This window comes from Alosa sapidissima, chromosome 7 (assembly GCF_018492685.1).
Source record: "Alosa sapidissima isolate fAloSap1 chromosome 7, fAloSap1.pri, whole genome shotgun sequence".
NCBI lineage: Eukaryota > Metazoa > Chordata > Actinopteri > Clupeiformes > Clupeidae > Alosa > Alosa sapidissima.
This window is the reverse complement of record NC_055963.1, coordinates 35,384,556-35,456,644: the sequence shown is the minus strand read 5'-3', so window position 1 is coordinate 35,456,644 and position 72,089 is coordinate 35,384,556. Positions and strand designations below refer to the sequence as shown.

General features: G+C 41.3%; 2 protein-coding genes and 2 long non-coding RNA genes across 4 annotated transcripts in view; 1 reads left to right on the top strand and 3 right to left on the bottom strand.

Moving 5' to 3' along the window:
- Nucleotides 1-33,606: 33,606 nt before the first annotated feature.
- LOC121712883 (alpha-(1,3)-fucosyltransferase 7-like) lies at nt 33,607-56,427 on the top strand. The gene is made up of 2 exons (XM_042096966.1): nt 33,607-33,763; nt 53,301-56,427. The coding sequence occupies exons 1-2, from the start codon at nt 33,747-33,749 to the stop codon at nt 54,433-54,435; spliced, it is 1,152 nt and encodes a 383-aa protein (XP_041952900.1). The 5' UTR covers nt 33,607-33,746; the 3' UTR covers nt 54,436-56,427.
- LOC121712901 lies at nt 56,278-57,332 on the bottom strand. Its single transcript, XR_006032678.1, has 3 exons — nt 57,053-57,332; nt 56,745-56,804; nt 56,278-56,399 (listed from the first exon to the last, which is right to left on the bottom strand). It is a non-coding gene; the product is annotated as an uncharacterized LOC121712901 (long non-coding RNA).
- Nucleotides 57,333-57,599: 267 nt separating this feature from the next.
- On the bottom strand, nt 57,600-58,092 carry LOC121712910. Its single transcript, XR_006032692.1, has 3 exons — nt 58,019-58,092; nt 57,731-57,791; nt 57,600-57,641 (listed from the first exon to the last, which is right to left on the bottom strand). It is a non-coding gene; the product is annotated as an uncharacterized LOC121712910 (long non-coding RNA).
- A 10,534-nt stretch (nt 58,093-68,626) lies between these two features.
- Nucleotides 68,627-72,089, bottom strand: part of LOC121714158 — a 13,114-nt gene continuing 9,651 nt past the window's right edge. The window contains exon 2 of the mRNA XM_042099362.1: nt 68,627-68,638. Coding sequence (XP_041955296.1) covers nt 68,627-68,638 — 12 coding nt within the window. The remainder of the gene's footprint in view (nt 68,639-72,089) is intronic.

Sequence of the window (72,089 nt, the reverse complement as noted above, 5' to 3'; positions counted from 1 at the left end):
CACAAACAAGACAACATTCGAGGCCTTCTGTTGAAGAATTTTATATAAAGCCTGCGCTGACAGTAATCCTCCTGCCCCTGATAGGCCTACCACAGCTGTGGATAGTGTGGAATGTTCAAGTAATAACACAATCCAATGTGTGTCTCAATTGTCCCCCGCTGACCACCTCACACATTTCTCTAGATTTTGCAACGAACTTACATGACACAATGCCATAAAATATGCCAGTTTTAGGACACAGAATAATGTTTGTAATGATACCAGGTAGGCCAGGTATTGTCGAAGGTGCATGGTGAAGTGAAATTCTTACTTTGGAAAACAAACATTTGCCGATATCATCGCCGATCATCAGAATATTGCAATAGATTCTGTGTTCTGGACGGCAGGTAACTTGTTAAGCCAGTGGTTATCAAACTTTTATTTCATTCCCCACTTTGATCAAGGGGCATGACTGATGGTAGTGGAGATAACGTGTTATCCCGAGGCTTTTGCAAGTCAGCATCTTCGACGGTAGTCTATTAAAAATTAAAAAAAGTTTTCGATGTCCCAAACGGAGAGCCATACTTTATTGTTTTTAACGATCTCTATGCTACTCACAAAAATGTAGCCATGGGGACATGATGAAGTAGGTTATCCAACTGTCGTGTGTTAAATTATTGTGATTACGAGCCAGTGGTTTTCAAACATTATGTGTGACTCGGACATCTAACTAAATGCAACAGGCTCATATCGTCCTCGCATTCGCAAAATGAGGACCAGTGTTTTGTCAAATTGCAAATAGCTATTCGTTTTAACTATTTTTTTTTATGATAGTAGCCTATACAAAAAGCACTTTATACTATCTTAATATTGGAATATGGGGAGGGAAGTGGCGCGTCTGCAGTCAGCCAAATATGAATGTAATTCTGCGGCATAAAGCAGATGTAATTGTTTACAGAAAAATAAAAATGACATGTCAAGCAGTCAATTGACTACATTGCAGTCAAGAAGTAGGGCAAATTAATTTACGAAACCAAAACGTGGGTCATAGTTGTCTAAGCCTCTATTGCGTAGCCTGTTAAAAACGTCGCCAGATAGTATTAAATCGGCAACAACATTGTTTTCTGCAGAAGCCTACCCAAGGCTACAGATTAATTCTGAACAGTTATTTCTCTAGGCTACTGGCTCAATTATCACACCACTGTTTTGATTTGCGTAGTTGCGTTAACCCCAACACTGACAATAATGTAGACGGCAAATTTCGATTTCGATTTTCGTGTAGTCAAGCCTTAAGCCATACCCAAGTAGCCTAAATCGAGGTAATGTTTAATTATGCATGATTTATTTTGTTATTGAATTCGTAGGCTGGGATTACTCTCGGCAACAATTATTTAAGGGACGGCAGGCAGAGCGATGTACAGTGGCAGAGCGACGCACAGTGGCTGAAAGTGGTACTAAAGCTTCTCGCAGCTTCACGCCGCGTAATGCGCGAATGAAGTGGTCATTTGAAAGCGATGCCCACTGTACATCCACAGTCAATTTAAGCAACTCCTGCAATAAAACACTGCTGGTAGCACTGACTATCGCCAAGAAAACAATCCTCATGAACTGGAAATCTAAGAAAAAAGCTCACATCACTCATTGGAAAAACTTGTTAACAGACTATATCATTAGAAAATCTATCAACTACAAACTTAATCAATACTCAGGATACAACCTCTCTTTGGTACCCCTTTATCACCTACTTACAGTCCTGACCCTCTTTGCCTGAGTTCCATCTCCACACGATCATAACACACTTCATCAACAGATACACATATCATCGAACACTAGGCAGGGGAGGGTAGCTGGAACTATTATTGTTATTATTATTATTATTATTATTATTATTATTATTATTATTATTATTAATATAAATAGCACCCCCTTCTTTCCCTCCCCCGTTTATTTACATTCTCTGATAACTTTACTAATTTCACTCTTTCTCTCTGCCTCTCCCATCGTTATTCTGACGGGGCCCCATTGGATGGCTTGGGAGACTCGGTCCTGGCGGGTCGCTGTGTGGTTTTGGCATTGGTTGGGTCCTGTGGGTTATCTATTGGCCCTGGGCCCCCGGTGTGCACCCTCCTCATACGCTCATGCACATGCCTTGTCCTGGAAGCACACAGCACGCTTTACTCTCTTTTAATCGCACTACATGTTAGGTGACATACATAAACAAAAACTACAAAACAGGCTAGGGTAAGAGTGGAGTGCAGGTAGATGCCTCATCAGGTGTCTATCTGCATGCCTCACTTATTTTAATGCAGACATTGAGGAGGCATACATCTTACACAGGGTAAGTGTGGTGTGCATGGGGAAATCCTGACAGATATTCACCATGCATGCCCACTTCTTTTAATGCTACACTCTAGATAGACCCCTCAACCTAGCCATTCACATACTGTACATATTTAGGTCAAGAGTGGCGTGTTGGGTGAAGGTCTGGGGGCGAGGTGTGGTTGGTCGTGGTAGTGGGGGATGTGTGCATATGCTGGGGGCCTGTGGCGATGGGTGGCACGCAGGTCCTCCCCTCTGTCAGCTCGTCGCAGTATAACTGCAGGGGCTGGGTGGAACTGTGGCCATTAATGGGTGCCCAGGTTGGCAATCAGTCAGGCAATCAACCAGGCAATCAGTTATTCCTATTATTATACTTATCATAAATAGAATAATTACAACTCCTCTCCTCTGAAACCCTCCCTCTCTATGTTCCAGCTTCTCTCCTCCTGGCCCAACAGCAAGCCAGCCTTATACATATGCGCACACACACACACACACACACACATACATCCTCACATACTCACTACCCCTCACCCCCCATCCCCACCCCCATCCCAACACCACCTCATTCACACTCTTAGAGCTACCATCCGCACCCCCCCCCCCCCCCATCCCCCCTTCTTTTCATTCCGGTCATCAATTTCATCCCTGATAATCATATCTGTAATCATCCTGGACGCAAATCATCCTTAGCCTTTCTGTTATTAATGTTATGTTGTGTTATGTTTGTGGAAGCCAAGTCAATGTGATGGGTGTTTATGTAATGTACGTCTGTTTGTCGTATGTAGTGTTCATGTGCATGTCGTAGTGTTGCATTTTCTGTAATGTCAATGATGTTTGCAAAAAAAAAACAAAAAAAAAAAATGGTTAAATGCCTTAAAAAAAAAAAAAAAAAAAAAAAAAAAAAAAAAAAAAAAACAGTCTATGGACGAATACAACTTACCTGATGTGTTTAATCCTCTGACTCATGGTATTTTCATCGGCAAGGAAAGCCCAATTAAGACCTGTTGCTGGTATGCTTGTACAATCTAGTGTGGCTGTGAATGAGCTAACGTCACTAGCGCGACTGATGGGTTTGTAGTCGTTGGAATTACGATCTTTCACAATGTTGTAATTCAATAGTTACGAAACAAACTGCAAATGTCTTTACATGAAAAATTGTCTTTAAAATTGACAAACATCATATGGGTAATTCAAGGCACAAGTCAACCGGGACCAGAAAATAATTTATTTTTCGCCAAATTTTTTTGGAAACGGAAGGGGCGGGACTTCACCACTCTATGCTGACCAGGGCCGGATTATCCATAAGGGCCAGTGGGCCTGTGCCCAGGGCCACCAACCATGGGGGGCACCACATGACCTACTTCATAAATTGTTATATTATTCACTTGAAATTGTTGAAAGACCATAGCCTACATTAGGCCTATTCGTTTTGTGAACACTGATGTTACAATAATAATAAATAATAAATAAATCAAGATTAGGCTACATGATCACTATCACTCCCCCTCCCCAATCTGTCATAGTTGAGCTGGTCCACAAGTATGTGCAAATGTATCGTCTTTTAACTGCTACAGAAAATTCATCCAAAATGAACCGACATCAATTGAGTGGTTGTGCTAAAAGAAAGTTAAAGAAAAACAAGGATTCTAGACGTTTAGCCACGATTCAAAATGTTGCAGGGATAGAAAGTTTTTTTGTGAGAACATCAGAAGGAATTGCGGTCACTAGCAGCGCTGCTGATGAAGCTGAAGCTGAAGCTAACCGTGGAGACGGTAACGCTAGTGGGGGAGATGGTACCACGAGCGCTAGCGGTGGGTGTTGCGCTCAGAATATTCCTAACCCTGCCTGTAACAAATGCTGAAGGTGAGAGGTCGTTCTCCCGACTGAAACAAGTGAAGAATGAGCTCAGGACGACAACGACACGAAAGCGTTTGCCTGCACTCTCCCTGCTTACCATTGAATCGGAGTTGGTCAAAGAAACGGACTTTGGGGATGTAGTCCACACCTTTGCTTGCGCAAAATCAAGGAAGAAGCAGTTCTGCTAAAGGCTCTGCTGCTGTTTTGATGTTCAGCGTCAGCTGTGCTGATGAAGTTCCCCTATTCTGCATAATGGGAGTGTCTTGTGTTTTTTTTTTTGTGGCTGCTGACCTGATGTGTAGGCCTACACTGATGTGTATTGATTTTGGCTTTTTGAATTGATAGACATTTTAAATTGTACTTTTAATATAGTGCTCACTGCTATGCCTAGCCTACATGTATGTAGTTGGATAAGTTTGCATAATGAAAATGCTTTTTTTTTCTTTCTTTTTTCATGTTTTTCTGCTGGGCTGATGTACTGATGTGTAGGCCTATTGATTTTGACATTTTGTATTGAGTGCTGTGCTTTTTGGTATAGTGCCCAGGGGCACCACATTGTCTTAATACGGGCCTGATGCTGACTGCATCAGTGCTCAGAGTATTCTTAAAGTTTATCAATTATTTGTTAATAACTAACTAACTTCTATTCAAGTCATATTTCTGGGACTTTCTGGGATAATTATTTATATTTTTTATTCACACGTTCAAATGTTCATACAGAGTTCAAAGTTCTCATCAGGTGAGTGAAAGTTAGAAGTGTGATGTGTTTGCCAGCACTTCATAAAACTCTCATAGTTTGATAACTAGGATATTGCTTGTTCGCAACTTGAGCTATGTATGCAAAGAAACAGAGTCTTTTTATTAGTATTATTTCATTTGAGCTACATTTTACACTGATATGGCATGGTGGCAACATAAACACAGCTAGCAATGGTATTAAATTGCAGTGATGATTAAATGTAATGGAATATTCGACTAAGGTAGACTGCTGTTGTTCACAGCACTAAGCTATTTATGGTTGATATACTCAGAGTCTCTGGCCCTCTCTTAGAGCCAGGCATAGTGAGCTGGCCCTCGGAAGAAAAAGTTTGGGGACCACTGGACTTGACAACGTTAAATGTAAATCAGGTTTATTGGCCAAGTATACTTGTATATACAAGGAATTTGTTCTCTGCATTTTACCCATCCAGGGGTAGTGTACAGCACACCCACACACACACACAGTGTACTACTGTACACCCATTCAAACACACACACACACACACCCTCAGAGCAGTGAGCATGCTAGGAGCACACATACACACCCAGAACAGTGAACAGCCTTAATCCTGGCACCCTTTGGTCACAAGTCGGATTCCCTAACCAGTAGGCCACTTTAAAGGTTCCCATGGAGAATAGAGAATTTGTGAAGAGTTTGAGCAAATATGTGAAGACTTCCAGTTGTGAAGACTTCTGTTACCATGCACTGGAATTCTACACTGAGGCAACTGAAAGTGGCGCTTAGCTTAGCGGTGCGACCACATAAAATTTTCTACACTTCTTGCAAATGTGGGACACAGGGAGACTGTATTTCACAGCTAGAGAGTGGAATCAGATACAGGAACTTGTATATGTCCTTCAGCCTTTTGCAGAAGCCACAGATCTCACACAAGGAGAAAGAAATGTGACCATAAGTGCTGTGGTGCCCTGTGCCCTTTCTCTAAACCACCACCTAGAGCAGTGGTCCCCAAACTACGGCCCGCGGGCCGAATACAGCCCGCCAACTCACTTTGGGTGGCCCCCCAAACCACTGGGACCACTGAATCAAAAACAGGAAGTGTGCTACTTGGGTGGCTTGATGTGTACAGTGGGTCCCAGTTAAAAATTGACACTTCATTCACGATCATGGTGAATGGTGAAATGTAAGTACAACTGCAGCCGCTTGGGGGCAGCATAGTCCGCTGTGGAGTTCCACGGTCGAACCAGACGGCGCATTCGACAGCAAGGGCTGTGATTGGCTGAGTTTTCAGTGCGTTTCTCTGTGTTTTTAGCAGCCCCTGCAACATGCTAGTCCACTGTAGCCTAAGCCTTGTACATAATGTTAAACATAGTTTTGGATTCAGTGGCAAGATTTCTTGATTGTACAGTGTCTGTCTCTCAGTAATGTTTTAAAATGAGAGCTTCGTCAGCTGGTAGTAGGCTACTTTGTCGGTAGTCATGAGAAGTTCGCTTGCTAACAGAACATAAATATGCTGCCCAGAAACCTTGTGAATAGTTCTGATTTTTTTTACTACACTAACGAGGTTGAAATATAGACTTTGCCTACAGCATCTCCTTAACAGTAATGTTAACAAAATGACAGCATTCATATGACAAAGAAAAACGAATTCGGTCACTCAAGACTGTGCCACAGCAACCAGTGTAGGCTACAGTCCTACCCAATAGGCCTACTCGAAGCAGATAGCGTTGTCTGATGGTCGAGTGGGTTAATGCACGTATTTCCAGAACAGGTCTGCAACTTTCAGGTAGTTCTGAGTTCGAATCTAGGCAGGAGCAGAGCCATATAAAGGCCTAGGCCTATTGTTATCATTTTTTGCAAGGTGTTGCTCCTGGCAATACTTGTTTATAAGACGTTTGGTGATTAATTGATAGCTGTTTTTGGGACACGTTAAACGTTCTTTATAATGAGCGCATCCAGGGAGTAAAACGACTGTTACGCGCTGTTACAACTGTAGGCTACAATGATTGCAATACAAAAATATGCGCGTGTTAGTTTAGTTAGTTTTGTGATGTTTTGCACTTTTGCCTCAGGTTTGAGGGCTTTTTTGGCAAGATTGACCTTGGTTAGACTCTGCATATGTTATTTCTCCGTATGAAAAATAAAGTCAATTTTCGACACACGTCTGTTATTAGTTCAATAACAAGTGTTGCTTGTTAAAACATGTGACTAGTGAAACTCAAATGATTTTAGAAATATTTAGCCAAAGCCAAAAAGTGTTAGAGAGAAGGAGAGACGCCGGTGCAGCTCAGATGTCTTCTTAATTTTCTTTATTCTTTAGTAAAAGGTGCAGAACATTATTAAACGTTTCGATGTTCGTTAGTCAAAAACATCGACACATCGAAATGTTAGTCAAAGTTTAATAATGTTCTGCACCTTTTACTGAAGAATAAAGAAAATTAAGAAGACATCTGAGCTGCACCGGCGTCTCTCCTCTCTAAAATATCTGTCCTGGCCTGGTTGCAACGGATTGTGGCCAAACGATAGAAGCGCGGAGAACCCTCCTTTGTCTACCAAAAAGTGTTACTTTGTGCCCCACGCTCCCCCACTGCTTGTGAAAGAAGGGGATGGGGGAGGGGGGCTTAACGTGAAAAAGCTTAATGTCACAAAACGGCAACGAGTCGTTTTAGGCTACAGGCCTTCATAATGGTAGGCTACAGGAAGTGGGGGGAGGGTATGGGATGACCAGAGCCGTCATCTATCGTCTTTCCAGGCACACAGCTCGTTATAAAGCCTATCGACTGCCTTAACAGATAGGCTTTGCTCTTGGGTTTGGCCTTACAGCGAACTCAATGCTCTTGTTGCTTGCAGTTTGTTAAATAAAGCGATGCAGATTACATTATTTATTTCTGATTAATTGCGTCTTTTGATGTATTTTGCAACATTTGCTTGTTAGGCTGGGCTACTGTCAGTGTCCTGTACAGGTCAATGTTCAACAATTGCTGGTGTAGGCCTAGGCTATTAATCAATTAGGGACTGTTCGTTATTTATTTAATTAAGGGGCTACCGGAGGAGTTTTGGGAGCGTTAGTCAAAAAAGACGTGACCCTCCCTCGCCAGCAAGAATTTTTTCTATGACCCTCCAAAGTGATTGAGAAAAAACGCATGACCCTCCCCAGTCCCAACAATTTATTGATGCCTTAGGCTACTGGGTCAATTTGGGAGCTTGCATGCTACGACTCCTTCCTTGAAAGGAGTTTGCACAATTTCACAAATAATCACCGGGACCGAAACAAACCTGTCAACTTTTCCCGGGTTTATCGCGTATTTTAACTTTTTCCTCGCTGTCTTAGGAGGAGCTGCAGGGCCGTCGCAAGGGGATGCGAGGCCCTGTGCGAACTTGACAGATGCAAGGCCCTTTTCACTTACGTGCATGAAATCATGCGATAGCTTACTTTACACATAGCCAAGACTACCGTCGGTGTATTTTAATAGTAGCCTAGTCTAATAAGCTACACCAGCTTGCCTTTAAGAGGGGAAATTCAATTGTATAGCCTATAACATTAGCTGAGTCACATATTTGGCCATATGGTGTTTATCATAGGCTACATCACGAAACCAAATAGTGGAACAAAGGCGAACACTTAAACAGGGGGAATTAATTGGGCATGAATCATTGTGCTGAACGGTATTTGTGAATGAGCAGAAACACACACGACATTCAAACTATTGATAAGATGTACTGGTCTGTATCTATAGGCTAACATTGGACAAATAAATGACACTGACTCGCCATATCCTGACTCTGGAAAAAAAACATTTTCTTGCTTTGCCGCAAACTCAGCAATGAAATCATAGGCCAGTTTGCAGGTAACCTAACGTCTTTTTCATAGAAGGGAGAGCCCAGTCTCTCCTGTGACATGGAGGTGCGCAAATAGTTTTTAATAGCCTGTTCAACTTCGAAAAGCTTCGTTCACCCGATGCCAGTCACTGATCGCAATTTCAAAGTTCGGAAAGCTTCATCTTTTTAAGTTTTAAGTGCAGTGGCCCCTATCTGCCCCCTTTGGAATTATATATCTCGAGCCTATTATAAGGTCCAGTGCGTTATGTCCTGGGATTCGGATGTGCTCAAAAAGAAAAGAAAAAACACTTTTTTATAGATGGTTATGAGGAGCAATGTGAGAGAGAAATTTGATGATCATTGATCGTTGTTTTGGGACGTTAAGCCTTTTCCATAGGCGTCAGTGAAGGAGATTGAAGAATGACCATTTTTTTATACGAAAATATTTCTGAACTACAAAAACTCAGTGTCATTCAGACTCAACCCTCTTGTTGTTTTATTAGCTTTTTCGTTGTCGTTTGAACCTTGGCAAGCAGGCATGTTGCGGTTGCAATTTAAGTGAAATTTCTACAGTAGGCCTACAACATGCTGTTAGGCTGGGCTACTGTCAATGTACTTGTACAGGTAAATGTTCAACAATTGCTGGTGTACAGGTTATATAATCAATTAGCTAAATCATTTGTCCAGCTGTTTAAACATTTTTTCGTGCTACATTCAAACGCAAAAGGTGCTTTGATATATTTTTCGTTTGAACGTCGGCAAGCAGGCATGCTTTGGTTGCAATGAATGAGGATAATTGCTTTTTTTTGCATTATTTTGAATATGACTCGCTCCAGTCTCAACAGCACGTACTTTTTCCACACGCTAAGTTCTAACACACATAGGCCTATCCCCTCTCGCTTTCTCTCTCTCCATCCCTGCACACGGTGCTTTCTTAAAGGAGCTGCACCATTTTACAACAATTGCATCTACATTTTCATATTAGAATGTTTTGTCAAGTGTAAGCTTAAACTACCGTGATCAATTTAAGTTCCCGTGCCCCGTCATGGAAGCAGTAAGTCAGTCGCATCAAAAATAGTAGTGGCACCCAAGTGACACCTTGTGGTTGTTTGTGTCAACTGCAGTTTGTGCCATTTCTGCTGAGAAAATGGGGTGCGTGATTCATGAAGGAACCCGTCCAAACTTAACAGGGACCCACTGTAGCTTGCAAAGGTCCCTTAAAAGAAGATTCAAAGGGATCTTCGTGAATGTGAGGATGGTAGATGGACAGGATGATGGGCCATCAGAGGCTTTCTCTGACCCTTTTTACCAGGGATGTAGTGGTAAAATAAAGAGGTGGGTAAACTATGAATTCTGGTAAGGTGGACTGCACTATGTGGTATCTGATTTTTAGAAAAGGCATTCAGAACATGTTTGATGATGGTGGAGGTTATTGTCCAATGTTTATAACAATACAAGTGGTATAACAGACAGCAGTATATGCGCATAGCTGCACAAGAAATAACAGTAATAAAAAGTCCAATAAAATAGGGTGGGGATCAAAGGTATGTTATAAAATTTCAGCACATGGTACAGATTGTCATCACATGGTTTTCCTAACCTAGCTGTGTGCTATTATGGTGGTTTTGTCTTGTACTCTATATTACAAACCTGCATGCATTTTGTGATCACTGTTGTTTGCTTGTGCATTTCAGACTTGATTCTCAAAGAGGTATACAAGGCCACCGCAACAACACAGGAGGACACAATGGCAGACCCAGAGCATCAGTCCGAACTGTTCTCAGCACACCGCAAGAAACAGAAGAGAGATGCGGGTTCCAGTCCCCATATTCAGCTGAACCACTATTTGGACGTTTGTGATGGACAGAGCTCCCTTCAGTTTTGCGCCATGAATAAGCACACCATTCCCTCTTTGTTCAAGGTGGCGGTAAGAGTTATGGCTATGCCTGCATCAAGTGCACCTGTTGAACGTGCACATCATTCCCTCTTTGTTCAAGGTGACGGTAAGAGTTATGGCTATCCCTGCATCAAGTGCACCTGTTGAACATGTATTCAGCCACGGCGGGGTGATAATGAGACCCCATCGCTCACAACTGAGTGTCAAAGTTCTATTAAATTTGGCGAATATGGTTAAAGGATGTGTTTCTGTCCCATAAAAGTGAGGCATGTTTGAAGAATATTATTAGAAACCATTTTGCTTGAATTGCTTGAATGATTTTCATGGTTTGATGTCATGTTTGAGGCATATTGAACAAATATGTATGTTGTTTTATTTTTATTTATATTTTATTATGTAATATCACTTTTAGGCTTAGTTTTTTTATCTGTATAAACTGAAACTGTTCAGATGCATGTGGCTTGGACTCAATGTCTTTTAAATATCGAATAGGAAAAAATGTAAATAAAACTCCAGCAGTATATAACCACAGTCTTTAGCTTGTTTAAAAATTGAACTTTTGTATGACTTGACTTGTGGCTTGCTTAACCCAAGCTATGACTTGACTTGCTTGACCAAAGCTATGACTTGACTTGACCTGCTTGACTGTCACAAAAAATGACTTGGACTTGCTTGAGACTTGAAGGTTAAGACCAGAGACTTGCTTGAGACTTGAAGGTTAAGACCTGAGACTTGCTTGAGACTTGCGGGTTAAGACCTGAGACTTGCTTGAGACTTGAGGGTTAAGACCTGAGACTTGATTGAGACTTGAAGGTTAAGACCTGAGACTTGCTTGTGGGTTGCCCATGTGTGACCCATCTCTGCTAGCCTAGAAATCTAGAGGCGCCCCTAGCGGCAGCGAATTACATTTGCTGCCAGGGCTAGTCTAGCAACTCTCCATTGGCTTGTGAGCTCCAGAAATCGAAACTTAATCAGGACATTGAAATCGTGTATAGAGTCGTTTGGTGGGCTTAACATAATGATTGATGGCAGAGTTGCAACGGTTTGGCTTGAATTCCCTGCTACTTGAAAACAAATATCCTATTGCGTCCTATTGCGTGCAGAGGGAATTTGAAAGACAACTGATTATCCCGCCCCTCGGACTGAGCACTGCGAACGGTGAGTGCCCAGACCCTACATTTTAATGTGGGTCTGGCTCGCCAGGCTACATCTCTGCTACTGTAATAATGCATTCTTGTTCTAACCACATGAGGTTAAATAGAATGCAGCAATGCACAAAGGAGTATCTTGTATTAAACATATCACAGTAAAGTTCCTCAACAGATTGATTGTGGAGATAATACTGCAGCAGTTCGTTATTGTGCCTCTCTCCAATTCCATGTAAATTTGTGGAGAGGAACAGTGGCGCCGGCAGGCGTAATCCTGTACGCACTGTGCGTACAATTTTTTCACAGCTTTATTTGTGAAAATCATTCAATATTATCCTACAACAATACAAAAAAAAACTTGTGTGACAACTAGCCTATATTTATTGACTCATGTGCAATCTGAATATTGGCATTATTCCGAATAAAACCGGAATATGGTGTGCGTGGAAACCATAGACTGTAAAATATGAAAATGTAGCATTGTCATGACATGATAACGATTGACCTGTGGCGGTTTTCGGGCGTGGCTTTGGATAGGTCAATTCCGGCGCTTAAAAACACAATGTTCCATTCATTCTTTGAATGATTTAGGCTATAGGGAGGGAAAGTGAAAACCAGCGCCCCAAGTGGTTGCGTTCCTATCGAAGAGCAGCTCCAATGTTAAGTCCCATAGACCTATTTTAAAAATATTGTGAAGCCAAATCAGCGATGTTATCCACCAAAAATATTTTTCAGTGTTTATACAGTAATAATATTCTAACTGTGAAAATGTCAGACCCTATTTTGCCTTATTTAAGAAAATCGAAATTGCTCCTATTTGTTTGTTAAACGAACTACAAAAGAAGTCACGTGACTTTACCCTTCAACGTTACTCACGGTAGCATGGTTTGTTTATTAGCCTGGTTAGCATTGACACTTAACACTTACAGCTAGCTCTTCATGTGAGTAGAAGCACAACACCAGTTATCCTGACATAAAGGTTGTCACCACGCGGTTTACATCACGTTCCGTTATAACAAAAATATGTTAAGCCAGTTAAGCAAATTGCGTATTGATCAGTTAGAGATTAAGCGCTCAAACATGTGACGTCACATGCAGCTGTAGTTCCTTATCACCGTGTTACGACAAAAACTCAAAACAATTCAACTGATCCTAAAAATAAGGTATGACCACTTGAAGCAATAGAGGTGACCCCAGTGCCTAACATATGGAAGGCATTAAATTAAGATCCCAATGTGCACGGAGATATATTTTTTCTATAAAAAAATCCCATCCATTCCGCTAAACTCTAGGAACGCAACCACTAGATGGCAATGAGATTACTTTCCCTCCCTATTATCCTGTCATGAAAAGAAAACAACAGCAGCAGCTTAATATTTTTCAGGCGTTTACAGTTTTTCTCACACCCTTTTGCAAAACAGTTAACACAGGTGTCATTCAAAAGCCCCAAACTCTATTGGTTTTCCCATGCTAAACAAAGTTGGGGGTGATGTATAGGTCTAATTGAGTGTCTGTCACTTTAAGACGTTTGAGGGAACCCTTGCAATTGTAACAGTTGAAAGGCTGCTGATGTGTGGATGCAATTCATAAAGTTTTCTACATAGTTAAAATAAAAGGTTCACGTACTTCTCCTTGGGACAAGAACTTTTGAATTTTGGAAAACCCTTTTTTATTTACATCGGGATTTTGCAAACATTCAGTGTCAGAGTCAATAAAATGAGACCTTCAACGAAATTGACAAGCAGCTGTAAGTAGGCTAAGCATGCTAAATTCGACATCCAAACAGTATTCTAACGTTATAGGGTGATATTAAGATCATCTTGGTAGTGTATAGGTCTAATTGAGTGTCTGTCACTTTAAGACGTTTGAGGGAACCCTTGCAATTGTAACACAGTTGAAAGGCTGCTGATGTGTGGATGCAATTCATAACATTTTCTACATAGGCTAACTGGAAGCCATGGCTGACAGGGGATGTCCTCAGGCTGCTGAGGGCCAGAGACAAAGCCTACAGAGCTGGGGATGAAGCTGGCATGAAAACAGCGAGAGCCAACCTGTCCCGTGGCATCAAGGAAGCAAAAAAGGAATACACTCACAAGATAACCACCCACTTCAAAGACAGCAGGAACGCACAAAGCCTATGGCAGGGCATTCAGGCCCTCACGGACTACAAGCCCGCGCCACAGAGCTGTGAGAGCAACATCCCTCTGCTCAACAACCTGAACCGCTTCTTTGCTCGCTTTGAAGCACAAAACAGCACCTGCCCACAGAAGACCCATCCCCCTCTACATGAGCAGCCCCTGTGCCTCTCTGCCGACAGCGTGAAGAGGACACTTGCTGCTATCAACACCCGTAAGGCAACAGGTCCAGACAACATCCCAGGTCGTGCGCTGAAGGACTGTGCAGGGGAGCTTAAGGATGTCTTCACAGACATCTTTAACACTTCCCTGAAGCAAGCCATCGTCCCATCATGTTTCAAAGCTGCCACCATCATACCTGTGCCGAAGAAAACTGCTCCATCCTGCTTCAATGACTACCGCCCTGTGGCACTGACACCCATCATCATGAAGTGCTTTGAGCGGCTTGTCATGTCACATATCAAAGCCATTCTCCCCCCCACCCTGGGCCCCTTCCAGTTTGCATACCGAGCCAAGCGGTCTACAGAGGATGCAATCTGCTCTGCCCTCCACCCAGCCCTCACCCACCTGGAAAAAAGAGACTCATATGTGAGATTGCTGTTTATAGACTTCAGTTCTGCATTCAACACCATAATACCACAACAACTCATCTGCAAACTTGACAAACTGGGACTCAGTACCTACCTCTGCAACTGGCTACTGGACTTCCTCTGTCAGAGGCCCCAAGTAGTACGTGTTGGCAACAATACCTCAAGCAGCATCACACTGAGCACAGGGGCCCCCCAAGGCTGCGTGCTCAGTCCGCTGCTCTTCACCCTGCTGACGCATGACTGCACTGCAACCTACAGCAACAATCACATAGTGAAATTTGCTGACGACACAACTCTGGTGGGTCTCATCACCAAGGGCGACGAGACTCAATACAGGTTGGAGGTCTACCATCTGACCACGTGGTGCAGGGACAACAACCTCCTGCTGAACGTCAGCAAGACCAAAGAGATTGTTGTTGACTTCCGGAGAGGTCACACCCAACACCTGCCACTGACCATCGACGGTGCTGTGGTGGAGAGAGCGAGCAGCACCAAATTCCTGGGGGTGCACATCAGTGAAGACCTCTCCTGGACCACCAACACTGCATTACTGGTGAAGAGAGCTCAGCGCCGCCTGTACTTCCTGCGGAAACTCAGGCGAGCAAGTGCTCCACCAGCCATCATGACCACATTCTACCGAGGCACCATCGAGAGCATCCTCTCCAGCTGTATCGCTGTGTGGGGCGGAAGCTGCACTGAATACAACAGGAAAGCCCTGCAGCGCATAGTGAACACAGCTGGAAGGATTATTGGTGCTTCACTCCCCTCCCTGAAGAACATTTACACCACCCACCTCACCCGCAAGGCGACCAAAATTGTGAGTGATGCAAGTCACCCCGCTCACAATCTGTTTGATCTACTGCCCTCTGGGAAGAGGTACAGAAGCCTGCGCTCCCGCACTACCAGACTCACCAACAGCTTCATACACCAAGCCGTAAGGATGCTGAACTCTCTCCCTCCTCTCCCCCCTCCACCCTCAGCTACATAACATCCTGGACATTGGACCCAAAATGGCCGCCTGCACTACTCCACTTGCACACTTGTACACTTTACAACTGGTGTTGTTGTCCTGAAAACACAACACTTCTGCTGCTCTTACATAACTTGCACCACTATGCCACTTTCTTCTTACTTAGGTCAAACAGAACTACCCAAGCCTTTTATTGGCCTGAATTTGCACTAGTATTTTTATTGACTGTCTATGCACAATTTCAACCACATTTTGCTGCTCTTATTTTTTCATTATTATATGTGCCCTCTTATTTACTTACTTTTTTGTTTACTTGAATGTTATGTTTGTCTGTGGACCTAAATTGGCAAAATATGTCTTGTCTTCACCGTGGGATAGTGAGAAACGTAATTTCGATCTCTTTGTATGTCTGGAACATGTGAAGAAATTGACAATAAAGCTGACTTTGACTTTGACTTTGATAGTTAAAATAAAAGGTTCACGTACTTCTCCTTGAGACAAGAACTTTTGAATTTTGGAAAACACTTTTCCATTTACATCGGGATTTTGCAAACATTCAGTGTCAGAGTCAATAAAATGAGACCTTCAACGAAATTGACAAGCAGCTGTAAGTAGGCTAAGCATGCTAAATTCGACATCCAAACAGTATTCTAACGTTATAGGGTGATATTAAGATCATCTTGGTAGCGTATAGGTCTAATTGAGTGTCACTTTAAGACGTTTGAGGGAACCCTTGCAATTGTAACACAGTTGAAAGGCTGCTGATGTGTGGATGCAATTCATAACGTTTTCTACATAGTTAAAATAAAGGTTCACATACTTCTCCTTGGGACAAGCACTTTTGAATTTTGGAAAACACTTTTCCATTTACATCAGGATTTTGCAAACATTCAGTGTCAGAGTCAATAAAATGAGACCTTCAACGAAATTGACAAGCAGCTGTAAGTAGGCTAAGCATGCTAAATTCGACATCCAAACAGTATTCTAACGTTAGCTTTGAGATACTGCTTGATTTCATAACTTAACTTAGTTTAGCCTCTTCAATGTAGCCTACTATGTTGTGATAAGACCTTAGCAGAGTTCACTTCAATGCAGCAGTTTTGAACAAATCTGCGCAGCATGGTCACGATGCTAAGCGGATTTAATAGCAATTTAGCCAGATGTCTTCTATGCAATGCTTCTATGTGGCAACAACAATCCTTCAACAATCATGAATATTTTGTTAAATGCACATGCAGAGTGGCAGCGGGCTACGAGAGAGAGCGGGGCGGGGCAAGGAAAGGCTGCGTGCGTAAAAAGTGCAGCTCAATGGCAATGCAAGGATTTTACCTTATATTTAATTTAAATGAAATTAAATTAAACATAGAATATTAATCTGTGGCGGCTGATTTTTATTTCGTGGCGCCCCGCCACAGATTAGTCAATGTATGGGAAACACTGTCATAGTCTGTAGTAGAGAGCATTAAGCTGAGTCCTGGAAGAGAAAGAACCAAATTGTACCCGTATCAGTTCTGATCAGTTTCTACCTTTTCGTCAGAAGAAGCAAAAGTAGACTCTACAATGCAGTTATTTACACTTCTGGTAAGAGCATGTTGACTTCTATGGTTCCCTAGTGATTTTAGACTTGAACTGAGAGAGATTGTTTCTAATGATCAATAGATAAATACAAGATTAGACAAGAAAAGCAACTTGGTTGTGGAATGTCTTGGCAAGTTCCGTTTATTTTTTGAATGGCTTGGCCAAATATCCATTGAATTGTAAATGTTTATGACTTACCCATTGCTGTGTTTGTCTTTTTGAACAGATATCAATTCTTTTTGTGGGCGGCTGTGTCCACTGCCAAAAAATGTGACATGGCCCTGTTCTAGCTGTGAAGAGAAGTGTCATCATATAGAAGAGAAGAAGTCATCATATAGGCATCTTTGAGGAAACGATAAACAACCATTTCCGTGTCCGTTTAATGACTAATAGACACTATATGAAAACGTCTATAGCCACCTGGGAGTACAAGCAGATACTTTCTAATGTGGAGACACAGCACTCAAAAAATACTCCATAGAAATGCATGGGGCTAGTTTGTCACGCCAATATGGCCGTTGTCTACACATATCCCACCCCTTCCTTGGCAAAATGTCGACATGTGAATACATTGAGCCAATCATGTGGTGTGACGTGAATACATTGAGTCAATCATATGGTGTGTTGTGAAGACATTGTGCGAATCATGTGTTGTGATCTCGCCGCTGGAGCAAGATTGGTGTCGTGAAGACTTGCGCACGCGCATTTCTGCCGAAGTGGATGCCCGACGAGTGCCCAAAAAGCTTTGTCAAATGGCGAGTGCAGGGACTTGCCTAAAAGGACTTTGGTACAAGTGAGTATAGTTTGGCCTTGACTTGTTTTGTCAATATACTGATTAATACTGTATATTAGTATAACCACAAAAGTTGATTTGCTAATGATTTTTTTTTTTGGTTGTTGATTGGCCGCTGTGTGAAATCCCCAACCTATAGCACTAAGAATTTAACATCTCTCCTGTGTATCTTTGAAATATAATTGATTACTGTACACAAAATTACAAAATGAAATGCATCCTTAGGCATAATAACAATCATCAATAAAGGATCAATCTATCTATATCACTGACCCTTACGTCATTGGTTTCAGGATAGAGGAAAGTGCAGACTGAAGGATTCCTAGAATAATCACACATGCTCACTGCCATCCCAAATGTAGAAACGTATGTTCTGGAATGAAAACTGAGCCAGTGCCAATTCAACACCAAGTCGATGTTTACTACAAAAAACGTTGTGGCGACAGAGAATCCTACCAAATTGTACAAAATAGAAAAATTATAAATCTACAGTAGGTTGCACTTGTGTTGTGAGATAAGTGTATAAACTGTTCTGTAAAGAGCACCATTATTTTAATGAAACATACTGATCAAATATGTTTCTGGACAGATCACATTGATCATGATTAAAATCATATTGGTCGAGGTGAATAATATACTGTTTCTGTAAAACACATCAGTTGTGCCCTGCTTTTCATTTGGGCTGAAGTACTCAGACACAGTAGAATTAACCTGTTGAGAGACTGTCTGATGGTCAAGGATTGTTCAGGCTTTGTTTGGGTTAGCTGGTCTGTAGCTACATTTAATACAACATAACTGGAGGTATGACTAAGCATAAGGTGAAGTTGATGGCTGTGTTCCAGTAATTTTGCACTCTGTCTTTCAATTATTCTATGTTGTCTTGTATGTCTTTTAACTATTCTATTTTGTCTTTTATGTCTTTTAACTATTCTATGTTGTCTTTTATGTCTTTTAACTATTCTATTTTATGTACTTGACTTTTTAAACATTTTTAAACTACTGCCCTTTTATGCTTTTATGTATTGTTGCTCTTTTATGTAAAGTCGTGTTTCTCAGAGTGTGGTCCGTGGACCACTGATGTTTCGCAAGCTGTCCCAAGTGGTCTGCGAGCAGACGTGGTAAAATATTGTATAGATGAGTTGTTTGCAATATTGAACCAACTTGTGTGTAAATCCAAACAGTTCTGCAAGACTGCCTATGTAAGATATGCCAATTTAAATTATATTAATTTTCTGACACAATAAGTAAGGTGCAAAGACAATAAGCAATGTGGTTCAGTGAGTAGGCCTATTGTGTAATATACTGTTGATGAAGGTCTGCCTTTTCTTTTTTTTTTCAGCTAGGTGGACCGTGAAAAAGTTTGAGAGACACTAATGTAAAGCACATTGAATTACCCCTGTGTATGAAATGTGCTATATTAATAGCCATGCCTTCCCCTGCACAACAACTAGACAAACCTACACAGATAAACACATTATGGTGGAATAAGGCAGTCAGCAGACGCCAGTGTAGCTCAAACCCAAGAGGGTGCTTTACTCTCAAAACATCTGAGTACATCCTACACTGCAATTGAGGTTTTCTGGGTCTTGTGCTAAAACAGACAGTGCTAGCACCCAGGAAACAAACAAAAAAGAACCAGGGCCCTATTTTCGTAGTCTAAAGCAGATGGTCACCAGCGAAAAGCTTATTTAAATTTTGTGGGATGTCCAGTTCACATTGGGAGTGTTTTCGTTATTAAACATCGGGCAGATGGCACAACAAGGCGCTCCTATGGTTCTTAATTAGTTATGGGTGTGTTTTGGGCGTAACATCATTTAAACCGATGAGAATGACATCATTCCCTATAACGGCAAGCAGCGCAACTTCAAAGAGAGCATTGGTATTTTGATAGTTATTTGAAGGAATCCGCTTGCACGCGAGACCGTATGGAACAGGTATTCCACTAAACAATGCTTTATACTAAAACCTAGCAGAGTATATAGCTTACACCAGTGTTTCCCAACCTGGGGAGCGCGACACCCTTGGGGGGGGGCTAGAGAGTCCGGGGGGTGCGCGAAGCTTCATCGTGAAACAGGTGCATTATAAGATGCCAAATTTTACAACAGTAATAACACAGTTATTCACCGTCGCAAAGCTCCAATCAGACTTCCATCTGTCTTCTGTTCGTAGTCTGAACTACCTTTGATGGACTAAACTAGGGGAAGCAGTGCACTTAATCAATTTGCAAACATATCTCAGTTATGGTGTTCATTACTATGAGCCATCACCCACCCATTTAACATAATATGTTAAATATATTATTAACAATAGTCAGTCTTTACAGCGAAATTCTTTGCCTCATGAACAATATTGATTGAAACCAATCGTTTTTTATTAAGTATTGCTATCGAAAAGTAGCAAGGATGTCTGGGAAATATTGTTGTCAAAGATTCCAAAGCCCACCCACGTTACATGGATCGACTGTCTGTTTCCCATCACCGTTGTTTTAAAGCAAAGCATAGCCCTAATAGCTATAAAAACCTGTCTGCAAAATCCCACAATCATAACCATAACCATCATTTTTATCTGTATCAGCCTCCGTAGATAGAACGTTCGAATACTGACTAAGCTCACAAGTTTACTTGTTCGTGCACAAAGTTAATGTTAGGAAAGAAATGAATCAAATTGTGAACACAAACCCATAGTGAGATCAGATTTCCAGATATCGGATTGCCACCTCTGGCCCACTTTTGACCATAAACTTGCCAGAATATTAAGATAATACCATTGATTGTTTTCAAAATATTTTTAAAAATGATAAAAATGATCAAAACTGAGATGAGCACAATGCCAGATCTGCCCTCAGACCAGCTTCTTGCTATGTGCAATTCTACTTATTTATTTATTTTAGATGTATTTCACACTATTTGGGCCAATGGTAGAATACTCTAAAACATGGGATGTTGATATTTTATGAATATTATGCAACGTTAGAACATGTTGGCTTAACATGTTACCAGTCCAGAACACACAGTAAATTGCAACAGAAAGTTGACTTTATAATCAACTTATAATAAAAATTGTACTTCCAAAGCTACACCAGCATGTTGATTTTCCAACAAGAGGAGATAACATCCTGGACCTGGTCTACACTACACACAAAGGAGCATACAAAGCCACCCCCCTCCCCCACATTGGACTTTCAGACCATATCACTGTTATGCTAATGCCCGCATACAGACAAAGGGTAAAAGCGAACAAACCGGTTCGTAAGCAGGTAAAAGTGTGGCCTGAGGGAGCCTCCGATGCTCTTCAAGACTGCTTTGAAACAACAGACTGGGAAATGTTTAAGCAGGCAGCCACTTACAACAACCAGACAGACATAGAGGAGTATACAGACACTGTAACCTCTTACATCACCAAGTGCATCGATGATGTGACCCACACAAAAGACATCATCACTCGGGCTAACTGGAAGCCATGGCTGACAGGGGATGTCCTCAGGCTGCTGAGGGCCAGAGACAAAGCCTACAGAGCTGGGGATGAAGCTGGCATGAGAACAGCCATGAGAACGAGAGCCAACCTGTCCCGTGGCATCAAGGAAGCAAAAAAGGAATACACTCACAAGATAACCACCCACTTCAAAGACAGCAGGAACGCACAAAGCCTATGGCAGGGCATTCAGGCCCTCACAGACTACAAGCCTGCGCCACAGAGCTGTGAGAGCAACATCCCTCTGCTCAACAACCTGAACCGCTTCTTTGCTCGCTTTGAAGCACAAAACAGCACCTGCCCACAGAAGACCCATCCCCCTCTACATGAGCAGCCCCTGTGCCTCTCTGCCGACAGCGTGAAGAGGACACTTGCTGCTATCAACACCCGTAAGGCAACAGGTCCAGACAACATCCCAGGTCGTGCGCTGAAGGACTGCGCAGGGGAGCTTAAGGATGTCTTCACAGACATCTTTAACACTTCCCTGAAGCAAGCCATCGTCCCATCATGTTTCAAAGCTGCCACCATCATACCTGTGCCGAAGAAAACTGCTCCATCCTGCTTCAATGACTACCGCCCTGTGGCACTGACACCCATCATCATGAAGTGCTTTGAGCGGCTTGTCATGTCACATATCAAATCCATTCTCCCCCCCACCCTGGACCCCTTCCAGTTTGCATACCGAGCCAAACGGTCTACAGAGGATGCAATCTGCTCTGCCCTCCACCCAGCCCTCACCCACCTGGAAAAAAGAGACTCATATGTGAGATTGCTGTTTATAGACTTCAGTTCTGCATTCAACACCATAATACCACAACAACTCATCTGCAAACTTGACAAACTGGGACTCAGTACCTACCTCTGCAACTGGCTACTGGACTTCCTCTGTCAGAGGCCTCAAGTAGTACGTGTTGGCAACAATACCTCAAGCAGCATCACACTGAGCACAGGGGCCCCCCAAGGCTGCGTGCTCAGTCCGCTGCTCTTCACCCTGCTGACGCATGACTGCACTGCAACCTACAGCAACAATCACATAGTGAAATTTGCTGACGACACAACTCTGGTGGGTCTCATCACCAAGGGCGACGAGACTCAATACAGGTTGGAGGTCTACCATCTGACCACGTGGTGCAGGGACAACAACCTCCTGCTGAACGTCAGCAAGACCAAAGAGATTGTTGTTGACTTCCGGAGAGGTCACACCCAACACCTGCCACTGACCATCGACGGTGCTGTGGTGGAGAGAGCGAGCAGCACCAAATTCCTGGGGGTGCACATCAGTGAAGACCTCTCCTGGACCACCAACACTGCATCACTGGCGAAGAGAGCTCAGCGCCGCCTGTACTTCCTGCGGAAACTCAGGCGAGCAAGTGCTCCACCAGCCATCATGACCACATTCTACCGAGGCACCATTGAGAGCATCCTCTCCAGCTGTATCGCTGTGTGGGGCGGAAGCTGCACTGAATACAACAGGAAAGCCCTGCAGCGCATAGTGAACACAGCTGGAAGGATTATTGGTGCTTCACTCCCCTCCCTGAAGGACATTTACACCACCCACCTCACCCGCAAGGCGACCAAAATTGTGAGTGATGCAAGTCACCCCGCTCACAATCTGTTTGATCTACTGCCCTCTGGGAAGAGGTACAGAAGCCTGCGCTCCTGCACTACCAGACTCACCAACAGCTTTATACACCAAGCTGTAAGGATGCTGAACTCTCTCCCTCCTCTCCCCCCTCCACCCTCAGCTACATAACATCCTGGACATTGGACCCACAATGGCCGCCTGCACTACTCCACTTGCACACTTTGCAACTTGTTGTTGTTGTCCTGAAAACAACACTTCTGCTGCTCTTACATAACTTGCACCACTATGCCACTTTCTTTCTTACTTAGGTCAAACAGAACTACCCTAGCCTTTTATTGGCCTTTTTATTTATATTTTATTTGCACTAGTATTTTATTGACTGTCTATGCACAATTTCAACCAAATTTTGCTGCTCTTATTTTTTCATTATATGTGCCCTCTTATTTACTTATTTACTTACTTTTTTGTTTACTTGAATGTTATGTTTGTCTGTGGACTTAAATTGGTAAAATATGTCTTGTCTTCACCGTGGGATAGTGAGAAACGTAATTTCGATCTCTTTGTATGTCTGGAACATGTGAAGAAATTGACAATAAAGCTGACTTTGACTTTGACTTTGAACTTCTATTTGTTCCAACAGCATTTAAATAAAGCATTTATAAAATTAAAAAATAAATACTGTTACTGTAGTAACTGTAGGCCTACCACATTATCCCAAGCTTCAAAGAACTCCCCACGTCTGTGACAGGCAGACATAACACTGCCAAATTCTGAATGCGTAAGAACGCTACATTATAGGCCCATCACTCTGGGGTGTGGTAGCCTGCTCTCTGGGATGTATGCCCTAAGGTAACTGACATATCCAATTTGTGTCTTGAAATTATGTTTGAAATAAATGTCTTAGAACAAAAACGTGTATAGACTTATAGTATTTAGTATTTTATAGTTAGGCTAGTGAAAACGAGTTGATCAGTAGGCTAGTTGAGTTTGTTATCAATAAACATAACAGCTAATGTCATGTTGAGCAGGAGACTAGGCTACCATAAATCCTCAAATTATGCCCGGGATTTATTCTATTTATAGCCGGACAAATAATGGCAGGTTCCCACAAGACGGGGTAACAATTGCCTATACCAACAATTGCCATCAGTCCACCAGCACTAGAAGACATTGTTTCGATTTCAGTCAATGAAATAACACCTCTTCTTAATATTTTATTATATTGTTGGTTGGATTAATAGCCTACGGTTGGCAAAGAAAACTCGTTTTCCTACCATGGGTCTCCAACACACGTTCTCAAACTCACTCTCTTGCCGCCCCTTTCGAGGTAATTGCCAGGCTGAAGCCTGGCTACTACATTTAAACACAATTGTTGCGCGACTCAAGGCATTCCAGCCTGCGAATTTAATAAAACTACTAAATCATGCATATATAAACAATAACTCAATTTAGGCTACGTAGCTACGCAAAAAGGTTTCTATTAGGCTACAGCACAACAATGAATGGCTGCCTTGTCTCGCAATAAACAGCTGCATTTGTTTCACTTCAATGTCACAATCCCTTTTTTCAACTGCATGAAACATAACAGTGAACCATCAAATATCTCCCAGATTTCAGTGCCCATCAGTCTCAACATTTAGCAATATAATCACAGTCCAAAAGTAAATTAAATCCCAAACCAAACCGAAAATGTTATGCTTTTGATAGCCTACTGGTATGCAGCTCCAAACGAAACGCATGTCTAAATGCAGGTTAGAAATTAAAAAAGCCTGCCTCGAATAGCCTACCAGCTTGCCTCAAATAAAGATGCTGTGCTTTGCAAAAGACCCCAGCCATAATTTGAGGATTTACGCTAAGCAAGTAGCCTGGATTATTTTATGATGGTTGTTAGTAGACAAACTGGCTTCAGATATCCAACAGAGTGAATATGAGATTGTGCAGTCTTACACTGTAGATGGCTGTTGTAGGATTCTGTGGTTGTTGCGTTGTGTTTTAGTTCTAATGGTTGTATTGAAGATGGTCAATAAAGCTTGACGGCGGAATCAGGATCGGCAATTAGATGATGATTTCTTGTAGATGGTACAATAATGAATAACAGAACATAAGTCTCGAACAGTAAAACTGTGCAGAGTCTAACAGTTGTGGTTATTATTAGAAGCGGTGGCTGAGCCTTCTGACAGAAGATGCTCCTTGGTCACTTCCTCGATCGGTCTCAGAGTCAAAACCTAAGACAAAGCCTGTTATACTAAAACATACAAACGAAAATCATGCCAACGTGGCAGGTGCAAACCAGTGTACAAAACCTGGCTCTGGCCGAATGGATACCAGCCTGAATGGCCCATGTTATGTCTGATGTTCCTCGGATGTTCCCAAACATCGGCCTGTCTGACCTTCCTGCTGGTGCACAGGCCTAAGGCCCAGTTATGTTATGTACAATAGTATGGACCTCTCCCCGTTGTATACTACACCCAGAAGTAACATATGAACACATCAGAATACAGTAAGAATACCCCAGAATTCTACACTGTGGTTAGTGATGTGATGCTGTTAATGGGGAGTTTTAGTTAGCGCAAACCCTATAGGTTATTATTTATTTATCGTATATCTATAAAGCTTTTTTTCCTCATCAAAAGTGAGGGGGACGACGGCCTTCTCTTCAGCACTGCGGGGGACATATCCCCCACGTCCTCCGTGCCTCCTGCGCCCTTGGGTAGGATGATTTCTGCATGACATGTAATTCCCATTTCTTCTTGAAGCCGAAATAAATCTGAGAATGTTTATCGGACATGCTTGGTTTTTACTGCAGGTAGGCTACGTTAATCTTTATATCAATAGCCTATAGGTAAAATAATGTTACCGTTAGCATTGGTTGAGTGATGGAGGCCAATTTGATTATTGATGTATTTGTAGAAAACCATAAATGCGGTTATAGGCTACCAAGAAAATGGATAACAGCACTAATTGCATCTTTCGACTGTCATCTCATTTGCTTATGACCATAACCTAGGCTACTAACAGGAGCTAAGTGAGTTAGCCACAACAATTCGCTACGTGATGGTTTTCTAATGGAAAATATAGGCTACCTGAAAGATAACCTGTCTATGATGCATCCTAAACACCGGGCTGGGACATTTAGCTCAAAGTCTCAAAAAGCATCTGAGTCAACGTTCATTCCCAAACACCCATATAGGCTACTTCAATCCTCTATTTTCAAAGGTGATTCAAGTAAGGAAGAGCATGGCTCAAAGTAAAGTAACTAGGACTGAAACTACATAAATTCGTCAAAGTGAATAATTTGTGTCAACTCGCCGCAATGTAGATTTATTAACGCACCCGTGATGATCTACATCTCCATTTAAACCAAATGTTTTAGAGCGCACGTTGAGAGATGTATACAGGATAGGGCTGTACCTACACATATTTGTTGCACGTGCTACAAAAATCATTCTTTGCGATGGATGATTTAGTACCAACATTACACCGGTCCAATACAGTTTTGCCTATGTATACCGTGAGACTGAGACGTTTTTTGTTTGTTCGAAGTGCGTGTTTAGGGTGTGAGAGGGGAGTCGATGTGCTTTGGTACCAGATTCCAGCTTGGTAGTAGTAGTCTATGCGATTAAAAAACACGTGTGTGTGTGAAGTATCCAAACAATGATAACGCTTTCATTATGGCTGCTTTAGCCACAGACCTTGAGCTACTGTACAGTGGGTTGGGTTCCATTTAGAAGTGTCGCTTTCCGTGATTCACACAGCTGCGTGAAATGTATTACTACTATATTAAACTATTAACTTTTCGCCAAGAGGTGGCAGCTTAAGTCCGCTTGATACTGTAAGCCATTGGTTCCCAAAGGAGATTTTATTTGAGTCGCCAGTATAGCCTAGTGACAATTTATGTTGTGTAATAGGCCTAGCATAGGGCCTACCTTATATAGCTTATAGTTTGTTAACAGTCACGGTTTTGTCATAACTCCCTCTATGCATTTTTGCATTTAGAATAGCTCTGAAACCGGGGGCGAACACGTCGCAGGGGGGGGCGCCAGTGCATGGATATCTCAATCGCAAAATAAACAATATTTCTATCGGGCGCCTACCATGGACTAGGCTGGGTGAACTAAGCCTGATCTGCCGGCGATTCCTTTTCGATTTCTTAAAAGATTGAGCTTGGTCTGGCGAAAGCCAGACTAACCATGGACCTCATAGTTGCAAAATGCAAGGGAACATAAATCAGCATATTATTTGCACAAACAATAACGGACAGTAGAGCTTCAACTTGGCCCGTTAAAATGTGTATGAACAGTCTAGCAACGCATTTTATGAAGGCCCTTTTGGACATGTCAGTTATTTGCACCACTGGGTAAAACGGCATTTTGTTTTAGATAGTGTTGTCACGATACCAAAATTATGACTTCGATACGATACCTGCCATAAATATCATGATGCTCGATACTGAAACGATACTACGGCGAAATCCTAAGATATCTGGAAAAGAAAGGACTCATACCTGCTCCAAGTGTATTTAGTAATTTGTGTTGAATTCGGTGCACTTTTGTAGTGTGCAGGTCAATTCTGGGTTCTAAACTTCCTACATAATTATTATTTTTATAGTCAGTAAAATAGTACTTTGTGTGATTAAGTCCTTTATTTTTTGTTATAGTTCATTTACATTGTGTTGTGTTTTGCCAATAAAGTAGCTTTAAATAGCCAAACTAGGCTAGATCAAGGTCAGTGTTGAAATTACTGCATGCAAATCACTGAATGCTATGCAGAGGGGCCTAATCTTTAGGCCGTCTGATGTACAGTATACAGTAGGCTTACCTAGGCCTTCCCGTGTTCATGGGATTTCTTTGACAGTTGCAAAGGGGAAAATGTGAGGATAGTCTTCTTTGCGCCCAGTGTACAAGTGCGACGTTCCAACCACTCAGGTCTTCGTCAGATAGGCTTACACCATTACCTGTTGCAATATGTCTGTGTGCATTCCTACATTAGCCTACGTCTATTTCTTTGATAACATGATTTGCTACCACGTAACAATAACCCGCTATTATTATTAGGACTCAACACGCTTTGATGCTGTGGGCTTTAATTAGCGCATTTCGGGTAGCCTATCCTACATCTGGACAATACTTATTGAACAAATTGCAGTCTACATGCCATGACAAATATTACCAGTAGTACTGACCGAACATGAAATAGATTGTTTACAAGTTATGGTAATGTTATTCTGGCGTGAACATTGCGCTTTCATCACATTAGCACCCTATGATTACAGCTCGTTATGTCTCGTCAAAATTCATTGATGAAGGAAGGTTCGCTTTATCCCAGAGAACCATACTTGTTTCACTTAGGCTAGACTAAAACAGAAGAGAAGAACTTGCCACTAACCATGTAGTCGTGTTTTCTATAGCATATTCGTTAACCTGTTAGCCTAGAAATCTAGACGCGCCCCTAGCGGCAGCGAATTACATTTGCTGCCAGGGCTAGTCTAGCAACTCTCCGTTGGCTTGTGAGCTCCAGAAATCGAAACTTAATCAGGCCAATGAAATCGTGTATAGAGTCGTTAGGTGGGCTTAACATAATGATTGATGGCAGAGTTGCAACGGTTTGGCTTGAATTCCCTGCTACTTGAAAACAAATAAGATGGATGTTGCTGCTGGCGAACAGTGTGACACGAGTTAAGCTTTTATTAAGTTGGCAAACGTTTGAACTAGCCAACTAGCTCCGCTGGTAGGAAAAGCATGGGACTCATAGCGCTGCCGCTGTCCTATTGCGTGCAGAGGGAATTTGAAAGACAACTGATTATCCCGCCCCTCAGACTGAGCACTGCGAACGGTGAGTGTCCAGACCCTACATTTTAATGTGGGTCTGGCTCGTCAGGCTATTAACCTGTCGTTCTTTAAACAAAAATGTTGGGATATGTCTGAGGTGTTTAGCCAAGTTCCATGCGTAGCCTACTGCTTTTAAATGACTTTGAAACATATTTCACAAACGGGCCTCTGTATACCTGATGGCTTGCCTTCACTATTCGTGATGTATCCGAAATAGTTGCAGATTTCACTTCACCTTTTGTTTTATCCACAAGGCCGAGGACTGTCGGCAAAGAACTACTGTATGTTGATGTTGGCTGCGTACTCACTCACTCAGAGCTGCCTTCTTGACACGCCCACTTGCCTAGATGCGTGCAAGGAGCAGTGAGAGCAGCAGTTCACGCAGACACAGGGCCAGATGTACTAACGCTTTTGCGCCCATTTCAGGCGTATTTGTTTCGCAATGTGCGTGTAAAATCATTGCGAGGTATGTACAAACAGGCCGCAATGATGTAAAAGCGCAAACTGCCTGTCGCGGGAGCTGAAAGTGGCAGATTGCGATTGTCATGTCATGCATATGCATTCATGGGAGGATCCAGGGGAAAGTGGGAGTTTAGCGTAAAAAGATGGGAGGGGAAGAGTAAAGAGCGCCTAGTTATGTATTCCGCGGTATGTACAAAGACTGCTCCTGAAAGCGCACGTCTATTCTGCGCCTAAATACTTCCGCCTTGTAAAAGCAGGTGTTAATCCACATTGCAGTTCAATGCGTCAATAAGAGAACCTTTCAAAGACAACAGAATCGCTATTTAGAACACCAGTTTTTGTGGTGAAAGTATTAGTACTACCAAAAGCAACCTTAACTTTCACTGGCCTTTCGCATGTCTTACTTTCACTTTCACGTCATTCACTTAAACTTTCCTACTTGCTAGATTTGACCAATCTTCCATAGCCTATGTGCACAAGTAGTTTAAGTAGAACTACTGATCTTCATTATCTCCCTGCTTGTTGACATCTTATCATGTATGGTATTATTTCATGATCGCTAAACGTTTGATTCTTTTTAATGTTGTCATCAGTTAACTTCATTCAACTGCGCTTGTAGGCGCTGCCATTCAGTTGTGGACGTTTGTAAATTGTGTTTATGGGCGGAGAAGGGCAGAGAAAGGCGCAGTTTACACTAAGGATTGAACGATTGATAAATACGACGGAAACTTGGGTCTGACAGCGTTCGCAATTTGCGGTGTGTCCATGGAGCTGATAATGCTACGTTCGCAAATGTACGTACATCTGGCCCACAGAACGTTAATTTTATTGAAGTATCGATTCTAAAAACGTCGGAAATCGCATCGTTTTTTGCGTGAAGGCATCGTGATACCTTTTTAGTATCGATACACCGTGCAACACTAATTCCAACTATATTAAACCTCATCTACCTAGCAACCAATATAGTTTGTTTTTACTCTGTATGTTATTTTACATCATATTTTTGCATTTTCATGCACTGTATTTCATTCAGGAAATGCTTTTCTAGTTCTAATTATGTTTCCCATTGTAATCGTGTAATTAATAATGTTTTGCATGGATGTGCGCTGGTGCGCATTCCTGTAGATTAGAGAAGAAGGGTGCGTTGTGCACCTACCCAAAATAACATATAAACAACTCGCCATGGATGTCTGACCAGGTTTCTCTTGGTCAGTGGCGTACTGCGCTTTAGGTAGTGTGCTCCTTAGGTTGTTAATTGCCACGGCCCTTGGCACGTTGCTCAATAAAAGAGACGTGTAAAAATAAGAATAAACTTTGCGCTAATAATCCGCTTTCCCCCAGGTTTTGCGTCGCGAAAATAGGGCCCTCAACCTTTGCAGAACGAGGTATTGTTGAGGCGCTGGATCTGGCGTAGCTTGTATTCTCTGCAGTCTCTCAGTCCACGTATCCAAGAGAAAGCATCAGATATTATACTTTATTCATGACGACGATAAACTTGGAAGACCTGAGATGAAAAATCCTGACTTAAAAAAAAGTGCCATCATGAAATCACCACGTAAAACAGATATGGATTCCTACAGTAACATTTTTGTGTTTTTGTGTTGTCTTTACAGGGAACTCAGATAAGTTATTAAAACTCCTTAAAGTGGTTGAGCAATAACAAGAACCTTGCCAGATTTGTAACAGGAGTGAAGTATTATTGTTATTATTATTATCATCATTATTATTATTATGTCTGTACCCCTAAGTCAGAGGTTGGGGTTTTGGGATTTCTGTCATGAAAGCAGCATTACTCTGATGGTCTCTAATTGATGAGTTTTGGTTCCCTACAGGACCTGGCATGACAATGAGGCATAGGTGTTGACACACACACACACACACAATCAGTCACTGCCTATTCAGTGTGTTGGGAAGCGAAACAATATCGGATCTTTATCTCTGTTTGTAAAGTTCCCAAAGCACCCACACAGTCACAGCACAAACATGGCTACGTGCCCAGAGGCGGTCATACATAGCACACTGGCACATGGTTGTCACATTTCATTGTCATTACAAATTGGGTTCTATGGAACTATTTATTTGTTTCTGATTGGCCGAGAGACGTTTCATGAGTTGGAATATCCCTGGACATTTCAACTCAGACTCAGCATAGCTAATAATAAATCACTCCGCGACACAATGTGAAGATTTGACACCCAGCTCTCCACTATTTCAAGCAATGGGTTACTCCTTAGCAAACCATAACGAAACAGTGCTTCACCACATCTGTGGATTAAGCCACACAGTCAACTCAATGTAAGTAAGATAAACGAGGATGCTAATTGTTCTCAGCATTGCCAGCATTGTGTATAATATGATTGTCACTTGGAGGAGACTTGTAGATAACGTTAGCATAATTAGCTAACCGCTGCTAACGTGCTAGCATCGTCACGTCAGGCTGTGCCCAGTAATATAACATTTATTCACCATAAATTAATAAAGTTGAGTGGTTCTGCAATGTAGACAATGTTTCCGTTTTTGCAGTACCATGTCCCTTACATGACATGGCCCATTGTCCTTGTAACATGCATTCAGCACACCTAGATATGAATGATTTCAGCCCGACTTTCAACATTTCTTTCAAGAAGACATGTAAACCATCAAGACCCGTAACGAGGGATCTGGAATGTTGGTTACCTAGCAACCAAGATGCTGTCTATTGAAAAGGGAACTATTTTTTGATGCGTAAGAACGATGTCGAAATTAACATTTTTAAACAATAATGGGGTGTTTTCAGATGATTTAATTTGTTGTAGAATTTTTGTATAAAAGCAATATAGCACTCGTGATCGTGGGATTGGTCATGGATATTCCCACGGGTGTTGTTCGGCTGTAGCCACGAGGCCTCTCCGGCCTCGTGGCTACAGCCGAACAACACCCGTGGGAATATCCATGACCAACCCCACTCTCACTCGTGCTATATTGCTTAAATAGATAATAAGGCTGGTGGACGGTGGGCAGTTAGCTTGATTACAGTTGATTCCATTGTTGCGAAGCCTGCTTCCAAGGCTCAACCAATGTTTACTATGGTTTTTATAGTTACCATTCAATGAGCATTAATATAGCCCTTTTTTTTTACCAGATTTACTTTATAGGTGTCCCGTTATTCAAAATTAATAGCCAACCAGCCAATCAGAAAAGAGTATTTCTTCTATTGGGTGATAAAATGTTATATCGTAGTTTATGTTACCTGTCGGAAAAGGTGTCAAGGATGATTAGTAGGCCATGTGGATGCTATCATGTTGCAATAGAACAGTGAATTATAAGATTAGCCTTTTTCTTCCTATCTTTTGTTCATGTTAGTAATGCTACAAATATTTTAAAAGTTATTTTTTTCCCTATTTTATTTAAAAAAGTTAATCTTTCATATATTCTAAATTCATTACATACACTAAAAAAGGAGAAGTCAGGGTTGTCCAAGTTATGAAACCATATTATATCAAACTATATATATGTACTGCAAAGCAAAATTATTTTGGCAAAATATGATGCACTTTTTATCTCAGAGCAATCAGCCCGGCCCCAAAACGCCACCTATTCCCGCCTACTGGGAATTCATGAATTCTCCCGACTCTCCCAATTCCCACTCCGTTATTAATCAAGGCAACGAGGAGCAGGACAGCAGTGGAGGACGGTTCTGTTGCTGTATCAGCAGATGAGACGGACCTTAGCGTGCCACTGACGTGACTGGCTGGTAAAGGTGAATGCTTAATCGTACCCAGTTGAGCACAGTGATTATATCCTTTTGTGAACAAGCCATTTATGAAAGCAAGAAATTTGCTGGCAGACCTTTACAAAATGTGACTGCTGTGTAAATCATCATAAATAATACCATGACGCCAACAACACCAAACACACCTGGCTCTTATCCCTTCAAGCACACCAGTGTGTGTGAACATGTGTTTGGGAACCACTGCTGTATGTGTGTGTGTGTGTATGTGTATGCGTGGGTGTCTGCTTGTGAGTGTGTGTGTGTGTGTTTAGTTTAGTGTGTGTGTGTGCGCATGCCTGTGTGTGTGTGTGTGTCTGTGCTTGTGTGTGTGTTAATGTGTGTGTGTGTGTTCATGTGTGTGCGCCCGTGTGTTTATGCGTGTGTGCAGTGTACGGTCACTAAATGTACAAATATTAATTTATTGTGTGCCCCCCCCCATGAATGGAATTCCATGAAACTTGACATGCATTCAGAGGGTGTCATAATGATCCTACACTTCAAATTCTGTGCAGTTTTGAACATGTCAGCCAAAGGTACTGTACCTGCTACAACGCCTTGTTTTTTCATTTTTAGCTAGGTGGCGCTATACCTCAAACGATGGGTTGACATAACTTTGTCTAACTTGTTTGGCTAGGCTACTGGTAGGCAAATACTACCCCAACCATCAGTGCCTGTTCAGCATGGGCAATTGTATTAAACCAGACTTACTGGTCTGACAACCAGTGCAGGTGATAACCACTAGTGCCTGTTTAGTTTACAATATCGACTTTGGCCAGAACCTTACACAGACCTGAGAAAGACAGAGTGGACGGACAGCGGACAGGATTAGCAGCAGTGCCTGAGATGGACCCTTCTCTGAGGTAAAGAGCTTATCCAATACTGCTGTCCCTTCGCACTCTCTTCCTAGTCTAATGATACTCAGCATGTTATTACTATTTCCTCCCAACAACTTTAACATGACCTTGCTGGTTATGTGCTCTGTGTCATAATCAAACGGATGACATCATGCAAAGCTGGCTCTAATGTTGCGAGGGTTACACAGACGTTTCATACGAAGGATCAGAGTTCCATCACAGTTGTGAAGAGTTATCTAAGTTATCAAAGCTCTTTTTCCACTAAGCTTCAAGAAATTGCATTGGTTGAAATACTATTTATATAGGCTACTATACTAAAACAATGCATTTACGCTTATTGTCTTCTTAATATGCTATCACATGTGAAAATATGCAAAGTTTTAAGGTAATGGAATGAAATTACAAGAAGGAAGCTTTTCTATCGCCGTTGAGGACACCACTATTGTTTCCTGGATGTGCATGATTTGAATAGGTGTGGTCGTATTCATGTTGACTGATTAGCTTTGTCATATATGTCTGTTTGCTGGTGTAGGTGGAGCTATGTAGGCCAAGATATGTCTTTAGCTTAATTCACCTTAACTTAACAACTTCAGAGTCATTGGAATGGTTATATGACCATATATGACTATGTTTTCTGGGGTGAATGGTGGCTGTCTCGCTTCCCTCCAGCATCTGTGAGTGGAAAAACCAGCTTTGCAACTTGCCGGTGTTACATGGCAACTGGCACCCATGTTAACTGGCTGCGATGGTGACGTTTCACGAGTGATGATGTTTCTTTGACAGATGTGGCCGCTTGCAGATTTTTTCACTTTCTGATGGAAACTGGAGACGAACAAATACAAATATGCATGACATATATTTCAATGTCAAAATTGTCTGTAGTACGCTACATGCACTGGACCATGAATATGCCACCAAAAAATACATACCTAACTAAATGTACCGCATAGCGGTACAAAATATGACTGCCGCTCAGTCCTGTACATCCGTTCCGCGAAAATAAATCACACTTCAATTTGTCTCCATCTTTTACTCCATCCCCCACTCTTGAAACTTTTGTGTATGCTTGTTTGGCATGCCTGAGTGTGTGTGTGCGGCTGCACAGAAAGTAGCCTACTGGTGCTGAAAAGGTGAATAGATTGTAGAATAGCCAAAGAAGATGTAGCATTGTTATAAAACCTTTAAAATCTCTAAACAATCACAAGTAGGGCAGTTCATCACAGTTCATCCATTGCAACTGGATTGATGAAAGGTCACTTACACCTGTAGGCTACATTGTATTTGGGAAAAGCAAAAGGTATCAGCATAATGTTATTTATTTATTTATTTATAAACAAAAACATATCTGTCAGTTCCATGCCGTTTTCAACAGCTATCAAAAACAAAGGTCATTTTTGGATGGATGGATTTTTTGTGAATGTTTCTTCTTCTACATAAGATTTTAGTCATCTTTAGTTCATGTGATACTTTGTCAATGCACAAATTAAGTAACAGTAGTCTGAAATGTTATTGTTAATGCACAAATTAAGTAACAGTAGTCTGAAACGAAATGCTGTTTTACATCTAACCAGTGGTGCAAAGAACTGACATGTCCAAATGGGCCTTGATGAAATGCGTCGCTAGACTGTTCATACACATTTTAACGGGCCAAAGTTGAAGAGCTGTTGTCCGTTATTGCTCGTGCAAATATAGGCTGATTCATGTTCCCTTGCATTGTGTAACTGAGGTCCATGGCTAGTCTGGCTTTCACCAGACCAAGCTCAATCTTTTAAGAAATCAAAAAATTAATAGCGGGCAGATCAGGCTGGGTTCACCCAGCCTAGTCCATAGGCACCCGATATTGTTTAATTTTCCGATTGAGATATCCACACTCTGGCTATTCTAAATGCAAAAATGCATCAGGGAGTTATGACAAAACTGTAACTAACAAACTAGAAAGCCTAAGCTACAGGTAGGCTTATAAGGTAGGCCTATTTACAACATAAATTGTCAATAGGCTATGCTGGCGACACAAATAAAATCTCCTTTGGAAACCAATGGCTTACGCCTTACAGTATCAAGCGGACTTAAACTGCCATATCGTGGCGAAAAGTTGTAAGAGTCAAGGAAAGCGCGAATGAAGTAGCCACTTCTAAATGGGACCCACTACACAGTAGCTTAAGGTGTTGTTGCTAAAGCAGCCATAATGAAATGAAGGTGTCATTGTTTGGATACTTCACACACACGTGCTTTTTAATTTCACAGACTACAACTACCAAGCTGGAATCAAATGACATCGATTCCCCTCTCACACCCTGCATGCACTTAAAACAAATAAACAGGCGTCTCAGTCTCACGCATGTATAGGCAAAACTGTACCAGACCGGTGTAATGTTGGTAAATCTTCCATTGCACAGAATGATTTTTGTAGCACATGCAACAAATGACAGTCGAAAGATACAATTACAGTGCTGCTATCAATTTGCTTGGTATAACCGCATTTATAGTTTTCTACAAATGCAAATCAATCAAATTGGCCTCCATCACTCAACCAACACTAACGGTAAAATTACCTAGGTCCTTATTACAGTGCATGAAAATGCACTGTACTGTTCTTCCAAGGCTTCTTCTTATTATAGTGCATGAAAATGCACTACATTGTTCTTCCAAGTCTTCTTATTCTTATTATAGTGCATGAAAATGCAAAGGCACTGTATTGTTCTTCCTAGGCTTCTTATTACAGTGCATGAAAATGCACTGTACTGTTCTTCCTAGGCATTTTATTATTATTACAGTGCATGAAAATGCACTGTACTGTTATTCCAACTTTTTTTTATTGTATTGCATGTAAATGCAATGGACTATTATCACTGTTCTTCTTATCTGTTTTTAGAGTGCATGAAAATGCACTCTACTGTTATCCGAATTATTCTTAATATTATTACAGTGCATGAAAATGCACTGTACTGTTCTTCCTAGGCATTTTATTACAGTGCATGAAAATGCACTGTACTGTTCTTCCAAGGCATTTTATTACAGTGCATGAAAATGCACTGTACTGTTATTCCAAGGCATTTTATTATTATTATTAGAGTGCATGAAAATGCACTCTACTGTTATCCGAATTCTTCTTATTACAGTGCATAAAAATGCACTGTACTGTTATTCCAAGGCATTTTATTATTATTAGAGTGCATGAAAATGCACTGTACTGTTCTTCCTAGGCTTCTTATTCTTATTATAGTGCATGAAAATGCACTGTACTGTTCTTCCTAGGCTTCTTATTCTTATGCTTATTACAGTGCATGAAAATGCACTGCACTGTTCTTCCTAGGCTTCTTATTCTTATTCTTCCGCTAACGCATTTAATGCAGCTTCAACCGTTTAACGTAGAAACTTCATTCAAACTATGTTACGTAGGTCTTACTTGGGACATGGGTGCTATGTATTTTTCAGCTTTGTAACTTTTATACTTTTTAAACTATTAATTAAAAACTAGTCAAAATTTCCCCATAGACTTAACATGGGCTGATGACATCACAATAGAGCCGTTAAGCAATTAGAATCCTATGGCAGGTGTTCAGGCCACCTGGACCAACTGCCAGTCTCAGGCTTTAAGCATACAAACTGGCCCTATTAAGACTACACATCCTGTTCAACTGCTTCCTCTGCCAAAAACTGTTTCAAAATAAAAGTCCTCACCAGGGGCGTCGCTAGCTATTTAAAACATTCGGGGCTAGAGCCCAGAAGTTAGTTCTTTTTTGTCCGGGGGTTCGGGGGTTTCTCCCCCGAGAGATTTGGAAATCGTGCTGATGAACATGCAATTTTAACCTACTTTGAGAATGAAAAGGAAGGCCAATCGTAATGACTCACGTCAAGGCATTCTGAATATTTAGATGTTTAAAGACCGTGTAAGGAGAACCAGGCGCGCCTGCAGGTGTAAGTCCGTACACACTGTGCGTACCATCAGGCTACTCAACAGCGAGAGAAAATTTCCCTTGTGTGTGTGTATTCACACCAAATTGGCCTACCATACCTTCCCAACTATGTACAGTATCCCATTAGCTGCATGCCATCAGGCTATTTACCATTTTCTATTACGTAAAGTTAGTGTAAACATTATGTTTGAGCAGGAGAGAGAATACGCATGCAGCCACGCAATAGGCTACTTGTTGTTTTATTTTACTCGGCTATCTATATGGTTATCAGCACACAATGTTGAGCTAATTCACGAACTCAATACTCATCATGGATATCACAAGTTTTAAACAACGAAAACAGAAAGGATGGAGGCAGCAACGCTAGGAGTTATTCCAGATGGACAAGAACAAGGTAGGCAATTGGTGTGCTTGTCAGAACGTTAGACTGCACTAAAGCCAGACGTCACGTTACGCTAGAACAAAACTAAAGGTAACTTTAGCCTGTATAGGGCTGTATCAAGTTGTCCAAATGAATAGGTCATTGTAGACGTTGTCGTTGTATTATTGCATGTGGATGTTGTTATGCTATGTAGGCTACTTTTTTGCTGACTGACCAATGCACGGACCTAAAACGGACAAATATTGTTCACGAGTGAATTTTTTTTTTTGCGGGTGGGTGGGTGTGCGTACCATAGCATTAATTCCTGCAGGCGCCCCTGAGGAGAACGTCTCTTCTGCCAAAGTGCACCACATACAACACCCCAAATATCACATTAAAATAGCCTGTAGAATAAACATCGTCATGCACCTCTGTCGTGCACTTGACAGGTGTGAGCGTTCGTCTCGGGATAAACATTTCGGACGTCATCCCCTTCAATTAATGGGCTATGGGTGCCTTGAAAGCAATGCATTTGGGTTGTATATCACGAACTTTTGCCCAAAGAAAAAGTTCCATTCTGTCAAAATCAAGCCCAACATGCATTGCTTGGAAGCCCCCTCAAACGAGGTCAGGTTTATTTACTGCGCATGTGATTCAATAGTAAATCACGATATATTGCAACTGAGCTGATCGAAATGTCCTCCTGGGTTGCGGGAGATGATGACACACTGAAGAGTTTCCACTTCTTGTCCCTGCTCTGCCCTTTTTTTTCTCTAAATAAACTTCTAATATCCATTTTTCCTTATACACGTATTTCGCTAAGGCTAGTTAGTAGAAGCACGAAACAGCAATGCGTAATAGCGTAGAGGAGAATTGAAATTGCAACATTTTGCAACAAATGATTCTAAACCTGCCCAGATCACGTCAGATTGTCTTGCGCTGCTGTTAATGGACACAAAACACAAAAGTCTCTTCTACGGGGCTATTTATTTCATTCACGATTAGAGTTTTTGTTGTTGTTGACGGCCCATAGATCCGGGGCTATCCCCAGAGGATCCGGGGCTATAGCCCCGAATGCCCAGGTCTAACGACGCCACTGGTCCTCACTATAATATTTTACTGTTAAACAATTTAACCCTTTAAACTACTGAACTTTTTAACTGTTCAGCCATTGTAACTGTTACTTGTCATCAACTATGACTCCTACCTAGTGTAGCTAGTTAGCTAAGTAGCATGGCTAGCATGTTAGCATGCTAGTTAGCATTTTTAACAAAACTACTAAAAATGATTAGCTAAGTTAGCTAAGTCAAATGGTTAGCATAGTTAGCATGTTAGCATGCTAGTTAGCATTTTTTGCAAAACTGCTTAAAATGATTAGCTAAGTCAGCTAAGTAACATGGTTAGCATAGTTAGCATGCTAGTTAGCATAGTTAACATTTTAACATTGTTAGCATGCTAGTTAGCATTTTAACATTGTTAGCATGCTAGTTAGCATAGTAACATGGTTAACATTATTATCTTTGTTAACATAGGTAGCATATCTGCTAGCAAACATTAGAGACATTCCAAGTTTCAGTTATCGTCAACTATCTACCTAAATAATTTAACCATTTAAAGTATCCACTTATTTAACCGTTCAATCATTCCAACTATATTAAACCTTATCTACCAAGTAAATCATTTACCTATATAACTATCCACCTATTTAACTGTTCAGTCATTCCAACTATATTAAACCTCATCTACCTAGCAACCAATATAGTTTGTTTTTACTCTGTATGATATTTGACATCATATTTTTTGCATTTTCATGCACTGTATTTCCTTCAGGAAATGCTTTTCTAGTTCTTATTCTTCTTCTAACGTACTTAATGCAGCTTCAACCGTTTAACGTAGAAACTTCATTCAAACTATGTTACGTAGGTCTTACTTAGGACATGGGTGCTATGTATTTTTCAGCTTTGTAACTTTTATACTTTTTAAACTATTAATTAAAAACTAATCAAAATGTCCCATTGACTTAACATTATGATTATGACATCACAATACGGCCGTTAAGCAATTAGAATCCTATGGCAGGTGTTCGGGCCACCTGGATCAACTCCCAGTCTCAGGCTTTAAGCATACAAACTGGCCCTATTAAGACTACACATCCTGTTCAACTGCTTCCTCTGCCAAAAACTGTTTCAAAATAAAAGTCCTCACTACAATATTTCACTGTTAAACAATTTAACCCTTTAAACTACACATGTTAGCATGCTAGTTAGCATTTTTTGCAAAACTGCTAAAAATGATTAGCTAAGTTAGCTAAGTAACATGGTTAGCATAGTTAACATGCTAGTTAGCATAGTTAGCAAAACTGCTAAAAATTATTAGCTAAGTCACATGGTTAGCATAGTTAGCATGCTAGCATGTTAGTTAACATAGTTAGCATAACTGCTAAAAATGATTAGCTAGGTTAGCTAAGTAACATGGTTAACATAGTTAGCATGCTAACATAGTTAGCATGTTAATTAGCATTTTTAACAAAAAAACTTGGTTAACATTATTATCTTTGATAACATAGTAGCATAACTGCTAGCAAACATTAGGGCCATTCCAACTGTTAGTTATCGTCAATTATCTACCTAAATAATTTAACTATTTAAATTATCCACCTATTTAACCGTTCAATCATTCCAACTATATTAAACCTTATCTACCAAGCAAATCATTTAACTATACAAACTATCCACCTATTTAACTGTTCAGTCATTCCAACTATATTAAACCTCATCTACCTAGTTCACTCATTCCAACTATATTAAACCTCATCTACCTAGTTCAGTCATTTGAACTATATTAAACCTCATCATGTTGGTTGCCAATTAGCACATCATCTGTTTTAACAAAAATATTTCACACCATATGTTTTGCATTTTCATGCACTGGTAATTCCCTGGAATTGCGTTTTCTAGTTCTTATTCTTATTCTTCCGCTAACGCATTTAATGCAGCTTCTTATGCTTATTACAGTGCATGAAAATGCACTGTACTGTTCTTCCTAGGCTTCTTATTCTTATTCTTCCGCTAACGCATTTAATGCAGCTTCAACCGTTTAACGTAGAAACTTCATTCAAACTATGTTACGTAGGTCTTACTTAGGACATGGGTGCTATGTATTTTTCAGCTTTGTAACTTTTATACTTTTTAAACTATTAATTAAAAACTAATCAAAATTTCCCCATTGACTTAACATTATGATTATGGCATCAAAATACGGCCGTTAAGCAATTAGAATCCTATGGCAGGTGTTCGGGCCACCTGGATCAACTGCCAGTCTCAGGCTTTAAGCATACAAACTGGCCCTATTAAGACTACACATCCTGTTCAACTGCTTCCTCTGCCAAAAACTGTTTCAAAATAAAAGTCCTCACTATAATATTTCACTGTTAAACAATTTAACCCTTTAAACTACTGAACCTTTTAACTGTTCAGCCATTGTAACTGTTACTTATCATCAACTATGACTCCTACCCACTGTAGCTAGTTAGCATGGTTAGCATAGTTAGCATGTTAGCATTGCTAACATTGTTAGCATTTTTAACAAAACTACTAAAAATGATTAGCTAAGTTAGCTAAGTAACATGGTTAGCATAGTTAGCATGCTAGCATGCTAATTAACATAGTTAGCATAACTACTAAAAATGATTAGCTAAGTTAGCTGAGTAACATGGTTAGCATAGTTAGCATAGTTAGCATGATAGTTAACATAGTTAGTATAACTTTTAAAAATGATTAGCTAGGTTAGCTAAGTCACATGGTAAGTGTACTTAACATGTTAGCATGCTAGTTAGCATAGTTAACATACCTACTAAAAATTATTAGCTAGGTTAGCTAAGTCACATGGTTAACATAGTGCTAGTTAGCATAACTACTAAAAATGAAAACATTAGCTAAGTTAACTAAGTTAAGTAACTTGGTTAACATTATTATCTTTGATAACATAGTTAGCATAACTGCTAGCAAACATTAGAGCCATTCCAAGTGTCAGTTATCGTCAACTATCTACCTAAATAATTTAACCATTTAAACTATCCACTTATTTAACTGTTCAGTCATTCCAACTATATTAAACCTCATCTACCTAGCAACCAATATAGTTTGTTTTTACTCAGTATGATATTTTACATCATATTTTTGCATTTTCATGCACTGTATTTCCTTCAGGAAATGCTTTTCTAGTTCTTCTTCTTCTTCTAACGCACTTAATGCAGCTTCAACCGTTTAACGTAGAAACTTCATTCAAACTATGTTACGTAGGTCTTACTTAGGACATGGGTGCTATGCATTTTTCATCTTTGTAACTTTTATACTTATTAAACTATTAATTAAAAACTAATCAAAATTTCCCCATAGACTTAACATGGGCTGATGACATCACAATGGACTAATTAACTTGATTTGCACCTGTATCATCTTCCAGCTGCTCATCTAGGCCCCATCAAAGAATCAGTTCAACTGATTGCACCTGTATCAACTGCTTTCTACTGAACTAGACCAACTCTCTCTGTGTTTCTCCATTCTACAAGGATATAAGACACATTTCATTTAACCTTTTACACTATCCACCTATTTAACCGTTCAGTCATTCCAACTATATTAAACCTCATCTACCTAGTTCAGTCATTCCAACTATATTAAACCTCATCTACCTAGCAAATAATTTAACCATTTAAACTATCCACCTATTTAACTGCCCAGTCATTCCAACTATATTAAACCTCATCTAGGCTACCTAGTTCAGTCAATCCAACTATATTAAACCTCATCTGCCTAGCAAATAATTTAACCTTTTAAACTATCCACCTATTTAACTGTTCAGTCATTCCAACTATATTAAACCTCATCTACCTAGTTCAGTCATTCCAACTATATTAAACATCATCTACCTCACAAATACCTCACTGTACCAGGCTGTCAGTGAACAACAGACGGCACACCCAGACGGTTTCACCATCTTCACTGGAGATTTTAACCATGCTGATCTTAAAACTGTACTTCCAAAGCTACACCAGCATGTTGATTTTCCAACAAGGGGAGATAACATCCTGGACCTGGTCTACACTACACACAAAGGAGCATACAAAGCTACCCCCCTCCCCCACATTGGACTTTCAGACCATATAACTGTTATGCTAATGCCCGCATACAGACAAAGGGTAAAAGCAAACAAACCGGTTCGTAAGCAGGTAAAAGTGTGGCCTGAGGGAGCCTCCGATGCTCTTCAAGACTGCTTTGACACAACAGACTGGGAAATGTTTAAGCAGGCAGCCACTTACAACAACCGGACAGACATAGAGGAGTATACAGACACTGTAACCTCTTACATCACCAAGTGCATTGATGATGTGACCCACACAAAAGACATCATCACTCGGGCTAACTGGAAGCCATGGCTGACAGGGGATGTCCTCAGGCTGCTGAGGGCCAGAGACAAAGCCTACAGAGCTGGGGATGAAGCTGGCATGAGAACAGCGAGAGCCAACCTGTCCCGTGGCATCAAGGAAGCAAAAAAGGAATACACTCACAAGATAACCACCCACTTCAAAGACAGCAGGAACGCACAAAGCCTATGGCAGGGCATTCAGGCCCTCACGGACTACAAGCCCGCGCCACAGAGCTGTGAGAGCAACATCCCTCTGCTCAACAACCTGAACTGCTTCTTTGCTCGCTTTGAAGCACAAAACAGCACCTGCCCACAGAAGACCCATCCCCCTCTACATGAGCAGCCCCTGTGCCTCTCTGCCGACAGCGTGAAGAGGACACTTGCTGCTATCAACACCCGTAAGGCAACAGGTCCAGACAACATTCCAGGTCGTGCGCTGAAGGACTGCGCAGGGGAGCTTAAGGATGTCTTCACAGACATCTTTAACACTTCCCTGAAGCAAGCCATCGTCCCATCATGTTTCAAAGCTGCCACCATCATACCTGTGCCGAAGAAAACTGCTCCATCCTGCTTCAATGACTACCGCCCTGTGGCACTGACACCCATCATCATGAAGTGCTTTGAGCGGCTTGTCATGTCACATATCAAATCCATTCTCCCCCCCACCCTGGACCCCTTCCAGTTTGCATACCGAGCCAAGCGGTCTACAGAGGATGCAATCTGCTCTGCCCTCCACCCAGCCCTCACCCACCTGGAAAAAAGAGACTCATATGTGAGATTGCTGTTTATAGACTTCAGCTCTGCATTCAACACCATAATACCACAACAACTCATCAGCAAACTTGACAAACTGGGACTCAGCACCTACCTCTGCAACTGGCTACTGGACTTCCTCTGTCAGAGGCCTCAAGTAGTACGTGTTGGCAACAATACCTCAAGCAGCATCACACTGAGCACAGGGGCCCCCCAAGGCTGCGTGCTCAGTCCGCTGCTCTTCACCCTGCTGACGCATGACTGCACTGCAACCTACAGCAACAATCACATAGTGAAATTTGCTGACGACACAACTCTGGTGGGTCTCATCACCAAGGGCGACGAGACCCAATACAGGTTGGAGGTCGACCATCTGACCACGTGGTGCAGGGACAACAACCTCCTGCTGAACGTCAGCAAGACCAAAGAGATTGTTGTTGACTTCCGGAGAGGTCACACCCAACACCTGCCACTGACCATCGACGGTGCTGTGGTGGAGAGAGCGAGCAGCACCAAATTCCTGGGGGTGCACATCAGCGAAGACCTCTCCTGGACCACCAACACTGCATCACTGGCGAAGAGAGCTCAGCGCCGCCTGTACTTCCTGCGGAAACTCAGGCGAGCAAGTGCTCCACCAGCCATCATGACCACATTCTACCGAGGCACCATTGAGAGCATCCTCTCCAGCTGTATCGCTGTGTGGGGCGGAAGCTGCACTGAATACAACAGGAAAGCCCTGCAGCGCATAGTGAACACAGCTGGAAGGATTATTGGTGCTTCACTCCCCTCCCTGAAGGACATTTACACCACCCACCTCACCCGCAAGGCGACCAAAATTGTGAGTGATGCAAGTCACCCCGCTCACAATCTGTTCGATCTACTGCCCTCTGGGAAGAGGTACAGAAGCCTGCGCTCCCGCACTACCAGACTCACCAACAGCTTCATACACCAAGCTGTAAGGATGCTGAACTCTCTCCCTCCTCTCCCCCCTCCACCCTCAGCTACATAACATCCTGGACATTGGACCCACAATGGCCGCGTGCACTACTCCACTTGCACACTTGCACACTTGTACACTTTACAACTTGTTGTTGTCCTGAAAACACAACACATCTGCTGCTCTTACATAACTTGCACCACTATGTCACTTTCTTTCTTACTTAGGTCAAACAGAACTACACAAGCCTTTTATTGGCCTGACTTTGCACTAGTATTTTATTGACTGTCTATGCACAATTTCAACCAAATTTTGCTGCTCTTATTTTTTTTCATTATTATATGTGCCCTCTTATTTACTTACTTTTTTGTTTACTTGAATGTTATGTTTGTCTGTGGACTTAAATTGGTAAAATATGTCTTGTCTTCACCGTGGGATAGTGAGAAACGTAATTTCGATCTCTTTGTATGTCTGGAACATGTGAAGAAATTGACAATAAAGCTGACTTTGACTTTGACTTTGACTTTGAAATAATTTAACCATTTAAACTATCCACCTATTTAACTGTTCAGTCATTCCAACTATATTAAACCTAATCTACCTAGTTCAGTCATTCCAATGCCGTATCCAGGCCTGGCATGACAATATCCCCACATGTAGACTGATTTTTTTTGCCTGTAAAAGGGCTATTTTTTTCTCTTCTTACCCTTCCTCTTCCCCCTCCTCATCCTTCTCTTGCTCCTCCTTGTCCTCTTCCTCTAACTTCACCTCCTTGTCCTTGTTATCCTCTCACTTCTTCACCTTTGCGTCCTCTTCCTCCTCTTCTTCCTCCTACTTCTTCATCTCCACGTCCTATTCTTTGGCCTCATCTAATTCTTACTCTTCTCACTCTTCCTGCTCCCTCCATTGTACCCATTGTACATTACCTGTGGCATATTTATAGTGCTTAGGCTGATTGCAAAGTGAAATAATTATCTAAAACAGTTTTCATATGAGAAAGTGTGCCAGAGAGTTGGCAAAATAGTGAAAATAATAGCCATACATGTGTATAGATTTGCTAGGAGTGTGTTGATCATTTGGAAATTGAGTGTAAAGCATGAGTTGTGTTTACTGTTCCGCAAAGAGTTCTGTGTAGTGAATTGTGCCTACAGTTGTGCAAAGTGTGTGTTATAAAATTGCAAACTGAGTGCAAAGCAGTGTTTGTGCTTTTAGTTTTGCGAACTCAGTGAGTGGTTTTGCTATAAGTATTAATAGTTTTAGAAATTGCGCTATAAGAATCACGGTTGTATTTAAGCATTCAGAAAAAACTGTAATAACTCCACGTGGATATGGAACCTGCTTCCTACATGAAACTTCTTACATGATAACCATTCATCTACTGTATGTACTTGCGCCACAAACCAGCTGATAAGTCATAGTGAAATTTACTTGACTTAGGCTATACAATTAGAAGAAGTCAGCTGATATATGATTGTAGCAAGTTAACAAGGCTGATCATGGCTACCTACGGTGTTGTCTTGCTACAACAGTTGCCCAAGCCAGTAGGTCTTCAAAGTATCATGGTTAAGTTTTCAAACATTTCACTGACTGCTGCTCAGGCTCTCTGTGGCCACCTAGTCTAACTGTAGCCTAAATTGAGGAAGCGTTGCTGGTCTAAAAATAAATAAATAAATAATAATAAAAAAAAAACTGTGATGGAGGATTGAACTCATGTCGACTGCGTGAAAAAGCAATCTGCACGCATTAACCTGTTGTGCCACAGGAGAAACACCAATTTGAGAAATAAAATATAAAAAAAACATCAAACCCATGTTTACCCATGTCAGCAAAATTAACGTCAATAGCCTATAAGCCTAAGAGTTTTGATTCTCCCTGTGCGCAAAGTTTGTGTAAAATATGGACACGTAGACTTCTCCTGCCCATTGCAGTGTGCGTTTCAATGCCTGTGTTTCATGAATTGAATTCTTAAAGGAACACGCCACCCAAAATCAGTAGTAATATATGTTCTTACCTTAACTTTCACGAGTTGAGTCATACCTCTCCCGCGTCGGTATGTGCACTCAAACGCTCTGGCGCGCGGCGCGAATGTCTTAGCATGTTGCTATGCTAGCGGGCTCTGCCGTAGCCGTAGAGGGAGTAAGATGCCATTAATCAAACACATCCACGTTTTCCCTACTTAAATACAGTTGCACAAGTAGTTGATAAAAATGTGTAAGGTCACACAACATAAAACGTGACAATTTTCCAAGCGAATAAACAGGAGAACTACAATGTGTGGCGCAATAGCACTTGGGAGTACTAGGTAGTAATATTAATTAACACCTAATTGTAGATCCTATCCACCACAGAGTTTAGAATCCATGCTTGATCGACCCCTCAGCCTCCCCCTCCCCTCTGAGCGAGAGAGAGGCACACACACTAGAGATGCGCTGATGGGCTATTATTTCAACCATAACTGCATAGCGAAACTTATCATCCATCAGCAAAGTTTTTTGACCAATTTTCAAAACCGCACCCGCCCGCCATCCGCTGGTTGTTTTAATGTATATGGGTGATGCGGCGCTGCTGACGTGAGGCTAGAAAGCTCTTGCCTGTTCTTTCTAGAAAGACTGATCCAATGCAGCAAATATATTAAAAGGCTAAAGTCCTACATTTGCTATGTTGTAGCCTATCCCCAGAATATCAGCAGCAAACTCAGTCTCTGTCTCGCAAAACAGTCTCCAAATAAAACGCACATCAGCCTGTTGCCTATTCTGTGTGCCAATATATCGTCCAAAATACTTGATTGCATTGCATTCTCCACATTTTTAGATACATTTTCATGTACCACATCAGCATTTTTGTTCCGTGAATCTTTTGTAAATTGCTTTACAATAGCGTCGGGCCCTTGTCAGCAGCCTTCGGCTTGCCTCTTGCCACTATTCACTCCTTCGTCTTCAACATTCCCTGCAGAATTCTCAATATTTTTGGCCTCAATGTGTCCAGTTACACAGTCTGTCTGTTCTTAGTCTTGGATTTTGTGAAATAAATGTCTAAATATCACCTGCTTGCTGCAGCTTCGGTCTGCACGTCCTTTTAAAAACAGCATCTTTTTCTCTCTCGAGCATTTAATCTGCTGCCGGCTTGTCTCTCCACGTCGTCCAAAATGCTTGAGTGCATTGCATTCTCCAATTTTTAGCTAAATCTTAATGTACCACATCAGCATTTTTGTTCAGTGAATCTTTTGTAAATTGCTTTACAATTACCGTCGCACCTATAGGCCTATTGCCAGGCTTGCAGCTTCGGTCACGTCCTTTTACAATTTTCTAAAAAACGCAATTTGGCACATAATTTCAACATGCTGCTGGCCTACTAATTAATGCCTATTGTACTTTATTTTTTGCAAAAAGAAAGAAATCCTTGATAAAATAACGAGTCATTCACATTTTACTTTACGCACTGGCATGTCAGGGTGACACTATGACAAGCCTGTTCTGAAGACTCCCATTCATTTTGACTGCATGGGAAGAGAACGTGTCTTTTTCAGACAGACAGCGCAATTAATTTTATACCAGCTGGCCGATCGGACAAACTATGGCGCCTCGATATTAAAGAAGCGCCGACTCCATTCATTCCGAAAGTCCACCGCACAACAGTGCAACGTGCATGTTCACATTTTTAGTAACAACCTCCAAACTTGCTAACCTGACCCTAGCCAGATGAATGTCGTTCCGCTTAGCTCCGCCTAGCTTCACTCACATCCATCTGGGACCTCTTCCATTGAGAGTGATTTCTCCAACCAACTTTATGGTTTAGCCAATCAGGACGCAGGGCGGGAGTTTCATAGATGTGACATAGCGTAGAAGCGACTGTGAGTCTGTTATTAGCGTCACGGGTTGGCTTCGATGTGAGTGGTTGAAGTAGCACGTCAATAGATGACGGACAAGTGGCTTATTCAATCATATGCAAGCATTTTTTGATTAGGCCCAGCCTTCTGAAGCGACACTTCAATGGATCGGTTCCAGATGGATGAGTGGAGCTAGGCGGAGCGAAATTCATCTGGCTATTGCCAGGTTACAAACTTGCTTGCTTGCCTTCTAAGTTTTCCGACTTTTTTTCTTACCTTCTTTTTTCTGCTGTGGATGTTATTAAGCTTGTAGAAGTCATACAAGTCATATCACTCTCTGTCTCTCTTTTAAATGCCTATTCCCTGAAGGCTACAATTACTATGTGTTTGATATATAATATTGAATATATATAAAATAACCCAGGCAGTCTCATCTAGGATAAAGCACAGGTTGAAGTCAACGTCAAGTTGGTTCTATTTACGGAGGTGAATGCGTGTGTGTGTGTAAACATCTTGTAGATGACTCAGAAATGACATCGGAAGACGAAGGAGTGAATAGTGGCAAGAGGCAAGCCGAAGGCTGCTGACAAGGGCCCGACGCTATTGTAAAGCAATTTACAAAAGATTCACGGAACAAAAATGCTGGTACATGAAAATTTAGCTAAAAATGTGGAGAATACAATGCAATCAAGCATTTTGGACGATATATTGGCACACAGAATAGGCAACAGGCCGATGTGCGTTTTATTTGGAGACTGTTTTGCGAGACAGAGACTGAGTTTGCTGCTGATATTCTGGGGATAGGCTACAACATGCCAATGTAGGACTTCAGCCTTTTAATATATTTGCTGCATTGGATCAGTCTTTCTAGAAAGAACAGGCAAGAGCTTTCTAGCCTCACGTAAGCAGCGCCGCATCACCCATATACATTAAAACAACCAGCGGATGGCGGGCGGGTGCGGTTTTGAAAATTGGTCAAAAAACTTGAAAAACTGGTGCTGATGGATGATAAGTTTCGCTATGCAGTTATGGTTGAAATAATAGCCCATCAGCGCATCTCCAGTGTGTGTGCCTCTCTCTCGCTCAGAGGGGAGGGGGAGGCTGGGGTCGATCAAGCATGGATTCTAAACTCTGTGGTGGATAGGATCTACAATTAGGTGTTAATTAATATTACTACCTAGATCGAAGTACTCCAAGTGCTATTGCGCCACACATTGTAGTTCTCCTGTTTATTCGCTTGGAAAATAGTCACGTTTCATGTTGTGTGACCTTACACATTTTTATCAACTACTTGTGCAACTGTATTTAAGTAGGGAAAACGTGGATGTGTTTGATTAATGCCATCTTACTCCCTCTATGGTCAAGGTCAAAGTCAAAGTCAGCTTTATTGTCAATTTCTTCACATGTTCCAGACATACAAAGAGATCGAAATTACGTTTCTCACTATCCCACGGTGAAGACTAGACATATTTTACCAATTTAGGTCCACAGACAAACATAACATTCAAGTAAACAAAAAAGTAAGTAAATAAGTAAATTAGAGGGCACATATAATAATGAAAAAATAAGAGCAGCAAAATTTGGTTGAAATTGTGCATAGACAGTCAATAAAATACTAGTGCAAAGTCAGGCCAATAAAAGGCTTGGGTAGTTCTGTTTGACCTAAGTAAGAAAGAAAGTGGCATAGTGGTGCAAGTTATGTAAGAGCAGCAGAAGTGTTGTGTTTTCAGGACAACAACACCAAGTTGTAAAGTGTACAAGTGTGCAAGTGTGCAAGTGGAGTAGTGCAGGCGGCCATTTTGGGTCCAATGTCCAGGATGTTATGTAGCTGAGGGTGGAGGAGGGAGAGAGTTCAGCATCCTTACAGCTTGGTGTATGAAGCTGTTGGTGAGTCTGGTAGTGCGGGAGTGCAGGCTTCTGTACCTCTTCCCAGAGGGCAGTAGATCAAACAGATTGTGAGCGGGGTGACTTGCATCACTCACAATTTTGGTCGCCTTGCGGGTGAGGTGGGTGGTGTAAATGTCCTTCAGGGAGGGGAGAGAAGCACCAATAATCCTTCCAGCTGTGTTCACTATGCGCTGCAGGGCTTTCCTGTTGTATTCAGTGCAGCTTCCGCCCCACACAGCGATACAGCTACGGCATGTTAGCTACGGCAGAGCCTGCTAGCATAGCAACATGCTAACACATTCGCACCGCGCGCCCTAGCGTTTGAATGCACATACCAACGCGGGAGAGGTATGACTCAACTCGTGAAAGTTAAGGTAAGAACATATATTACTACTGATTTTGGGTGGCGTGGACAAAAGGATACACAATTAGGCAACACATATTTATTTGCTGACATTCATGTGCCTCTACAGACACTTCAGGTAGGGGCGGCCACAACCTAACCGTGAAACGTTTGTAAAACTTAACCATGATAGGCTACTTTAAATGGCTTGGGCAACGGTAGCATGATAACATGGTAGCCAGATAACATCAACAGCTATGTTAACTTGTTACAATGATAATAACATTAGCTGACTTCTTTTAATCGTATACAACTCAAGTCAATTTATGTAAGTGCCATCAGCTGGTTCGTGGCGCAAGCAGGTAGACGTCTGATTATCAAGCAAACAGTTTAATTTATTCGTGGTTCGATACCCACGTAGAGTTAATTTATGCTATTAGGTGGGGTTTTTTTGGGTGGCATATTCATGGTCCAGTGCATGTAGTACTGCATACAATTTTGACTTTTAAACACGTCATGCATATTTGTGTTCATCTCTAGTTTATATCAGAAAGTGACAAATCTGCAAGCGGCCACATCTGTGAAAGACTCGTCATCAATCATGAAACGTCATCAACGCAGCCAGTTAACATGGGAGGCAGTTGCCGTGTAACGGCTCTGGCCATTATCGCGGCAAAGCCCACCGTGCCGCACATAGCCCATTGATTTCCTATGGAGAGCAGAAAGGCGTGGTTTACGCTTCCGCAATGCACCTTGGGAAGGCGGCGCGGCCATTCGAACAGAGGCGGCACGTCAAGAAGTTGGGCTTGGCTGAACTTTATGCAAATGAGAGATGTTAACGTGAGGCGGTTAGCCAATGAAAAGTACATCTTCGGTAAACAAGTTCTGTCCTTTGCTCTAGTGTTCCGGTCCGGAACAATAGCCTGCCAGAAATATTTGTTCCGCCTGATAATCGTGTAGGTTTTATGAAAATATATTAAGCTACATAGTGGCGAAGAAGTTAAGTTTAGAACAAGTTCGCCACTGCATCCTATCAAAAAGACCTTGTTGGCGACTTGAACCAAGACAGAATGTGCTTTGGAGGAACATGTCAGTGATATTTGTGAGTGTTTCAATAAAATATGTTAACAGTAGTAGGCTACCTCCACTTTAGTAGCCTACGTTAGCTGGCATTGTGTAATTACAAAAAATAAAACGTTACACCATACACTTTAGCCTATACACGCCCACAAGCGGCGACGGGAGAGAGGGCTAGGCGTCTGCAAGCGTCTACGCGCCGCAATAATGGACACGAGCCGTAACACCAGACTCAGAGACAGAAAGACTCTCCAAACCTCGTCAGTAGCTTGCTTAGGGCCTGTACACATAAAACGAAGCACCGACAACCTAGTTAACGAACCCGGAGTTTATTACAGAAGACTGTTAAGAACACTTTACAACTGTCTCCCTACCAGCACCACAGTCACGCTATCCGGAGAAATTCTTTGATCACCTCTAGTAACGATTTGACCAAAGAATTTCTCTGGATAGCGTGACTGCGGTAAGTCTTCTGTAATAAACACTGCGTTCGCTAACTAGGTTGTTGGTGTTTCGCTTTATGTGTAGAGACCCTAAGCAAGCTACTGACGAGGTTTTGTGCTGTTTTGAACAATAATACTGGTTAAAAACATGCTATTTGGGAAGCGTTTAGCTTACTGCCCATAGCTACTCCACTGTTCGCGATTTGGGGATATAACATACCAGGCCAAGCTCTGTAGTGGTTGATCAACGAAATTTACTGTCTCCACGGCTTATTTGATGTGTTTTAATACAGAAAATCAGCCTTGTGTCAATTTTCGCTGGAATTACACTTGTGTGTAATGAACATTTATTTATGATACATTATAAAGCTGTTGGGGGAGCTCTGCAGAGAAAAAGCGAGAAAACAGCAAAGAAACTGCCAAAACTGCATAGGGGGGCTTTAAGTATTATGCATTATAGATTATTCCTTTTGTCTAAAAAATAATCATTCAGATATTGTTTTGTACATGGTAAGAATCGAGTTGCTGTCTTTTACTTTAACACAACTGACTGTTTTTGTTTTTCTTTTCAGGCATGATAAATGTGAACAGGCCAACAGCACCAAACATCTGAGCAAGCAGATCCTTGCCATTATTGCTGTTGGTTCCATTATTCTTGTCGGGCAGTATTCCCTATGGCCAACATTACAACCTTCCCATCCAATACCAGTTCACTTCCAGATGCAGGAGGCAAAGGTCATCAGTTGGACAAATTGGTCAGATTCTACCACACTGAAACCCATCAAGACTACTATCATTCTGCTGTGGTATTGGCCCTTTGGCGAATCGAGCAGTGTATCTGGCAATCATTGCAATGATAAATATGGCATTCCCAACTGTCATTTAGTGACCGATCAGTCCTGGTTCCCCAAAGCAGACCTGGTTGTCTTCCACAACCGTGAGTTGGTCAATGGACAGCGTAGGTTACCCCTGAATCTGCCTCGGCCAAAAACCCAGAAATGGGTTTGGCTATCCTTGGAGAGTCCACCACACAATGGAAATATGAGGCCCCTCGCCGGTCACTTCAACTACACCATGTGTTATCGCCGGGACTCAGACATTTACGCACCGTATGGGTGGCTTGTGCCAAGCAAAGCTCCTATTGGCACAACTGTTGATGACTTCATACCAAAGGGCAAAACTGGTCTGGCCTGTTGGATCGTGAGCAACTACCAGGCTAGACATTTGAGGACACAAGTGTACAACAAGCTGAAAAATGTCATCCCGGTGGATGTGTATGGAGGAGCAAGAAATAAGCGTATCTCTGCTGATACTGTCCTACCCACAATATCTCGTTACTATTTCTACCTCTCCTTTGAGAACAGCGTTGCTACAGACTACATCACGGAGAAAGTTTGGTCAAACGCTTTTAAGGGTGGTGCCATACCAGTGGTTTTAGGCCCGCCACGGGAACAATACGAGGCAGTCTTGCCAAAGAACTCCTTCATCCATGTGAATGACTTCAGCACAGTAGAGGAACTGGGCCACTTCATGAAGACACTGGCTGCAGATAAAGAGCGCTACGCCACCTACTTCGCCTGGCGTCTGAACTATACCGTTGGTGGTCTTACAGGATGGGCGGAGAGACTGTGCAATGTCTGCCCAATTCTTAGCAGTTTGCCTACATCAAAGATATATAAGGACTTACATGGCTGGGATTGGCAATGAAAGCTGGAGGAAAAATGTGTAAAAAAAGTGCTACTGGTAGCCTATGCAATCTCACTTGACTTTAAGGCACTTTTAGACATATTGGCACCTTCTGTGTTCTTTTAAAGAGTGTTTGTTCAATAACCGCTCAGGTATACATAGTAGCCAATACTGCTCTTTGAAATAGGGGAAATTGGCACAAATTCAGTCAATTATTACTTTAGTATTATTAGGCTACTATATTGTCCTTGAGATGTCAATTAAAGTTACCCACAAGCCCTTAACCTGGTTAAGACAAATTGAGACATGGCAAACAGATGGCTTTTTAATGACAGCACTTCCAGGGAAGTTGAAAATAATCAAATTGGCTTTTAAAAATCAGGTAAACATTACTAGCTTAGTCTAGCTGCCACTTCACATAGCTCACAAGTTAGCTGGCTAGAGATTTCCCCTCTTCACAATCTATCTTACAGTTTTTTTACGATCGTTTACACACTAAATGAAAAACTTCCACACAATTTGCAAAATTCTACTCCAAGGAGCAAAACACCTTCACAGATTTGCACAGCATTACACACAATGTCTGCTTCACCCTTTTTGCAAAACATTACACACAGTGATTTGTAAAACTCGTGTGTTTGTGTACGTGAGAGAGAAAGAGAGAGAGAGAGAGAGAGATGTCACAGGCTGAATTGGCTCTTCTAGATCCTGAGCCGGTTTCCCCTGTCCTGCTATCTGTCACCCTGCGCTGGGCGTGCGCCACGCCCACTGCACCCACTCCCTGGCTCTCCTGTGAGCTCTGCTGTTGGCACACCTGTGGCTGATGAGTGAATCAGCTACACAGGAAATTTGAGGAAAACAAATTGAGGAGAATTTTACTCTATGCCAGATAACATGTGGTCCATCTCTGAAAAGAGTAAAAGTTATTCTTTTGATAGAGCTGTTTTTCCAGAGTCAATTTCCTTCAATTCAGTAATATTATTTTGTTCTTTTTCGTGATATTTTTTTAAAATATCTTAAAGTGCCCATATTATGCAAAAATCACTTTTTCTGGGATTTGGGATGTTATTGTGTTTCTGGTGCTTCCACATTCATACAAACTTGGAAGAAAAACCATCCATGCTGTTTTGAGTGAGATACAGGTTTCAGAATTGCTCCCGCCTTCAGCCTCTGGGTGAGCTGTTCAAAATCGCCAAGGCTTCACACGTCACAAGCCGAAATATTTGAATATTCCCACCCCCTCAGAGCATACTTACAGTGTTCCACCCACCAGGCACAGCAGTAACTTCTCGGATAGCAGCCATTTTGTTACCGATTTGGAAGCGCTGGTTCAGATTAGAAGACACCGTATCGAAGTACCACGCAAAATGCTCTGTTGTTGGCTGTACAAAAGAGCACAAAACACTTCATCTTGTCCCAGCTGAAGAGGACAGAAGAGCGGCATGGATTGAATTTATTTTTGATGGCAATATCCATGCTACAGTTGGCAAGAAACTGGCAACAATCACTTCGAGACTGACTGTTTCTCAAACTACAGTCAGTACAAGGAGAGTTGGCACATTTGTAGGATACAGTACAAGCAATACAGTACACTTGAACAGATCTAAAAACAAAAGTTTACATTTTGAAATTGAAATGAAGAATCAATAGGAACCAGAATTGATAAGTAGAACTGGAATCAGAATCAATGCTATTTGAATTTTTTATTTTTCATTTGGAAACGATCTTTGGACAAATGATGTCATTGCCTGAATGTGAAGTTCGTCCCGTACATGAATAGAAAATGTTTCGTGATCTTGGAAGGTGGTAAATTGAAATGTGAACAAATTCATGTTTTCAACGTCCATCTGGACAAACTGTCTGGCCAGCACCTCCTCCTGCTCTTCCGCCTCCATGTCCAACACCCGTGGCAGCCAATATTTATTTTTTATCAGCCCACTGTTTTCATCCAACCAGTCTGCTGCCTTTTTTGCCTCTTCGAAGAGCTGAGCAACAAACATTAAAAGACAGTTCAGTCAATTAAATTTTTTTAGTGGAAGGGACATTGCACTACCATGCCATCCTACCATGCTCTCACTTGTTTGATGCCTCTCCTGTGTGCAGCAATGGACACTTGTGTACTGTAGGTCTACAGTATGTGGGGAGGTCAATAGATGATAATGCATAAAACAGTGTTAAAACATCATAGATCGAATGCGTGTCTATGCAAGAGCCTGTGTGTGTGGTGGTGGTGCTGTGTGTGTGTGGAGGGGGGTTCTGTGTTTTAGCGGTCTCATTAATTAAGGATCTGCATTGACCTGATGTTTAATGTGTAATATATAATCCCTTACCCATTTAGTGTTCTGGTAGTCTTTGCTGAGCTCCTGTATCTCACGCAAACGCTCTTCTCTCTAATACAAAGACAGACATTGTTCATAAGAGTCCCAAAGTGAGTTCACATTCATACTTGAGGTTAGTTGAAATACAACATAGACTAAAAATTAAATAGAAAACAACATTGTTAGGGTCATTGTCATCCAGATTGGGTGGTTCAAACATCATAGATCTAATGTGTGTGTCTAAGAGAGTGACTGGATGTGTGGTGGCGGGTGGGTGGGGGTCCTGATTAATGTTTGATGTGCAATATATAACCCCTTACTTCCTCACAACTTGTGTCCTCACATTCTTCATTGAAGTCCTCTAATTCACTGAAACTCTTCTCTCCAAGATTGAGACAAACATTGTTCATAAGAGACGCGAGTTCACATTGACACTTGAGTTGAGACACAACTTAGAATTACAATGAAAAAAAATAGAATAGACAACAACTTTGTTTGGGTTATTGTCATCCAGATTGTATGGTTAGTGAAGAAATAAACACCTGTTCAATGGAGACACAGCTGTCACACTGGACTGTTGGAGCTGCTGTTGGGGCTGTAGGAGCTGCTGACGTTGCTGCTGGTGGCCCTGTTATCACAGTAATGAAAAAATGTAAAAAAACTGAGAATGCTGCAGTTAACATTACTTAAACTGTCGAATTGAGGCAAGACACTTACCAACTATTATCTGCCCATTACCATCCTAAAATGACCAACAAAAAAAAATGTGTAATGTGTACTGTTTGTCATAGCAGTTTTATGCTACTATCTCTGCACAATTCCATATCATAGTACCATAGTGTCCAGCTTCCTTTTTCGTGGCACACTGAAAATTCCACAGTCAACACCAAAATGTTGTTGTGGGAGGCCCTGTTACAAGGAAGGACATGCGCAATGAATAATTTTAGTAATTATGTTGTTTCCTAATTACATATGCACTAATTCTTAACTGTTATCACCTCAATGTCCAGCCCTGTCTGTTCCTGCCAAGGTCCTGGTGCTATCCTCTGTGCAAGAGCCCTGTTAAGAGTCAAAATAGTATTAGAAGGAATCTCTGAAACAATACATAGAATATAATTCAGCGCTTATGCAGCTCTGACAAGTAAATAGAACGTGATTGTCAAGAGTAGTTACTTTAATGTGGGCAAGTCAGGGGAACGTGACTGCCCAGACACTGACTAGTATTTTGATATGGCTTTTGGTAGTCAGGGGAACATGACTGCCATGGTAAATCATCCTATTGTAACCTCAAAATGTGTTGATAAGGCTTGTGCCCAAAGCCTTGTTCTTTCTTGGCATACATCGAGTCCATGAACAAGATTCATCTTTTCAGTGGCTCCATGACCTAAGGGAACACAGTCTTGACAATAAGATGGAAGTTAAAGCTTTTTCCCCCTCTAACATCAAGGTTACTGAAATTTACTACTGGGTTTTACAACCTTTTAGTCAATATTGTTGCTTGACAAACTTTTTAAGGATGCCCGGTCACTTACACAAAGCAGATAATGCCCTCGAGTCCACAGAGGAAATATCAGTGTCTTCTTCGCGTAATCCACCTTAAAGAAGAATGTTTTTTTTTTTTTTTATTGTGAATCATTTCATTTCTATCCGTATTCAAGCTACATGTATGCCTGCATACTTACAGGAAGACTATACAGAGGGTCACAATCCATGGGTGGGAGCCATGTTGGGGGCGTGTGAAGGTCCATGATGAAAACATCTTTCCCCTACAGAAAAATACAGCTCTGTTGTTGTGTCTGTTACAGTAGACACTACTGGCAAAGTTATCATTCAAAACATGCATGCAGACATACATGAAGTTGGACCATCTCCTGAACCAACCTCAAACAAGCATTCCCCACCTGTAAGACAATACATTCCTCTTAAACCTTTCTGGTAAAAAATAATGTGTCAAACCACAAAGAGACAAAAAGTATCTCACAGAAAATCCGACCGTACGTGTGGTAGACAAAGTCTTACCATTATTTATAGGACTAAAACAAGGTATTCATGATGGATTACATAACACCTTGTCTTTCCATAACCACATATTTTACCCACCACAGAGTCCATCTCCCTGTTTGTCCCCAAGGTCAGTAAATTCTCCCTAGTTAGACATGTTGGACCAGCTTTAACAATGAGCTCATTTGCTGGCCCACTGTCATTCAGTACGTAGTTGAACTGTTAGGAAGACACAACAAAGTGGCACTGGTAAAAATGCTTCAATTTAGCAATCAACCCCGAGAAAATGAACAGACAATATGGCAAGTCTTGTTCAGAAAAGTTTAGTCTTTAACTTATACCAGCTTTTCCTGAAGGGGATGAACTCCATTAGGTCCCCACGAACTTCTGCAGGGCCTGATATTAACAATGACAGTCAGTGCTGCACAGTCCTGCCCACAGTGAGTTGAAGCGCCTGCATTCAACAGACAAGGTTCACTTTGCGGTGACACTTCAATTTCAGGTGGCTGTAGACCTTCCGGAGGACTTTGCTGTGATGTTCTTGCGCTTGGTTCTGCTGGCACATCACCATTGCTGTCTGGCAATGTTTGTGCACCTTAAGATTAGGTAAGAAGGACAAAACAGAAAACAACAATATGCGATTTGTCAAAAGACTTTGTACAGGAAATTATAGTTCATGTGGAAGATGTAAAGTTTGATGTTAACCTAGTAGCACTTGGCCCAAGTCTGACAGGGTGACACTGTTCAGGTCTTGAACCTGAAGACCCCTTCTCAGCTGGCGTTTAAGCAATGTGTCGTTTTGCTGGTTGTTCCTGTGCTCTATGATGTTCCGCATCAGGAAGATGTGAGCAGATGGTCCCATGTTGTTTAGAAAGTAATTGTTCTTCCTCAAACAAGCGAACAGTTGCTCAGCCACCTGACTGTTCAGAGTTGCCTGCAGTTCAGGAGCAATGAAGAACTGCTGAACAGAAGGCCCGTATACTCTATAGAGTGAACTTCTAATGGGTGAGTTACAGGCTGCTTTTTTTTAATGGAGTAGGCATATGTGAGGTGCACTTTCTGTGACCTTTTTGTGAACGGCTATCTTACCGCTGCGCCACACTGTTAGGCTAGATTAAGCAATTGTGTGGTTATTGTGTAGGCCCACAAATTCACGTTCATTTGTGATTTATAATTGGCACATCTGGAAGAGTGGCGTACGCACGGTTTTTTGTGCGTAGTACGTTCATTTTATCTGAATTACACACGTACGATAATTTCAGAAATTCCACAAATTTGATACTGTAATGTCAATTTGCAACGTTCTGTGTAACCTACATGTATGTAGAACTAGGCCTACTGCCGACATCGAGCAATATGCCGTTTCAATTTGTAATGGCACTCGACCGTAATACAGCCATCCGTGCGCGTAGCTGGAAAAATGCTTAATGCCAAGGACCGGTCCAACACAAGAAAGTGAACCTCAGCAGTGATCATCAACACGGGTGTACTGCAGGGCTGTGTTCTGAGTCCTTGTTTGTAGTCGCCACGTAGAACATGTAGTGTGAGTAAGACAGGTGCCAAGAACAGGTATAAATATAATACCAACCATGTTTGTGAGTGTGCCATACGTGCCAAGAACAACAAAACAGGCAAAGGGAGTGTGTACGCACTAAAATACAATACCAACCAGTGATGTACTTACTGCAATGTCAACCTGTGATGTAGTGTTTTGCACGACCCTGAAATATTGATGCAGTGCTTGTGGGTGTGGCATACGTGCCAAGAACAGTTTAAAAACACAGGTTAGTAAGTGTGCATACTGCAATATCAACCAGTGTGTGAGTAACACAAACAGCAGAGTAAACTTGATGTGTACGTATGACATGTGCAAAGAACAGTTCAAAACGACTGACAAAGTGAGTGTGTACGCACTAAAATACAACACCAATCAGTGATGCAGTGCTTGTGGGTGTGGCATACGTGCCAAGAACAGTTTAAAAACACAGGCTAGTAAGTGTGCACTTACTGCAATGTCAACCTGTGATGTAGTGTTTTGCACAACCCTGAAATATTGATGCAGTGCTTGTGGGTATGACATTTGCAAAGAACAGTTCAAAACGACTGGCAAAGTGAGTGTGTACGCACTAAAATACAACACCAATCAGTGATGCAGTGCTTGTGGGTGTGGCATACGTGCCAAGAACAGTTTAAAAACACAGGCTACAAAGACAACGAAATGCAGTTTGTGTCTAACCAGAACGGCAAAAAAGTGCAATGTAATACACAAAGTTTAGACAGGTGGTGCATAGGCAAACAAGAAATATACCACAGTGTAGACAGTAGTAAGCAGTTGGTTTACAGAAGGTGGTTTAGAGTAATATAAATTAGATATAAATATGTGCAGTGTATTAGCAGTTATCTTATAAGAACAGAATAAATATGGCTATGTAATATGAACAATTTATGAACGTGTACAGATATGTGCAATGTAGGCGCAGTAACAATAGTATTAAGAATAATATAAATATATGTAGTGTATTAACAGAATATGTTACAGAAAAATAGAATAAATATGGATATTCAGTATGAACCATATAGACAGATATGTACAGCTATGTGCAGTGTGGCAACAGTACTATTGTAGTGCAGAAACAGTAACATTATAAGTAGTAAGAATAAGTGTATTCTGCAGAATGGATAGTATGAAGAGCAGTAGAATATGTAAGTTTAATTAATACAAGTGTAAAAATACAACACCAATCAGTGATGCAGTGCTTGTGGGTGTGGCATACGTGTCACAAAAGAAACATGACTAAAGTGAGAGAAAATGATGCACTACTGACACTATAACCAGTAATGTGGTTTGTGAGTTTAGTGATATACCATACAACAACTTATGTGTTGCGTGAGTAAGGCATGTGCCTGTACTGCCCTAAAGAATTAACAAATGTTGCAGTGTGTGGGTAAGCCTGACCATGACAGAGGCATGTGCCAAGGTAAAACAAACAGCAGAGTAAACTTGATGCACTGACTAGTGCCACCATCATGTTTTTAACAATACCAGTGGTATTAAATTGCACCTAGATTGTTGTGTGTACATATTGTGAATGTGGATCATACAGTGAATGTGGATCATACAGTGTGTTTTTTTAATGTTAAAAGTTGCACTTGTTGAATAAACTACTTTGAGAGGTGGATAAGAGGTGGATAAACTCTACTTCTGAAATGTCTGAGGTGGATGAACTGCGTTTAGCCTCCACTACATCACTACCTAAAGTTAGCAAATCTACTTGAATACTGTTACCTACATCTTCACCAACGACAGCCGTTTTTTCTCTCTCTCTATTTATCATATCGAGCGCTTGAGCATACTGTAGCGCTCATCTTGCCTCCGAGCACTACGGTGCACCAACATCAACTATTAGGGTTAGAGTTAGAAAATCTACTTGAATAGCACTACTGTATCCTCTTCCATCAAACCAGACAATACAAACAACATTATTTAGACAGCCTTATTAACAATATTTATTATTAATTATGACCGCCGCGCAGCGAAGCGGCGGTCATATAGGTTTAGTCAGATTTATTTTTTTTTTTTATTTTTTTTTTTTTTTTTCTTTTTCGCATGCCCAAATTTCCGTCAATGAGTCCCGGGACACTGAAAGACCGGGGTACACGAAACTTGGTGGGCATGTAACCCCACATGGATAGCATGGAACCATCGTTTTTCATTTTGATCTGTAGCCCCCCCGCTGGACTGGACCTCCCGAAAGGAGGGTAGGGCAGACACAGTTTTCTGTGAATATCTCGAAAACCGTAGGGTTTAGGAGGACCATTTTTTTTTTGTATGTTGATCTCAAGGGGCCATGTCAACCCATTCCATAACCACTCATTTCATGTATAGCGCCACCTAGTTAAACACAAAAAAGTAAAAATGAGGTGGTGTAATTGAAGGTATCTGTGACCTAACATAGTCAAAACTGCACGAAATTGGAAGTGTAGGATCATTATGATACCCTCTGTATGCACGCCAAGTTTCGTGGAATTCCGTTCATGGGGGGCCACACAATAAATTAATTTATGTTACTATACACCAACTGGCCTGTAGGTGGCCGGAGACAGTTTTCTGTGAATATCTCGAGAACTGTAGGGCCTAGGAGGTCCACCTTTTTTATGTATGTTGGTCTTAAGGGGGCATGTCAACCCATCCCATTACCACTTATTTCATGTATAGCGCCACCTAGTTAAAAATTAAAAAGCAAAAAATTAGGTGTTTTCATCTCAATATCTCTGGCTGACAAGGTCAAAACTGCACGAAATTAAAAGTGTAGGATCATTATGACACCCTCTGAATGCATGCCAAGTTTTGTGTACTTTCGTTCATGGGGGGCCTTACAATAAAATAATTTATGTGTACATTTAGTGACGTACACCAACAAGGATTCCCGGGACACTGAAAGACCGGGGTACACAAAACTTGGTGGGCATGTACCCCCACATGGATAGCATGGAACCGTCATTTTTCGTTTTCATCTGCAGCCCCCCCGCTGGACTGGACCCCCCGAAAGGAGGGTAGGGCAGACACAGTTCTCTGTGAATCTTTTATGGTATGTTGGTCTCAAGGGCCCACATCAACCTGGCTCATTATCACTCATTTGTGATTTGCCCCCCCCCCCCCCCCGGTAAAAAATGAAAATCAGTAGGATTAAAAGAAAGCCAAAATAAATATTCATCATCATCATCATGGCTGCATTTTCAGTATTGGCGAGAAGTAGTCGTTTGTCCACTAGATGGCGCATCGTTGCAGTGAGACGTAATTTTGTTGGAAGTTAAAAGTGGGTTGGAAAAAACAATGGACTCTTCATACAAGGACTGTAATTTACCGCAGCGAACATCTAATAAGGATAGGACGATGTTCACATGAAGTGTAATTCCCATTTCTTCTTGAAGCCGAAATACATCTGAGGATGTTTATCGGACATGCTTGGTTTTTACTGCAGGTACGTTAATCTTGTAATATCAATAAGGACCTAGGTAATGTTACCGTTAGCGTTGGTTGAGTGATGGAGGCATTTGATTTATTGCATTTGTAGAAAACTATACATGCGGTTATACCAAGCAAATGTATAGCAGCACTGTTTGTATCTTTCGACTGTCATTTATTGCACGTGCTACAAAATCATTCTGTGCAATGGAAGATTTACCAACGTTACACCGGTCTGATACAGTTTTGCCTATACATGTGTGAGACTGAGACGCCTGTTTATTTTGTTTTAAGTGCGTGCAGGGTGTGAGAGGGGAATCGATGTGCTTTGATTACAGCTTGGTAGTTGTAGTCTGTGAAATTAAAAAGCACGTGTGTGTGAAGTATCCAAACAATGACACCTTGATTTCATTATGGCTGCTTTAGCAAAACACCTTAAGCTACTGTGTAGTGGGTCCCATTTAGAAGTGGCTACTTCATTCGCGCTTTCCTTGACTCATGGAGCTGCGTGAATGTTATTACAACTTTTCGCCACGATATGACAGTTTAAGTCCGCTTGATACTGTAAGGCGTAAGCCATTGGTTTCCAAAGGAGATTTTATTTGTGTCGCCAGCATAGCCTATTGACAATTTATGTTGTAAATAGGCCTACCTTATAATCCTACCTGTAGCTTAGGGAAGCTTTCTATTAGGATCTAGTTTGTTAGTTACCGTTTTGTCATAACTCCCTGATGCATTTTTGCATTTAGAATAGCCAGAGCGTGTATATCTCAATCGGAAAATTAAATAATATCGGGTGCCTATGGACTAGGCTGGGTGAACCCAGCCTGATCTACCCGCTATTTATTTTTTGATTTCTTAAAAGATTGAGCTTGGTCTGATGAAAGCCAGACTAGTCATGGACCTCAGTTAAACAATGCAAGGGAACATGAATCAGCCTATATTTGCACTAACAATAACGGACAAAAGCTCTTCAACTTTGGCCCGTTAAAATGTGTATGAACAGTCTAGCGACGCATTTCATCAAGGCCCATTTGGACATGTCAGTTATTTGCACCACTGGTTAGATGTAAAACAGCATTTCGTTTCAGACTAGGCTACTGTTACTTAATTTGTGCATTAACAATAACGTTTCAGACTACTGTTACTTAATTTGTGCATTGACAATAAAGTATTACATGAACTAAAGATGACTAAAACCTTATGTAGAAGAAGAAACATTCACAAAAAATCCATCCATCCAAAAATGACCTTTGTTTTTGATAGCTGTTGAAAACGGCATGGAACTGACAGAGATGTTTTTGTTTAAAAATACATTAAAAAAAAATAAATAAATAAATAAACAACATTATGCTGATACCTTTTGCTTTTCCCAAATACAATGTAGCCTACAGGTGTAAGTGACCTTTCATCAATCCAGTTGCAATGGATGAACTGTGATGAACTGCCCTACTTGTGATTGTTTAGAGATTTTAAAGGTTTTATAACAATTCTGCATCTTCTTTGGCTATTCTACAATCTATTCACCTTTTCAGCACCAGTAGGGTACTTTCTGTGCAGCCGCACACACACACTCAGACATGCCAAACAAGCATACACAAAAGTTTCAAGAGTGGGGGATGGAGTAAAATATGGAGACAAACTGAAGTGTGATTTATTTTCGCGGAACGGATGTACAGGACTGAGCGGCGGTCATATTTTGTACCGCTATGCGGTACATCTAGTTATGACCGCCGCGCAGCGAAGCGGCGGTCATATAGGTTTAGTCAGATTTTTTTTTTTTTTTTCTTTTTTTTTTCTTTTTCGCATGCCCAAATTTCCGTCAATGATTCCCGGGACACTGAAAGACCGGGGTACACGAAACTTGGTGGACATGTAACCCCACATGGATAGCATGGAACCATCGTTTTTTGTTTTGATTTGTAGCCCCCCCGCTGAATTGGACCCCCCGAAAGGAGGGTAGGGCAGACACAGTTTTCTGTGAATATCTCGAAAACCGTAGGGTTTAGGAGGACCATTTTTTTTTGTATGTTGATCTCAAGGGGCCATGTCAACCCATTCCATAACCACTCATTTCATGTATAGCGCCACCTAGTTAAACACAAAAAAGTAAAAATGAGGTGGTGTAATTGAAGGTATCTGTGACCTAACATAGTCAAAACTGCACGAAATTGGAAGTGTAGGATCATTATGATACCCTCTGTATGCACGCCAAGTTTTGTGGAATTCCGTTCATGGGGGGCCACACAATAAATTAATTTATGTTACTATACACCAACTGGCCTGTAGGTGGCCGGAGACAGTTTTCTGTGAATATCTCGAGAACCGTAGGGCCTAGGAGGTCCACCTTTTTTTTGTATGTTGGTCTTAAGGGGGCATGTCAACCCATCCCATTACCACTTATTTCATGTATAGCGCCACCTAGTTAAAAATTAAAAAGCAAAAAATTAGGTGTTTTCATCTCAATATCTCTGGCTGACAAGGTCAAAACTGCACGAAATTAAAAGTGTAGGATCATTATGACACCCTCTGAATGCATGCCAAGCTTTGTGTACTTTCGTTCATGGGGGGCCTTAGAATAAAATAATTTATGTGTACATTTAGTGACGTACACCAACAAGGATTCCCGGGACACTGAAAGACCGGGGTACACAAAACTTGGTGGGCATGTACCCCCACATGGATAGCATGGAACCGTCATTTTTCGTTTTCATCTGCAGCCCCCCCGCTGGACTGGACCCCCCGAAAGGAGGGTAGGGCAGACACAGTTCTCTGTGAATCTTTTATGGTATGTTGGTCTCAAGGGCCCACATCAACCTGGCTCATAATCACTCATTTGTGATTTGCCCCCCCCCCGGTAAAAAATGAAAATCAGTAGGATTAAAAGAAAGCCAAAATAAATATTCATCATCATCATCATGGCTGCATTTTCAGTATTGGCGAGAAGTAGTCGTTTGTCCACTAGATGGCGCATCGTTGCAGTGAGACGTAATTTTGTTGGAAGTTAAAAGTGGGTTGGGAAAAAACAATGGACGCTTCATACAAGGACTGTAATTTACCGCAGCGAACATCTAATAAGGATAGGACGATGTTCACATGAAGTGTAATTCCCATTTCTTCTTGAAGCCGAAATAAATCTGAGGATGTTTATCGGACATGATTGGTTTTTACTGCAGGTACGTTAATCTTGTAATATCAATAAGGACCTAGGTAATGTTACCGTTAGCGTTGGTTGAGTGATGGAGGCATTTGATTTATTGCATTTGTAGAAAACTATAAATGCGGTTATACCAAGCAAATGTATAGCAGCACTGTTTGTATCTTTCGACTGTCATTTATTGCACGTGCTACAAAATCATTCTGTGCAATGGAAGATTTACCAACGTTACACCGGTCTGATACAGTTTTGCCTATACATGCGTGAGACTGAGACGCCTGTTTATTTTGTTTTAAGTGCGTGCAGGGTGTGAGAGGGGAATCGATGTGCTTTGATTACAGCTTGGTAGTTGTAGTCTGTGAAATTAAAAAGCACGTGTGTGTGTGAAGTATCCAAACAATGACACCTTCATTTCATTATGGCTGCTTTAGCAAAACACCTTAAGCTACTGTGTAGTGGGTCCCATTTAGAAGTGGCTACTTCATTCGCGCTTTCCTTGACTCATGGAGCTGCGTGAATGTTATTACAACTTTTCGCCACGATATGACAGTCCGCTTGATACTGTAAGGCGTAAGCCATTGGTTTCCAAAGGAGATTTTATTTGTGTCGCCAGCATAGCCTATTGACAATTTATGTTGTCAATAGGCCTACCTTATAATCCTACCTGTAGCTTTGGGAAGCTAACAGCTTTCTATTAGGATCTAGTTTGTTAGTTACCGTTTTGTCATAACTCCCTGATGCATTTTTGCATTTAGAATAGCCAGAGCGTGTATATCTCAATCGGAAAATTAAACAATATCGGGTGCCTATGGACTAGGCAGGGTGAACCCAGCCTGATCTGCCCGCTATTTATTTTTTGATTTCTTAAAAGATTGAGCTTGGTCTGATGAAAGCCAGACTAGCCATGGACCTCAGTTACACAATGCAAGGGAACATGAATCAGCCTATATTTGCACGAACAATAACGGACAAAAGCTCTTCAACTTTGGCCCGTTAAAATGTGTATGAACAGTCTAGCGACGCATTTCATCAAGGCCCATTTGGACATGTCAGTTATTTGCACCACTGGTTAGATGTAAAACAGCATTTCGTTTCAGACTACTGTTACTTAATTTGTGCATTAACAATAACGTTTCAGACTACTGTTACTTAATTTGTGCATTGACAATAAAGTATTACATGAACTAAAGATGACTAAAATCTTATGTAGAAGAAGAAATATTCACAAAAAATCCATCCATCCAAAAATGACCTTTGTTTTTGATAGCTGTTGAAAACGGCATGGAACTGACAGAGATGTTTTTGTTTATAAATACATAAAAAATAAATAAATAACATTATGGTGATACCTTTTGCTTTTCCCAAATACAATGTAGCCTACAGGTGTAAGTGACCTTTCATCAATCCAGTTGCAATGGATGAACTGTGATGAACTGCCCTACTTGTGATTGTTTAGAGATTTTAAAGGTTTTATAACAATGCTACATCTTCTTTGGCTATTCTACAATCTATTCACCTTTTCAGCACCAGTAGGCTACTTTCTGTGCAGCCGCACACACACACTCAGGCATGCCAAACAAGCATACACAAAAGTTTCAAGAGTGGGGGATGGAGTAAAAGATGGAGACAAATTGAAGTGTGATTTATTTTCGCGGAATGGATGTACAGGACTGAGCGGCGGTCATATTTTGTACCGCTATGCGGTACATCTAGTTTATTTATTTACTATTACGAAAAACGAAATGAGGTCTTCACGGTCAACAAACTATGCTACACTACGCTCTAAGCCTATGCTTAATCGAAGTTTTTTCATCACCATAAAATAATCAACAGATAAGATTCATGTGAACTCAACAACTATCACCACCACATATGTAGTACTATTTCCATTTCGGGCACTTAACCTATCTTGCTGCGTCAATTCAGTGACAAGCCCCAAGTGGCAGTCTCCTCTTCCTCCATCAATTTACCTCAGACTGACAGCAACGCATAACGTTAACGGAAATCTCTAGTGCCACAATCAGCGCCACAATTAACGCTTCAACATCGGAAAGTGAGTGCACATTCACTTGCCCTCTCTCATTGGGGGCCAAGCAGCGAAGCTGCGAAGGCACCCATTGTGTTTCTATCTTTTCTTATTATTGGGGGCCAAGCAGCAAAAATCCCTGGGCCGAACTAAGTTCAATGACCCCTATTACGTCACTTTCCGCCATATTGGACCTCCGCCATATTGGATTTAGTCCAAACTCTACGAAAAGTTTCAGCGGTCAGAAATTTCATCCGATTTTCACGGAACTTGGCGGAGATGATCTTCTGCTCGGGCCGCACAAAAGATACTTGTCAGATTTTTCAATTTCATTTTTGTTTGCCCGTGACAGCCAATCAAATATGCCGATGAAGCCGCCAAACAGGAAGTGGACTAACATCTCCGTGGTACCTTGAGTTAACATAACAAAACTCGATACCGTTAGTCAGGACACTGTCCCAATCACTCACAGCAATTTTTATGCATATACATTGAACAGTCTAGCGCCACCACCAGTTCAATGCTGGACATGCGTTCATGCGCGTGATCCTTGACTCTTTTGTCTGATTTTCACAATTGAGGTAGCATCTGAATCCTTGGACCATCCCGAGTTCATCAACTCCTATCCAGTCACTTTCCGCCATATTGGACCTCCACCATATTGGATTTAGTCCAAACTCTACGAAAAGTTTCAGTGGTTACAAATTTCATCCGATTTTCACGGAACTTGGCGGAGATGATCTTCTGCCCGAGCCGCACAAACGACACTTGCCAGATTTTTCAATTTCAAGTTTAGTTGCCCGTGATCAATCACACATGGCTATGATGCCACCTAACAGGAAGTGGGCTAACATCTCAGCTACGCTTTAATGTATGAAGTCCAAACTTGGTACAGGGATTTGGTATCTGATTGTGAGGACGCACTAGGAAATTGGCATCATTTGGCCTCTATAGGGGGCGCTGCAATACAGGAAGTGAGCATGTATCTCAGCAACGCTTTGATGTACAAACTCCAAACTTGGTATAAGGACCTGTTACCATATTGTGATGACGCACAAGGAAATTGGCATCATTTGGCCTCTATAGGGGGCGCTGCAATACAGGAAGTGAACTCGTATCTCAGCAACGCTTTGATGTATGAAGTCCAAACTTGGTATAGAGACTTGGTACCTGATTGTGGGGACGCACTAGGAAAATTGGCATTATTTGGCCTCTACAGGGGGCGCTGCAATACAGGAAGTGAGCTTGTATCTCAGCAACACTTTGATGTATGAAGTCCAGACTTGGTATAGGGACTTGGTATCTGATTGTGAGGACATGCAAGGAAAGTGGTCTCATTTGGCCTCTAGGGGTGCTGTAATACACAAATTGAGCTCACATCTCAGCAACTCTTTGGTGTATGAAGTCCAGGGACATGGTAGCTGATTGTGAGAACGCACAAGGACATTGGTGTAATTTTCGCCTCTAGGGGCACTATAACAAAGTAAACTAGAATGTAATGCCAGAGGAATTACAATAGTGGATGGAACGCTGCTAAAGTTGGTGGGGAAATTCCTGGAAAAAAAACATTAAATCACTTAATCTTTGAGTTCATACAAACCCTCGTACCAAAAGACCTTGTGTGTCAAGGCATTCTTGAGATATAACACTCAAGTTGTTTTTCACCTTGACATTTGACCTCCAACATCAATTCACTTCATCTTTGAATCCATACAAATACTCATACCAAATTTCAGGCATGTAAGGCATTCTTGAGATATCGCACTCAGAGTGTTCATTGACTTGACCTTTGACCTTTGACCGCCAACATCAACTCACTTCATCTTTGAGTCCATACAAACACTTGTACCAAATTTGAAGCACATGCGTCAAACCGTTCTGGAGATATAATGCGCAAAGCATGAGATATGGCTGTGACTTATTTTGACACACGGGAAACACTTAAACAGGATGTGTAGTTTTAGGGAGCACCAGATTGTATGCATTAGAAGCTGAGACAGTTGATTTCACAGGTGACACCTGTGTCAGTGTTCTAATTAGCCCGGGAACTACTCTGGGAGCTTAACAAGTGCAGCTGCCTTTAGGCCATTATGACATCACAGCCTTTGAAGTCTAAGGGGGGAAAATGAGCTTTTTAACATTTTTAATCCCCTATTTCTCAAAAAGTATAGACCCTTTCAACAAGGTAAACAAAAACAATGCTTGAACATTCTATTTGGGCCCCAATCTACTTCCTCTGCATTGAGATAACATATGGAATGTTAAAAAGGAAGTCTTGTGGGGCCAACTATGATGCTGATAATGGAACTCTCTTGAAAGGGTCCATAAACTTTTTTAAAAATCTGAAAAAATAACTCTCTTGCCCCACTCCAGACCTTCACAACGGTTATTTCAACAAGTTTGTACGTTAAGCGGTTAGAGTCGCATTAATTCTTGAAAAGGTAAAAAGAAAAGGTTATAATAATAACTAGAAAAGCATTTCCTGAAGGAAATACAGTGCATGAAAATGCAAAAAATATGATGTAAAATATCATACAGAGTAAAAACAAACTATATTGGTTGCTAGGTAGATGAGGTTTAATATAGTTGGAATGACTGAGCAGTTAAATAGGTGGATAGTTTATATAGTTAAATTATTTGCTTGGTAGATAAGGTTTAATATAGTTGGAATGATTGAACGGTTAAATAGGTGGATAATTTAAATGGTTAAATTATTTAGGTAGATAATTGACGATAACTGACAGTTGGAATGGCTCTAATGTTTGCTAGCAGTTATGCTAACTATGTTATCAAAGATAATAATGTTAACCAAGTTACTTAACTTAGTTAACTTAGCTAATGTTTTCATTTTTAGTAATTATGCTAACTAGCACTATGTTAACCATGTGACTTAGCTAACCTAGCTAATCATTTTTAGTAGGTATGCTAACTATGCTAATTAACATGCTAACATGTTAAGTATGCTTACCATGTGACTTAGCTAACTTAGCTAATCATTTTTAGTAGGTATGCTAACAATTCTAACTATCATGCTAACATGCTAACTATGTTAACCATGTTACTTAGCTAATCATTTTTAGCAGTTTTGTTAAAAATGCTAACTAGCATGCTAACTATGCTAACCATGTGGCTTAGCTAACTTAGCTAATCATTTTTAGCAGCTTTGCTAACTATGCTAACTAACATGTTAACTATGCTAACCATGTT